This window comes from Pristis pectinata, chromosome 10, assembly GCF_009764475.1.
Source record: "Pristis pectinata isolate sPriPec2 chromosome 10, sPriPec2.1.pri, whole genome shotgun sequence".
Taxonomy (NCBI): Eukaryota; Metazoa; Chordata; class Chondrichthyes; order Rhinopristiformes; family Pristidae; genus Pristis; species Pristis pectinata.
Window position 1 is genome coordinate 55,685,393 of NC_067414.1, and position 64,171 is coordinate 55,749,563.

General features: G+C 41.2%; 1 protein-coding gene across 1 annotated transcript; it reads left to right on the top strand.

Moving 5' to 3' along the window:
* Window positions 1-12,977: 12,977 nt before the first annotated feature.
* gckr (glucokinase (hexokinase 4) regulator) lies at window positions 12,978-59,076 on the top strand. The gene is given in 20 exon segments (XM_052024933.1): window positions 12,978-13,014; window positions 14,063-14,136; window positions 19,636-19,791; window positions 21,802-21,870; window positions 24,329-24,397; window positions 27,094-27,155; window positions 27,240-27,306; window positions 29,809-29,862; window positions 31,781-31,875; window positions 34,184-34,289; window positions 37,033-37,151; window positions 39,192-39,290; window positions 40,914-41,011; window positions 44,550-44,626; window positions 46,342-46,438; window positions 46,541-46,638; window positions 54,679-54,762; window positions 54,853-55,002; window positions 57,088-57,222; window positions 58,906-59,076. Coding segments are annotated over 20 exon segments (1,917 nt in total).
* Window positions 59,077-64,171: the final 5,095 nt, after the last annotated feature.

Consider the following 64,171-nt stretch of genomic DNA (forward strand, 5'->3'; position numbering starts at 1 on the left):
TATCCCGAATTGTGAGGGTCCTTAATGATAGAAGCCACCTTCTTGAGGCACCACCTCTTGAAAATGTCCTCGGTGGTGGGAGGGTTGTGTCCGTGATGGAGTGGGCTGAGTCTATAACCCTCTGCAGCCTCTTGTGATCCTGCACATTGGAGCCTCCATACCAGGCGGTGATGCAACCAGTCAGAATGTTCTCCACCGTACATCTATAGAAATTTGTAACAGTCTTTGGTGACATGCCAAATCTCCTCAAACCCCTAGTGAAGTAGTGCCTTCTTCGTGATTGCATCAATGTGTTGGGCCCAGGATAGATCCTCTGAGATGTTGATGCCCAGAAACTTGAAGCTGCTGACCCCTCAATGAGTACTGGTGTGTGTTCTCCCAACTTCCGCTTCCTGAAGTCCACAATCAATTCTTTGGTCTTGCTGATGTTGAGTGTGAGGTTGTTGTTGCGACACCACTCAATCAACCAATCTATCTCACGCCTGTATGTCTCCTCATCGTCATCTGCGATTCTACCATCAACAGTGGTGTTATCGGCAAATTTATAAATGGCATTTGAGCTGTGCCTAGCCACATAGTCATGAGTGTAGAGTGAGTAGAGCAGTGGGTTACACACGCATCCTTGAGGTGCACCTGTGTTGATCGTCAGCGAGGAGGAGATGTTACTACCGATCCGCACTGACTGTGGTCTCACTGTAAGGAAGTCAAGGATCCAATTGCAGAAGAAGGTACAAAGGCCCAGTTTTTGAAGCTTGGTTATCAGTACTGAGAGAATGTTGGTGTTGAACACTGAGCTGTAATTGATAAACAGCAGCCTGATGTATGTTTTGCTGTTGTCTAGGTGCTCCAAAGCCAAGTGGAGAGCCAGTGAGATTGCGTCTGCTGTAGACCTGTTGTGGCAGTAGGCAAATTGCAGTAGGTCCAGGTCCTTGTTCAGGCGGGAGTTAATTCTAGCTATAACGAACCTCTCAAACCACTTCATCACAGTGGATATGAGCGTTACCGGGTGATAGTCATTGAGGCAGCTCACCCCGAATGTGAAGTAAGGTCTGGTGGGGGGGGGGGGGGGTGAGGAGAGGAGGGGGGTGAGTGTGGAGCAGATGGAACTAGGTGGGGGAGGGGAGGGTGCTGTCTACAAAAGCTTGTAGGTGATTGGTGGAACCAGGTAAGGGAGGGATGATGGGCAGAGGGAACCAAATGGAAGAGGGGATAGGAAAGGTTAACCAAGGGAGAAGAGACCCAGATAGATAGGTATATGGGTGATGGCAGATGAAGCCAGATTGGGGAGTGTGATGAGTCTAAGTAACGAGGTGGGAGTGTGGGGGGAGGGGGGAATGGAAGTGAACAAAGGGAGAGAGAACCTGAGTGGACTGGTGGGAGTGGAAAAGGAAGACAGAAATTGGAGAATTTAATGTGCATGCCATTGGGCTGTAGGCTACCCAAGCGGAATATAAAGTGTTGTTCCTCTAGGTTGCATTTGGCCTCACCGTGTCAGTGGAGAAGGCCGAGGTCAGACGGGTCAATGTGGGAGTGGGAAGGGGAGTTGAAATGACATGCAACTGGAAAGTCAGGGTAGCCATTGCAGATAGAGAGCAGGTTCTTTGCCAAATGGTCGACTAGTCTGCGCTTGATCTCACCGATGTACAGGAGGCCCCATCGTGAGCACCAAATGCAATGGAGTAGGTTGGAGGAGATGCACGTGAACGTCTGCCCCATCGGGAAGGACTATTTAGGTCCATGAATGGCGCACAGGGAGAAGGTGTAAAAACAAATGTAGCACCTCCAGGGGAAAGTACCAGAGGGCCAGGGAGTTATAGAGAGAAAGCAGAAAGGGAAAGACGTGGCTGGTGGTGGGATCTTGTTGGAGCTGGGATGATGTGCTGGATGCGGAGGCTACTGGAGTGATAGTTGAGTGACCCAAACAGTCCTTTCAGGTGAGACAGAGATTTACCTACACCTCCCATAATATCATCTACTGCATTCGGTGCTCCAAGTGTGGCCTCCTCTATATTGGTGAGATCAAACGCAGACTAGGTGACCGTTTCACAGAACACCTGCGCTCTGTCTGTAACCGCGATCTGCATCTCCCCGTTGCCAGTCACTTCAACTCCCCCTCCCACTCCATCACTGATATGTCAGTCCTCAGCCTCCTCCACTGCCAGGAGAATCCTCCAAGAGCAAACTGGAGGAACAGCACCTCATTTTCCATCTTGGAACCTTGCAGCCTAACAGCATGAACATTGAATTCTCCCACCTTAAGTAATCCCCACAACCCCCCACCCCAAACCCACCCCCAACCATGCCTCTTCTTCCCTTTCCTAGCGTATCTCCCTTTTTTTTCTAGCCCCTTTTTTTCCTCCTTACCTTTGACCCATCCCCTGGTGGATCTGCTCTCCCCTCCTTCCCTGCACCTGCCTATCAGTATGTCTTACCTGGATCTACCTATCACCACTTGTACCCACCCTGCCTCCCCTCTTTTGTCCACCTATCACTGCTCTGCTTTTCCCTCCTATATATTGGGCTTCCCCTTTTCCTATCTTCAGTCCTGAAAAAGGGTCTTGACCCGAAACATTGACCGCCTGTTTTTCTCCACAGATGCTGCCTGGCCTCCTGAGTTCCTCCAGCATCATTGTGTTTTTCATCTAGATTCCAGCATCCGTAGTCCTTTGTTTTCCTCAAGGACCAAGGGAACACTATTTCTGTTCCGTCTGGGGAGATGGGGGTTGAGTGCAGACATATGGGAAATGGAGGAAATGCATGTGAGGGCTCCACCAACTACGGTAAAGGGGAAGCCATGTTTCCGGATGAAGAAGGAAGACATTTCGGAAGTCCTTGTGTGGAAAGCCTCATCTTGAGAACAGATGCGGCAGAGAGGGAGAAAGTGAGAGAAGGGGATGACATCCTTAGAAGAGGCAGGGTGGGATGAGGTGTAGTCAAAGTAGCTGTGGGAGTCATAGTAGATATCGTTGGATAGTTTGTCTCCTGAGATAGAGACAAAAGAGATTCAGAAAAGGAATAGAAGTTTCAGAAATGGTTTTGAAAAGTGAATTTGATGACAGGAGGGAAGTTAGTGGCAAAGGTGATAAATTGATGTGTGGGAAGTGGCACAAATGCAGTCGTCGATGTAGTGGAGAAAGAGTTGGGGAGGGGTGCCAGATCAGGTTTAGAACAAGGACTGTTCCACGTAGCCAACAAAAAGACACACATAGCTGGGGCCCATGCGAGTGGTTGTACCTTTGATTGTAGAAGGCGGGAGGAATCGAAAGAGAAGTTGTTGAGGGTTAGAACAAGTTCTGCCAGGTAGGTGAGAATGTTGGTAGAGGGGAACTGGTTGGGTCTTTGTTCCAGAAAGAAGCGGAGGTCACTTTTCTGGCCTGGAGACAAGAACTGACCATTTGAAATCAGTTTCATGGCTCTTTTACCTCTTGGGATCAAGTTATATTTATACAGAGGCTTCCTTCAGGGCTTCAATTATATTGATGTTTGTTACGGAGAAAAGATAGGACTCATTAGGTAGTGGAGGAAATGAGCTAATTGACCATATTTTATCATATTTTAATTTTTTCATACTTTATGTTCTTGAGTGCAATATTTCTTTGTTCATCTAAATTCCGTGGAGGATTTTGACATTCCCACTGAGTGGGAAACACAGGAGAGCAGTTGAATTGAACTGTTATTCTGTTCTCACTGATCTCCAACAATAAAGCTGTTGGTTTTGCCACTGGATTTTAATGGGACCCTCATGCTACAGTAATGATCAGTGTCCTGTCAGCAGGATTCCAACAACATTTCACTGGCCCCAGAACAGGGAAGCGAGTGAGTGGGATGAAGAGGTTTGCCAGGTAGTTTCACTTCATGGGGACAGACAGAAGAGAAGTCCTCCTCTGGGCTCCATATAGAAAAGTGTAGCTGCCTCTGCCCTGGATTTTCTCCCCACCATGAGAATCATGGCCTTGCCATTTTTCTGCAACAGGGTGATGGCAATGGGTTACCTGATCTTTCTCAGCCGGCACATTCTGGCAAGAAAGGAACAAATGACATTTAAACACAACATTCGAGCCTGGAGACTTAGGCCAGCAAGAGTATTTCACACTCACCCACTACTCTCACCAGAAGCAAGAGGGCATCTGATGGATTATCAACTGACACATTTCCAAGTGCATTAATACCTATGAACTTCTATTGCAAACTCTTGGCAGTTTAGGTAACCAAGTGGAATCTTTCAATATCATTCTACTTAGTCCCCTGGGAGTAATGAGAATCACAGAGAAAAGAAACCAGTCTAATTTTATAAATAAAACTACCACAGGATCATTGAATTACACAACGCACAAGGAGGCCATCTGGCCCATCGTGCCTGTACTGTCTCTTTGATAAAGCTCTTCAATTACACACGCTCCCTGCAGTCCTACATAACTTATCTCTTTTAATTATTTATTGAATTCTCTTTTCCACTTAAGTTAGTGCATTGCAAATCATAACAACACTTCATAAGAAAATCTCCTCGTTTCACCAATGGTTATCTTAATTCTATATCCTCTGTTTACTAACTCATCTACTTTACATTCTCCTTCCTTTCTTCATCAGAGGCCTCCATGATCTTGAACTCCTCTATCAAATCACTCATTAGCCTTCCAGGCTCTAATGAAACCATGCTTCTCCAGGGTCTTCACCTAATATCCCGGTACCATTCCCATAAGCCTTTTCTTAAGCCTCCTTATGGCTTTGACCTCCTACTAAAAGTACTTTACACTGCACGGCCTAGATAGTGATTTATTTCACAGATTTTACTGTCCTTGCACCCGCTTTGAAATTGTATCATGTAGTTTATATTTTCTCTCTTCATCCTTCCCACTGAAATGCATCAATTCACACTTCTCGGCATTAAATTTATTAGCCTAAAACTACAAGCTGCATTATATACTTCTTACTCCTGCAATAAAAAAGTCATTGTAAGCCAGGAAGTAGAATGGTAATGAGTGCAATTTGCACAGCAAGCAGGGCAGAAGGACATTTTGAGTATGCCTGTTAATAAATCAGAAGACCTTTAAAGTGACCAATATCTTAATGCCATTATAATTAATTTATAGTTTGGGGAAGACAGCAAGAACAGAACTAATCTAATCCATCTCTCTTACCTTCTCATTAGCAGGCCACTAATTTTACATTTCCCTACTAATGACTTTTAAAATTGAGGTACACAAGTGATCATGTTCTGCATAAATTAAGATAGGTTACACCAAGGCTACCTTCCGTGAACATTTGTAATCAGTACATTGATATTGAATGTCAAAAGGCTTAAACATTTTCTTTCTCTTTCTTTCATTAGTTCATCTCTTCAGCTGAGTAGATTTAGAGCAAATTAATTAAAACTAACCTTTATTTATACAGAGATTCAGAGGAATCATACAGAACCATATTTCTGTCTTTTATAATTTTACCAGAAATGTAGACTTGAGTAAGAAGTTTTATAATGTCAGGAGAAATTGCTTACAGATTATTTGCCTAATCATTGCTGCCCTAAAGTCTTAGGCTGGGTTTTGGGTTTTAGTTAATGTCATGAATGATTAATTGATATAATATATTCAGCTGCAATGCAGTCAAGTGGAAAGTCAATATATTATTCTCAGGCAGAATTTGAAATTAGTATGTGCAAATGTTATTTGCCTGAAGTCATGCTTAAATTTCTGATGAACGTAAGTTTCTTTTGCCTTTTAAAATACTTCCTCATAAAATGGAGAAACAAGACTACACACAGGTCTAGGAAACCAATTACCCCACCCACCAACTCCACACTGAGCTAACTTCTTCTGCCAGGCTTTCCAGTTATCCCAGATGCTACATGGTGAAGTATCCATTAAGGGTATCAATCGTTAACATGCAAATGAAGTGACCAACTTCAGAATTGGGTACAATACTCCAATTGGGTCTGGTTTTACCAGTATCACAGGTTTTACTGTTCCTGCACCCTCTCTGAAGTTGTGCCATATTTCAATTGTTCAGTATAATAATTCATCTTAAATCCTCTCTAACCCTTCTGCCAATTAACTTAAATCTGGTTACTGACCTTTCTGCCTAAACAATATAGGCCCTTACTATCTACCCTGTGTAGGTGTTTTATAACTTGATAAGCCACTAATCCCTCTCTAACGTTGCAAAGAAAACAATTGGATCCTAGACTATTTACCTCATAGCTATAACTCTCCAGTTGTAGCAACGTTCTCCTAAACTCCTCTACACCCTATCTATTACTGTCAGATCCATCCTGTCATGTGCTGACCAGAACTTTATGCTGTCGTTTATATGTGGTCTAACTAATGTTTGCAAAGTTCCAAATGACCTTGCTGCACTTGTGTTCTGTGTCTCCTATATTCCTTCTTAACTACCTTATCTAAGTCCAAGTGGGAGTACAAATACAAGCATAAACTGGCACAGGGAAGCTAACGTGTACAGGCATATTTATGAGCTAGGCTTGGGAGAGCCAAATGGACTCAATGCACATAAAACGAATTAGACAATGTAAGTATTAAATGTTGCTGATTCCATCAATGAACAGAGGTTGAGGTGTTGAAGCAGTTGTCATTGGGAATCAGTGCTGTTAAATCTAAATATGGAAAAGAGCAAAGCATTACTTAATCAAAACATAAAGAAATCAAATCATCAAGTAGAGAGTCAGAAGACAATACAGGCAATGATTGTGCTAGATGATGTTCCTGTGCAATATAGTATGTTTCATTTACAAATTTGGTTTGGAATGTTTATTTTGGTATTGGTTTTTACTTTGTTGTTGCGACCAGTGACAGAGGGAACTGCAGGTGAATAGTGGTTTTGGAGATGTCCTTATTATCCACAATGAAAAGAGTTGGTCAAGGGCAATCTGCCTGGAAAAGCACTGCTTACCTAACTCCCAACTCTTTTTCCTCTTCCTCTTCCTGTCTAACCCCATCCTACTCCATAAAGGCTCACTGTATTGCTGCTGGCAAGGGTTCTGCCCTTATATCTAAGAGGTTATGCAGCATAGAACAGGCCACCATAGAGCTTGGACCTCCTTTTGCAAGTACCACAAGGATTGTCCAGAGTTGATTTGGAAAATAATGGACCAAACCAATAATCTTAGTCAGGATGAATATGACACACTCTATGGAACAGTTTATGTTTATTTATTTATTAGTCACATGTACATCAAAACACACAGTGAAATGTGTCTTTTTGCGTTACTGAAAATGTGCTGGGGGCAGCCCACAAGTGTCGCCATTCTTCCAGCGCCAACATAGCATGCCCACAGCTCCTAACCTGTGCGTCTTTGGAATGTGGGAGGAAACCAGAGCACCCAGGGAAAACCCACACAGACACGGGGAGAACATACAAACTCCTTACAGACAGTGGCGGGAATTGAACCTGGGTCGCTGGAGCTGTAATAGCGTCACGTTAACTGCTACACTACGATGCTGCCCTATAAGTAAGAATGTTGTTGTATACTTTAGATCTGTCTTTACCATGCTGAAAAGTAATCTATTCCTGGATTACTTTTCAGCAATAAAATTCTTGGACAATGTCACAGTCTCACCTATTGCCTTGTTGGTGCTCTGAGGAAGTTGGATAATTATTATTTTTCAGTGAATGCAATTCTGTACTATGCATCTTCTCCTGTTGAAACTGCTTGAATATATTTCACGTCAAGATTCATCCCACTGATCTATACTAAATTTGACCTTGGAACAGGAATGCATTTTGCCAACCATGATACCATCCAGCACCCATATTTCCTTTGATAAAATTGCTTTCACCTGTAATATTTATCTCTTCATTCCTTTGTCTCAGTTGATTCCAACCACCAGGAATTTTCACTCAGCTGCCTCACCTAACTGTACAAGGAATCATTTATTGCAAGGTGAAGCTTCACACAGAACAGATGTCTGGGCTACACTAGTGAAAGCACAACTTGATATCCATAAATCCATTAACTGATCCTTGTTCAATAATTCTCCCGTGTGGAGACTGACACTCTGGCACTATTTCATTTCATGAAAATTAACCTGCAAACTAAAAGTGACAGCGGTTTGTCAACCTTGCATGTTGTCCTTCTCAGGGTCCTGTTGTCAGGGGTCAAGGTCAGTCTCAAATGCTGCTAAGAACATCAATGTCCAGCTGACTTATGAGCTCCTGCCTCTGAAATGGGATCTAGATACAGCATTGGACTTGGGTTAATTAAACAGGCATTACACAGCGAAACCCGGCAATGAAAAACAAAACCAGAGGCACTTACGCATACATTGGGTCACACGGTTATTTAAGATTACGCAGTATATACAATGTAAATTCAGACTGCCCATGCTAACTGCTTCATGCCAGCACCAAACATGCTTACGTCTGTTCCTCCGTATTTAACCCTATTGACCTGGAACACACTTTCAGGCATGTCTATTGCGGATCATCGTTTGTGCATGGCAGACTTCTCCATCTGTGCACTGTAGTGCAGTCAGGAATGTGCTGGAAGTGAGATGCATGCACCTCTGACCTCTTAATCTGCTCCTGAACACTCTACTTGTTCTGTAAATTGCTGAGCCGAGCGTTTGGATACAGTTTGGATCTGCTCCCTCAGATATACATCAGCATCAAATGCAGCCTCATTCAATTGAATGGGAACAGTGACTTTATTTAAAATGAAGCTTAGGGAAGTGCTTTGTTTATCTTTCTTTATTTCAATATATATTTCTTTTTAATTACTTAGCAGGAGAGTCATTTGTTTTAAAATAAATTTATCATTTAAAAATATATCATTTTAATAATATTTCATTTTCATTGTTTATTTGTTTTCAGCTGCTTCCAAATGTGTCTGATGGTGAGAGGCATTTAGAAACAATGAAAAGTCTCTTGATATCACAAGCTGTCAGAAGGGAGTCTTCGGCAGAGACAGTTCCCACTGCCTGCACCCTAATCACTGCTCACGACCCACTCTGGAAAGGCTGCAATACATTGGAAGTGCATTGGAAGCCCAGACGCTACAAAAATTTGCTGCAGTTACAGAGCCAGTATGGGCACAAAGCGCAGACAGGGATCAGTGTAATCTGGCCCATTCTATCATCATTCAATCCCCCTCTCCTTCATGTACGTGCCAGATTCCATTTAACTAGAAGTTTGCCTCAATCCTCTCTGTGGAAGCAGATTCCTAATTATCTTCAGTCTTTGAGTGAAGTTCCTCCTGACTGCCCTATTGAATTTCTTCCTGACAATAGAATACTTATGGCGCCCTTTTGTGATCTCATTCACCAGTGGAAATATCCTATGATGCTGGAGGAACTCAGCAGGCCAGACAGCATCCGTGGAGAAAAACAGACAGTCAATATTTCAGGACCTTCTTCAGGGCTGAAGATAGGAAAAGGGGAAGCCCAATATATAGGGGGGAAAAGCAGAGCAGTGATAGGTGGACAAAAGAGGGGAGGTGGGGTGGGCACAGGGTGGTGATAGGTAGATGCAGGTAAGAGATAGTGATAGGCAGGTATGGGGGAGGTGGGGAGAGCAGATCTGCCAGGGGAGAAGCTTCATTTTAAATAAAGTCACTGTTCCCATTCAATTGAATGAGGCTGCATTTGATGCTGATGTATATCTGAGGGAGCAGATCCAAACTGTATCCAAACTCTTGGCTCAGCAATTTACAGAACAAGTAGAGTGTTCAGGAGCAGATCAAGAGGTCAGAGGTGCATGCATCTCACTTCCAGCACATTCCTGACTGCACTACAGTGCACAGATGGAGAAGTCTGCCATGCACAAACAATGATCTGCAATAGACATGCCTGAAAGTGTGTTCCAGGTCAATAGGGTTAAATAGGGTCAAAGGAGAGAAAGGAAAACAAAATGGGGTGGAAAAAAGAGAGATAGTCTAGGAAAGGGAAGAAAAGAAGAAGCATTGTCAGGGAGGGGGTTGTGGGGAAGGATTGTGGAGGTTACTTAACGTGGGAGAATTTAATGTTCTTGCCATTAGGCTGCAAGGCTCCAGGATGGAAAATGAGATGCTGTTCCTCCACTTTGCATTTGGAATTCTCCTGGCAGTGGAGGAGGCTGAGGACTGACATATCAGTGGTATTGTGGAAGGGGGAGTTGAAGTGACTGGCAACAGAGAGATGCAAATCGCAGTTACAGACAGAGTGCAGGTGTTCTGTGAAATGGTCACCTCGTCTGTGTTTGGTCTCACCAATGTAGAGGAGGCCACACTTGGAGCACCGAATGCAGTAGATGATATTAAGGGAGGTGCAGGTGAATCTCTGTCTCACCTGAAAGGACTGTTTGAGTCCCTGGATGGAGGTGATGGAGGTGGTGTAGGGGCAGGTGTTGCACCTGTGGCGGGGGCAGTGGAAAGTTCCCTGGGTGCAGGGGAAGATTGAATTGGGGAGTCGTGGAGAGAACAGTCCCTGCAAAAGGCAGGAAGGGGTGAGAAGGGGACAATATGCTTGATGGTGGGGTCCCGTTGGAGATGGCAGAAGTGGCAGTGAATGATGTGTTGGATATGTAGGCTGGTAGGATGAAATGAGAGGACAAGGGGGACCCTATCCCTGTTGGGTCTGGGAGGGGTGGGGGTGAGAGCAGAGGTGCAGGAAATGGCAAAGATACGGGTGCGAGCTCTCTCAACCACAGTTGGAGGAAGCCTGGGTTAGAAAAGAAGTTGGACGTCTCGGATGTCCTGGAGTGGGTAGCCTCATCATGGGAGCAGATGCGGTGGAGGCGGAGAAATTGAGAAAAAGAGACCGCGTCTTTGCAAGAGACAGGGTGGAAGGAGCAGTAATCAAGGTAGCTGTGGGCATCAGTGAGTTTGTAGAAGATTTTGGTGGATAAGGAATCTCCTGAGATGCAGATGGAAAGATCGAGGAAGGAGGGAGAGGTGTCAGAGATAGTCCAAATGAATTGGAGAGCAGGGTGAAAATTTGTGGCAAAATTTATGAAACTGTTGAGTTCCGCACAGGTACAAGAGGTGGCACCAATGCAGTCGTCGATATAGCGGAGAAAGAGTTGAGGAATGGGGCCGAGTAGGCTTGGAACAGAGACTGTTCAACGTAGCCAACAAAGAGGCAGGCATAGCTGGGGCCCATGTGAGTGCCCATAGCTACGCCCTTGGTCTGTAGAAAGTGAGAGGAATCGAAAGTGGTTTAAGGTGAGGACAAGTTCAGCCAGGTGGAGGAGAGTGTTAGGGGAAGGGCTCTGGTTCTGTGGTCAAGAAAGAAGCAGAGGGCAGTGAGGCCGTCATGATGGGGAATGGAGGTATATAGGGACTGGACATCCATGGTGAAGATGAGGTTGTGCATGCCAGACAACATGAAGCTATGGAAGAGTTGGAGAGCATGTGACGTGTCACGGATGTAGGTGGGAAGCGATTGGACCGGGGGGGTCAGGATAGTGTCCAGGTTGGAGGATATGAGCTCCGTGGGGCAAGAGCATGTGGAGACAATAAGAAACAACTGATTTAAGGCCCAGTATTCAAAAGAAAAGTGTGAAACTAAACATCATAAAAATACAAATGGAAGCCAGTTCTACGCCTTCAGCTGGGATTACTGAGAGGCAATTTGCAGATGATAAAGAGGAGGGTTAGATACTGAGGGACATCAGTGACGAATGAGTAAAAGAATGAGGGAAAGTCATTGGAGGGGATTTGCTTTTGTTACTTAGGCAGCTAAGCGAGACAACATACTATGGTGGTGTCAAGTATTTAGATACTGGAGATGTGATGTTGGTGTTAGGCACTGCAGAGGTAGCAAAAACAGCTGAGAAACAATAACATTATGATCATAGACACTGAAGGAGTAATCTGTGATTTTGAGTAAAAGGATATTGATCTTGTCTGTGAGTTGGAAGCAGAGTGAAGGGATTTAGTCACGGGCTTTTGGAAGACATTGGCTTTGAGCAGGGAGGCAAAACATGTTTGTGGAACTGAGCAAAAATTTTAAGAAGAACCTTCCTTTGGTGAAAGAGTCCACGTGGTGATCCAGTGGATATGCCTGTGGTAACTGAGGGCTGATTGCTGCCTCCAGCACTTTTTGTGTATTGTTCTAGATTCCAGCATCTGCAGAGTTTCTTGTCTCTCCGTGCTGTCAGATGTGATGCCTGTGACACTACTGACGTGTCCCCAGTGGTCACTGACATTATGGTTAGTCAACTGCTCGGCTGGAGCCCCTTCACTCAGAAGATCCTCTAATTTATGTGCGAACCCAGCGGAGTCTCCAAACCCCACCTTCATGCCTGTCTGTGTAAATTGGCCAAGTGCTTAAAGGTAGCTCTGACTATTGCTAGAATTTGTAACTCATGGTATCCACTGCAACAGTGTCACCATTCAAAAGAAATAATTCTTGCTGTGACTATGCCCTGAGCAGCTGCTGTTGGTCACTGTAGTTGCCACTGCTCAGCTGGAAGGCAGTGCAAGTAACAGAAAATTCAATACTCCCTGTCAGCTGAATTATTAGTGTTCTATGGATCTGCCCAACCCTGTTGATGTCATTTTCAGGAAGTAGGGACTCTGCTATTACATGTTTTCACCCCACCTTTATCAAAGCTATTCAAGTTTCTTTGGGTGGAAGCCAATGTCAGAAACACATCACCAGGGAAATGAACATATTAAAAGGCATTACCTTGAATGCTTTCACATTTGCAGCAACAGTGCAAGCATGCAATGTGCAGCTTATGCATCCCTGATCTATGCCCCTCTAATGCAATCTAGTTTCCAGCCAAGCACAGAAGGCAACGAGAGTACATGGCAAGAAGAGAGTAAACAATGCTGACAGATAATAGTCATGCTACTATATTAAATAGAGAACTATAAAGTTCATCATTGGTCACATAACCCAACTGCATAGCTATAATGAAATTTCAGTTACGTACTGTATTTTCAGTGTAAATACAGCAGCTAGGTTTTAATGTCTTCAAACTGAGCTTTAATGACTGACATCTCAAATCTCTTCCCAGCAAGATCACATTGGTTTTTCAGGGCAGGCATGGGCTGTGTTGGCGATCTTGCAGAATCCCCTGAAGGTAAATCAATTTTCATTCCAAGAAGCAATTCACTGGCTGTGAATAAGCACTACCGCTCACTTGCACACTGGACAACACAGCCATATTTGTCAATTCTAGGTTATCAGATGCAAATAACTCAGAGGGAAAGAGTGAGGGTGTTGTTTTCATGCTTTACCCTGTTAACAGGGTATGGCCTATTATTGCCTAGATTTTCTCCGGTGCACAAAAGTGTATTAAACAGGTGTTATTTGAAGATCTTCCGCTGCCACTCTATTCTATGTCATTCTAGGCCTAAGGTCAACATGCTGGATGGCTTTTTTCTACACGTTCCACTATTGTGGAGGACAACAGGGGATTGTGATTTCAGGTCATAGGTCAAAACGTATTGGTTGCAGGTGAGAGAGACTCACGTTGGAGTGAGGTATGGTACTGGAGTATCGGGTTGAGGAGAAGGGTAATCAGGACTTAACTTCTCATGGTCAAGCTGGGAGTTGAGGATCATAATTCAGAGAGGTTGAGGTTGAGAGCCTGGTAGAGAGTTGGCACAATGGTTTTAAAACCTTTCAGATCCCAGCTGAAAATCAGATATCGAAATAGCTTCACTACTATTTGCAATGTAATCCAAAAACACAATCAACATTTTCTGGAACTTTTCCAGTGGTTTTAAAACCTATCACTTGGCAAAGTCTACATAGTTCAACAAACGTTTTCACAACTTTTCACAGGTACACTTGCCATCTCTATCAAGAAATGCTGAGCAAAATGTACTTTTAGATAAATGCATAAATACATTTAGTTTACAATTGGACAGATGAACAATCCAAATTGCATAGCCACTGAAGCCTACTGCTCCGTGACTCGTCAAACTGACATGTAACTCTCTCGGTTAATCGTTAAGTAGGAGTTTGACCCCCATTTGGAAAATAAGTCTGATTGCGGTAGTTGGATAATTAAATTTGGAATCATCATATTCCAAACCAACTTGAAAGCAGCTGTATTTTGGCAGTATTTTTTGCAAACCTGTTTGAATTTGGAACTTTGGCTAAGATTCTTTGATCTCTGGAAGGTTACAGTAAGATGAAGAAAAGCACTAAAAGATTCAAGCATGACATTGAAACTCTGCACCCAAGGCAAAAGCAGGTAAGTCATTCTAACATTAATCCTCCCCACCTTGCCTCCTAGTTACATTTTCAAGTGTAGAATTTGCTGGAGTTAAGATAAGGGGGAAGCTCCTCATTTAGTTAAACAAATAAATAGTGCATGTCATTGGCTTTGCAGAAGCTAATTTTGCATCATTTATTTCAAGCAATTCCATTACTAAAGGAATCCCCAATCTCCAGGTCTTAGTTCTATTATGTGGTGTACCAAAGTGTGAATATATTCCACTGCCTTTATTGGTGCAGAGAGTAAATGTGTCACTGTTGTTACGGACTAGGTTACTATTGGTGAATGTCCCTTTAAGATAGAGCATAGTGTGTGTGGATTGTAGTGACAGACACAGTCACTGTTTTTCATCCATCGATAGAGACTAGCAGGCTGCTCCCTCTCTCTCTCTCTCTCCTCCTCTGACTGATTCCAACTGACTGCCTCAAAAACATCATTACGTCCTTTAGCTTCTGTTGTCGTAACCACGCCACACACACACACACACGCGCGCGCGCACACACACACACACACACACACACACACACACACACACACACACAATGCGCTATCTTAAAGGGACATTCACCAATAGTAACCTAGTCTGTAACACTGTGGTTCAATTTGTAGCAAACTCATCACTGAGTCAGAAGTTAATGAATTCTAGTTCTGAGATGGGCTATATTTTCAGAGTTGCCATCTCAGATGAAAGTATAATTGAGGCCCCGACTGCTCGCACAGATGGATGTAAACAATCTCATTGCAAAACTTTGAAAAAGAGCCATGGAATTTTCCCAGGATCTTTGGCCAATATTTATCCCTTAACCAACATCACTGAGAGACAGATTATCTCGTCATTATCCTCTCGTTGCCTGTAGGAGTTTGCTCTGCACAAATGACTACACGTTGCTTATATTACAACAATTACTACACGTCAGAAGTTTTACTCTAACAGGAAGCTGCTTTGGGGTGTTCCAAAGCCACAGAAAGTATTCCAATGATGCAATCCTTTCTTCTTCTTCAGAAAAAGGATATGGCAGCAGAATTCCCCATCTAGTTTGACAGAGGAGGACAGACTCTGTCCTGCTATGCTGTTTGTGCTGAAACAGCAGGTGGAGAATTTCCATGCTAACATGTCAGTGCTCACTCAGCGTAATTTCCACCTCAGGTATTCAAACACTGCGTTACGAGGGAATTTTATCAACCTGTCTCCAAAATAGCTTCTGCATTTACTGCCTAACAATAAAGTGTCTGAACTTTGAACTTAAATAACTCCAATTACATCTAATCACTCAAAATTTCAGACACCTAGATCTCGTTTGAGTTTAAGCTTTAGAAGGCCAGTTCACTTTTTATGTGCTGCTGAAACATGGCATTCAGTCGGTAATGTGCCACGTTAACAATGTATCAGCACAAATGAGCTGATCACACTGCATAATGTGAGATCAGTCCAGTTTATTGATACATGGCTGGATTGCTGCTCAGATGTTGCAGCTGTTTTATAGAGTAGATACCCAAGCTAAATTCCTGAGGGTAATGAGCTGACTGTTAGAACACAGAACATAAAACACAGAACAGTACAGCGCAGGAGAAGGCCCTTTGGCCCACAAGGTCTGTGCTGACCATGATGCCAAATTAAACTAATCTCGTCCACCTACGCATGATCTGTATCCCTCCATTCCTTGCATGTTCATGTGCCAATATAAATGCCTCTTCAACTCCATTATCGTGTCTGCTTCCACCACCACCCCGGCAGCTTGTTCCAGGTACCTACCACTCTGTGTAAAAAAACGTGCCCCGCACATCTACTCTAAACTTTACTCCTCTTAATATAAAGCTATGCCACCTAGTATTTGACATTCGCACCCTGGGAAAAAGACTCTGGCTATCTACTTATGCCTCTCATAATTTTATAAACTTCTATCAGGTCTCCCCTCAGCCTCTAACACTCCTCCAGAGGAAATAACCCAAGTTTGTCCAACCTCTCCTTATAGCTAATACTCTCTAATCCAGGCAGCATTCTGGTAAACCTCTTCTGCACCCTCTCCTATGCCTCCATATCATTCCTGTAATGAGCCAACCAGAAATGCACACAATACTCCAAATGTGGCTGAACCAAAATTTTATATAGCCACAACATGACTTCCCGACTCTTATACTCAATGCTCCAACCAATGAAGGCAAGCACGTCATACACCTTCTACACCCTATCTACTTGATTTGCCACTTTCAGGGAGCTATGGACTTGGACTCCAAGATCCCTCTGTTCATCAATGCTCTTAAGGGTCCTGTCATTTATTGTCTCTTTTCCTTTTACATTTAACCTCCCAAAGTGCAACACCTCACACTTGCCCAGATTAAATTCCATCTGCCATTTCTCTGCCCCTATCTATAACTGATCTATATCCTGCTGCATCCTTTTCCAACCTTCTTCACTATGCCCAACTCCACCAATTCTTAGTTCTTCTTACTCACGTTCCTTTGGCACTAATTATCTGCATTGGAGTGTGTTGAGTGCCTGGAGTGGGCCTCGAGCTTCCACATTAAATTTGCCAGGGAGCTGGTACCTAATGCAATCCTGCATTCTGGGAAGGCACCGGTGTATTTCTGACCTAAGTATGAATATCATGGAGCAACACACACAACATGCTGGAGGAAATCAGCACATCAGGCAGCAGCTATGGAGGGAAATGAACAGTCAACATTTCGGGCCAAGACCCTTCATCAGAAATGATGAATATCATGGCTTCAAATCTTCGTCATCACCAAAGGGGCATACATAAAGAATAAACAGTATAATGAGCTGCATTCAGGTAAGTTTTATGGGCCCAGAGTTTCTGGTAGCAAAGAGAGTGAAACTGCATTCACTGTCAATATACAGTAAAATGACAGCAATTTTGAGGTTTTCACTCTTTGTGTTTTGACGTGAAAATCCTGGTTGCTGTCAGCAATGACCACCATCACCATGCTATTTGCAGCTTTCCCCTCCACATGAAAATTGAAATGAAATTCAGATATTCATGAACCACTGTAAAACATCCTGTAAATCTCACCTATATTGACATGAGGTCCAACTGATTTTAAGTGGTGTGCTGAGCTAAAATTACTGCTAGCAAACTATTTGTCCTTTAAAAGATAATTTTATGTTGTGCATTATAATTTCTTTACATGAATAAATCACACAAGACAAAGGAGCAGAAATAGGCCATTCAGCCCATCGAGTTCTCCATGAGCTAAACTAAAAACTCTTCCTATCTAGCCCCAAATTCCGGCCTTATCCCCATATCCCTTGATACCATGACTAATTAGATACCTATCTATCTCCTCCTTAAACGCCCCCAATGATTGGGCTTCCACAGCTGTACGTGGCAAAGAATTCCATAATTTCACTACCCTCTGGCTAAAGAAATTTCTCCTCATTTCTGTTTTAAACCGGTATCCTCTAATTCTAAGATTGTGCCCTCTAGTCCTGGACTCACCCACTAAGGGAAACAGCTTAACCACATCTACTCTGTCCAGTCCTTTCAACATTCTAAATGTTTCTATGAGGTCCCCTCTCATTCTTCTGTACTCCAGTGAGTATAGTCCAAGAGCCGACAAACACTCATCATAAGCATTTTAAATATTTCATTATTTCTTAAAGCTTATTTGGGATTTTTCAGCTTTTATTATAATCATATGTGTTTGTCCCAATCTTAGCTTTGCATTCTATATGATCTAAAGTGTAAATTTAAAAATCACAAACTGGTAGCATATTTTGTCTACGATGACTCCACGTCCTGGGTTCCAGGGTCACTTTGAGCACACTTTGGAAAGGGGCACGTTCTCACCACACAGAGTGCAAGAGCTGTCTTTGAGATCAAGATTTTATCATTTTCTCACAACAAACATGGATTGCTGTTTAATTATTAAATTTTTAATACAGAGACATTTACCTGATAAAATGTCTGTTAAAGTGGTTTGGAGGTTTAAATTTACTTCAAAGTAATATTTTATTTTTGCCAACAATAATTCCAGTGGATCTTATGTAATTAGAAGAAACCCAGTCCTTACTGGTAGGTAGCTTCTCAGGTCACTGAAGTCCCTGACTACTTCTGTTGATGCCAGTTACTTGTATGAATGCAATTCAAAAATCTCACCCCGTTCCCAAACAGCACAAATTATCACCAAGATTTGTTTTTAACAATTTTGCTACAAGAAGTCAACAACATAAAGAAAAAAATAGAATGGCCATGCAGTGTTGCAGGTGCTTCCCAAAAAAGTGGCTATTTCTATTTTCTATTATTCTAGTATTTTTTACAAGTTTACTTTAGTTCAAACTGAAACCATTAGAAAGCCATACACATCTGACCTGGTCAGCTTCATCCTGGATGGATTAGGTTCAGGTGACTCGGAAAATATCAGGTTAGGATGAGAAGGGAAAAAATTCAAAAAGCTTAACAATGGCCACTTGATTGAGCTAGTCTGCCCCTTACTTATTTATTCAATCATCAGAATAATTAGGCAGGCACCCTACTTAATTCCATAGCCATTGGATGTTACCTTAAACAACAATGCCTGGAACTACAGTGATATATCAGTCAAGTCTATGGAAGTATGTCATCTAACTTTAAAGGTAAGAAGGTCAAAAAGAACTAGCAATGTCTACAATTTGCAGTGTGCTCTTTTCAATGCACTTCCCACATTCAACTTCATTGAAGTAAATCTACAGGATGTGCATTCTTCTGTACTTTACATCTCATAACGGGAATTGGAGAGCAGATCAGAGGTTATTCCACATTCAAATCCAATGCAAGCTGTGGCAGATTCAATTTCCCTGTGGTATTTCCTAAATGTTGCTGTGATAATGAGAGCAGGAAAATAGTAGATTCATTGAGAATTAAACAAAATGTAAACATACGATTGATGTATAGAATTGTCCAGGCATTCACATCTAGAAGTAGTGACTGGTATGTATTTGATCGCTGGCAAAAAAGGAATTGAAATTGGAATTGGTTTATTACGGTCACGTGTACCGAGATACAGTGAAAAGCTTTTGTTTGTGTGCATCCAGACAGATCATTCCATCCATAAGTGCATCAAGGTAGTAAAAAGGAAAACATAGTGCACAGTGTTACAGTTACAGAGAAAGTGCAATGCAGGTAGACAAATAAAGTGCAAGGGCTACGACAAGGTAGATTGAGAGATCAAGAGTTCAACGTTTAGCATATGAGGGGTCCATACAAGAGTCTGATAACAGCAGGATAGAAACTGTCCTTGAGCCTGGTGGTACGTTCTCTCAAGCTTTTGATTCTTCTGCTCGATGGGATGGGAGGAGAAGAGAGAATAATTGGGGTGAGAGGGGCCCTTGATTATGCTGTCTACTTTCCCTGAAGCAATGATTGGAAAGCTTACTGTTCCAAAACCAATTGCTGGCTTTATTCGAAATACATTTGTGCTATCTCATAAAGAAACTATGCAATATAAAGATGATTTGCTCTGTTCCTTTCACTGCAGCTTGCAGAATATGAAGCCACTCTCCCCGTCACAGAGAGGTCCAACCCCATAACACAGGGTATAGACCAATCAGATTCAGTTCAGCTTGTCCAACTGTTGAAAAAATGTGCTGAAGAAATATTTCAGAAGGAGGACGACACAACTACAAACTATCAGGTACAAGAAGCTTCCACGCTAACCACCAGTATAAATTGTGTTTAAAGAAACAAGGGAAGTCCACTGAAAATTCAAAGTTGTTATGTAATTAACTGACGTACAGACTGGGTAAAATTTACCAGTGTCCTTATTTCCAATGGATTTGTAATGAGCATCAGCGATCTGGGATCAGGAGGTCATTTATCTGAAGACTGGAAGTCATCAAACTGAAAACAACTCAGCAAGCCGTGGGGAAATTGGGAGTGATTTTGGACTCAAGATCGCCCCATATTTCAGTGGAATCAGGTAGTAATGAAGCATAAAATACAAGGTTACACTGATAGTGATTTTGGAATCAAGAAGGAAAGACTTGCATTTATGTAGCTTCTTTTACATCCATTTCAGATTCATCCCAAAGTGCTTTAAGACCACTCATGTATTCTTGAGAAGTAATTGTTGTGAGATGAAATATGGCAACCAACTGTGCAAAATTTTGGAGTAGTTTGCAGAATAGGCAGCCAGGGTGCCAACTAAGAACAAGCAGGACGGGAGCTCATTAATATATCAAAGTTGGGTTCTTGAGATATCCATAAACTCTCAATGTAACTTTAAACCTAAAATGCTTGTAGTTTGCACTGCACAAGCCTCCCCAACAGCAAAAGGCTAGGTGAAACTGAGCTTGTGTTCCTCAAAGGAACCGCAGCTGGTGATCACTGAGATTAAAAAAAAGTAGGTATTGTATGTAGATTGTAGGTGACAAGGTGACCATGCATCCTGAAGCTATGAAACAATGACATTCTCAACAGCCAAGCCAGAACTTCTGCTTCTCCTGTATTTCCCACTCCACCTTCCTAATTGGTCCAGACTTCTCCTATAATTTTGAATTTACAGCTCATCTTAACGGGGCATCGGATTTCTCCCCTCGATAACTATCTGTGACCATTACTGTCAACAACTTCCCCCTTACGTGAAAAGGCCTGACGATGAAAACAGTTCAGGCCTTCAAAACACTTCATTACTGCATCCGCTCAACTTACTCAACCTACTGCCCAACCAGCAGGAAAATCAACTCCATCGTATGTAATCAGTTGAATAGCACTGGCGCCCAGTCAGTTGTTCAGGACTTCCGTGCCTGCATCTGTCCTCTCACTTGCTCTGGGACTCATCATTAAGTTGAGGGATGATTCCATAGTTTGCCCAGATGAGGGCTGGATAGACTTTGGATCTCGCCTTGCAGCTTTATGGAAACAAAGCAGGCACATCTAATATTGCATTAAATGGTGTTGCAAACCTTCAGTAAAAGGTAAGTTTACCTAAATTTTTGTTTATTTTTCTTTATTTCAATTATTTATGTTTACAATTAGTAGTTTAGTATGTTTTTAAATACATTTATTGATTTTTTAAATAATTTTTGATTTCAATCAATTTAATTTGTTTTTAATTGTCTCTGAAACGGCCTTTGACTGCACAATCTGTCTATGGTTCAGGGTGTGACTGGGGGCAGAGCATCAGGATGAGACACCTAGAGGACTGGTCAGTACCTTTGGCTAGTTCTGCTCACAGGACAGCCACGTAACCATGGCTCCCAGGTCATTTGAGCTACGTGCTGCAAAACGTTAGTGTGCCTTGGGACAACCGTGGATGGTGAGTTGGATTGAACTTGGATAAACATCAAGGGATTTTTCTGCATTATGACACCAGGTTTTACAGTAGATTAAGCAGTTTGTATCTCCAAATCAATAGACCTGATGGTGATCTGGCAGCTCCACTCCTATAGAAGGGCTGCAGAAGATCCCAACATGCTTTGGCAGAGAGAGTGTAATGGCTCCCAGAGCTCGGAATAAACTCAAAGATCTCTGTGTAGACTGTTCCAAACTAAATAATGCAACCAAAACATTAACTGGTTTCTCTTTCCACTGATGCTGCTTGACTGGCAGAGTTCTTCCAGCATTTCTGTGGTCGCCCCTATCTGTTCCTCTTAAACTAATTTTTACTACAATGGTCCAATATGTCTTCTCTGTTTACTGACAGACGCTGTACAGTGAATCTATCTTAAGGGCAATGAGGGACACGGCCAAACAAGTTCAAGAGCTACTGAGGGTAAGTGATGAAATGGTGTTTATTGAGCCTATGACTGATTTTATTATAAATTCCGACAAGAAAAAGTTATTCAGTTTATTGAGGAAAATAACATGGAAGCTTTCTAAATAAGCAGTTTTTGGCTAAATATTACGATCTAACACTCCTGGTGCTGAACTTTGCACAAAAAAGAGTACATTGTAGCAATCCAGAAGGCAATTCGCACCATTCACAGCTCATTTGATTTGCTGTCAAATAACTTTGAACGGATTATGAATGACCTGTGCCGTGAACCAGCTGCAATAACCTATGTACTCAAATTTCCAATCTGTGCTCTTGTCACGCTCCATGCTAGAAACATTAAATCATAAAATACACCCCTCAGTAAATTACACATCTGACTTACGCCACAAGGGAAATGGAATTTATATGTTTCATAGCAAGGAAGGGAGAAATAAAAGTGGAACACCCTATTTAAACACTGTGTTATAGAGGTTTTTATTTAAACCTGATTACTACATGCATTCAATTTGTCTACATATTGGTAGTGTACATTTAGATTTCCATTGCAGATCCTTTATTCTAATGGTATCCATAGATATAGGCACTGTTGCCATGGACACTGACACCAAATGGCACACAACGGAAATGGCTCAAGCCTCACATACAGAACCACTCTTCATTGATTGAGACTTACTTCGTTCCACTTGGCCTGCTGCTGGGCTCTCTGCTTGTGATTAGCCTCATCACCAGCCACCTCCCTTTGATGATCTCAGCCCTGCTCTGATCATCTCCTTGACCGCCTTTCACCAAATAGTTCTCCAACATCCCCCAATCCACTCACTCTCTGGCTAATCTTGCCAAAAATCTCACCAGCCCCTTCCCCATGGACCAGCAGCCCAACAACCTAACCTGACTCCCACTCCCCTCCCCAGCTGTGCACTGCACCTAAATGTCTTCACAACCCCTTGCAATTAACTCCTGGGTGCACCAATCAGCTTCCTATCCTCCTCTTCCCAATCCTCCCTCAGGCTGTAGCCCACTCCCCATAATTAGCTCCCTGACCAACCTCACTCCATTCCCCTCACTAACACTACTACCCCCTCTGATTGTCTCCTCATACTTGCCCCTATCTCTGCCCCCAATCTACCCACACCATAAACCCACCCCTCACCCACCTTTGTCCATTATCACATCCCCCAACACCCAAAATTACTCCCATACACACTTCCTCTTCGATCTCCACTCTCCATAATGGCAGAAGTCCATAGAGAAGGTGTTAACACAAATTTTAGCTCCATTATATTTTCTTGGAAAATATATTTTGAATGCATAAGACCATTCATTGCACAGATTTGGCCAGTATAGGCTGTTAACTTGCAATAAATTTTGAACACAATTAGAATCAGAATCAGGTTTATTATAACTGACATATGTCATGAAATTTGTTGTTTTGTGGCAGCAGTACAGTGTATGACATAAAAATTACAATAGGTTACAAAAAATAAATAGATAGTGCAAAAGAGGAATAATGAGGTAGAGTTCATGGGTTCATTGACCGTTCAGAAATCTGATGGCGGAGGGGAAGAAGTTGTTCCTGGAACGTTGAATGTGGGTTTTCAGGTTCCTATACCTCCTCCCCGATGGTAGTAATGTGAAGAGGGCATGTTCCGGATGGTGAGGGTCCTTAAAGATGGATGCCGCCATCTTGAGTCACCGCCTCTTGAAGATGTCCTCAGTGGTGGGGAGGGTTGTGCCCATGATGGAGCTGGCTGAGTCTACAACCCTCTGCAGCCTCTTTCAACCCTGCACTTTGGAGCCTCTATACCAGGTGGTGATGCAACCAGTCAGAATGCTCTCCACCGTACATCTGTAGAAATTTGCAAGAGTCTTTGGTGACATACCAAATCTCCTCAAACTCCTAATGAAGTAGAGCTGCTGGCGTGCCTTCTCCATGATTGCGTCAATATGTTGGGCCCAAGGTAGAACCTCTGAGATGTTGATGCCCCTGAACTTGAAGCTGCTCACCCTTTCCTCCACTCACCCCCCAATGAATACGGGTGTGTGTACTCCTGACCTCCCCTTCCTGAAGTCCACAATCAATTCCTTGGTCTTGCTGACATTGAGTGTGAGATTGTTGTTGCGACACCACTCAACCAGCCAATCTATCTCACTCCTGTATGCCACCTCGTCACCATCTGTGATTCTGCCAACAACAGTGGTGTCATCGGCGAATTTATAGATGGCATTTGAGCTGTGCCTAGCCACACAGTCACAAGTGTAGAGAGAATAGAGCAGTGGGCTAAGCATGTATCCTGGCCTTCAATCTCATTGGAATTTATTACTGCTATACAATTATAGTTATAATCTGGTGAGATGTGAATTGAAGGTCTGAGCAGTTTTATGAATTCAGAAATTTACCAATGCTAAATGTATGATTGATTTATTTTTACACAAATGTTCTGATAAATATTTTCAGGATCCTGATGATAACCTGATTGTACTTAGTGGATGTGGAACATCAGGAAGATTAGCATTTCTGCTTGCTGTATGTATGCTTTACTTTTTCCAATCACATTATTAGTAATTTAACTAGTAATATTCATTATATTCTTCTTTTTCTTCTGCTTCATGTTAACTCCCTATTTTTTCAGTCTGGCAAAGACTGTTCTTTGTTTTTAGAGTCATGGGGTCATACAGCGTGGAGACAGACCTTTAGCCCAAACGGTCCATGCCAACCAAGATGCTCATCTAAATTACTCCAATTTGCCCATGTTTGGCCATTATTCCTCAAAACCTTCCCTATCCATGTACCCATCCAAAATGTTGTTAATATACCTCTCTTGGAGAAAGACTTGCCCCTCAAGTTCCTGTTAAACCTCTCTCCTCTCATCTCAAACCTATGCCCTCTAGTTTCTGATTCCCCAACCCTGGGAAAAAGACTATGTGCACTCACCCCAACCTATGCCCCTCATGATTTTATACACCTCTATAAGATCACCCCCCATTCTCCTACACTCCAATGAATAAAGGCATGGTCTGCTCAACCTCTCTCTATGACTCAGTCCCTTGAGTCCTGGCAACATCCTCGTAAGTCTTTTCTGCACTCTTTCCAGCTTAATGGCATCTTTCCTATAGCAAGGTGACCAAAATTGAACACAATATTCCAAATGTAGCCTCACCAGCATCCTGGACAACTATAATATAACATCCCAACCTCTGTACTCAATGCCCTCTCTGATGAAGGCCAGCATGCCAAAAACCTTCTCTACAACCCTGTCCATCTGTGATGCCACTTTCAGGGAACAATGTACTTATATTCCAAGGTCCCTCTATTCTACAACAAGCCTTATCATTCACTGTGAAGGTCCTATCCTGATCGCCTTTCCAAAATGTAACACCTCGCACTTATCTGAATTAAATTCCAATTGCTGTTCCTTAGCCCACCTACCCAGCTATTCAAGATCCCATTGTAATTCTTGATAACCATCTTCACTGTCCATTACACCACCTACTTTAGTGTCATCTGCAAACTTCCTAACCATGCCTTGTACATTCTCACCCAAATTCTTCATTCATCTGTCTCTGGCATTATCCATATATGGCTCATTTTTTAGTTCTTTTTTATTTCGCCTCCTTTTTGACAAATATATTTGCTTCTTTCTTCATACCTCAATAGGTTGTTTCTCATCTTCTCTGTTGCCTTATCTTCTCTTTTTTGTTTTTTGTAACTTCTCTTCCACATTTGTACTCGCTACTTGACTCAACCTGGTAGACCAGTCAATGCCATCCCAATATTCAAGGCAAGATGATTGCACAAGTATATCCATCAAACCTCAGACCTTAACACTAGGCATAGATTTTAACTTTTACTACTGTGTGCAGACTAGACATAACAGTTGAGCTATTAATCCTATTAAAATCAATGGGAAGTAAGCTTCAGCAAGGTATTTCAAGGATGGTTGAACCATCAGCGGCAAGTTTTTGACTGGCTGAAGAAAGTTTGTCCACCTAAAGCCCCATATTACTGCAATATTAATGGACTCAGAAACATAAATTTAGAAGGAAAAATCATCAAACTTCTATTTGAGATGTATATTCTGAGGAGAAATACATTTACCAAAACAAGTTAATATCCTAAGGAAAGGCTGCATGATTTTTCCATCCCAAAGGAAAATAAATCTTCAAGATCTTTATTAAACCTTAGAAATTGTGCTATATTGTTTGATATTGTTTTGTACAGTTTTGGAGAACCTAGCCTGAGTTTACAACCAACTAGATATCCAGCCTATTCCACACCAAGCATTGCTTCAGTTAAGAATTCCATTCCACATTCTATTATTCTATGAGAAGAAATTACAAATCCTGTCAAAGGCTTGTTGATTTTATACTCATTCGGATTGGACTGGTTTTGTGCACACAATCAAAACAAAGCCTCCACAATGTCACAGCGGTATTAATTCCTGTCAGTATTTTAAAGGCCTGGATCATACCTCTTTCTGAGTGAATAATTGAAACGAATGGGTAAACATTGGTGGGTCCATTGAACCAGGTCCTTTGTGATATGTTGTCAGTTCCACATATCCCCATTCTTCCTCCCTCACCCACAGAGGAACCATGTAATCTCCTGCCAGAGATAAAACCCAAAGAAATGCCATATAAGAACAAAATAATTTAAAACATTAGGAGGAGTAGACTGTTTGACGTCAGATCTGATTCTGCCATTGGTTCCTCAACATACTGATCTGGAGATATTTTTGCAAAGTATCAATTATTTCTTTAAATGTTGACCACTGCATGGCCTCTACAATAGCCAACTCACACCTCACACCTTTGTCATTTTCTTTTTTAGATTTGAGACCCTGCTTTCACATTGATCCATAGCCCTTTCTATCTTTACATATCATTCCCTAAAGATTCCTTAACAATAGCATTATTAATTGATCATTTCTCCTTTCAGTTGCTAGATTTGAAATAGTCCTATTCTTCCATATACTAGTACAGAAAACTATCTTGTATACACTCTATGAGTTTGACTCCACTCCATTATTACTAATTGGGGTTGCCTGCTCTGTGCATAGATTAAAGTCCCACATGGCTGTTTTCTTTTATCTTCGTTGCAAAAAATTCAAAGGGGTGAAACACAGAACTAATATTTTTGCTTTATTTTACTTCCAGTATTCGTTCAGAGTACAACTCTTACAGACCAATTTAAGTGACCTAATCTATTTCTATTGCTTTCAGTCTTCCTTCAACAGTTTATCCAAAACAAAAAGCTATGACTAGATCATTGCTGGAGGGGATAAGTAAGTGGCAACTATAAGACATGGTTTAAAGTAAAAAATAAATTACTTCCATTACCAAGTTTCACTCTTCTTTTCAATGTGCAGAGCTCTAATGACTTCTCAAGAGCTACCTGAAGATAATCCGGAGACAGGGATTAAAATGTTAAAAGCAGTAAGTTATATTATTGTTGCATTGTATTAACATACATTTTCATCCAGTTATGTTGTAGATGGATCATTGTGTTGTGACTATGAATGACTAACGTGGAAACTGGAGCTGTAGTTGTAAAAAGTCTTAATTCAGCACAAGCAGGTATTCTGAAGGATCTCTCTCTCTCTTGCTCTCTCTCCTTCTCTCTCTCTCTCTCACTCTCTCTCACCCCCTCTCTCTCTTCCTCCCTCTCCCTCTCGCTCTCTCTCTCTCTCTCTCTCTCTCTCCCTCCCTCTCCCTCTCTCTCTCTTTCTCTCTCTAGGAGAAACTCTGAGGAAACTCAGGAGAATCTCTCTGAAATCAATGTACATTGAGTTTTTACACCTGAAGAATAAAAGTAACAGCAGGGGTTTGAATGCAATTTCAATAGTTACAATGACGTAGTTTAATTCAATATTTTAGGTGCAGACAAATGATTTCATTGAATTACATATTTACAATGAGAGCACATCATAACTGACAAGATACCCCTGAATATTCAAAACACTTTTGCTGGGACAAGGTAATCTACATGGATGGTCTAAAAGCTTCTGAGAACAGAAACCCCTGACACCCAAAATTAGTGTTATAAGGGCTGACTCTCTGGGTACGAGCAAATGACCATATTTGATATGGCGAGTGACAAAATAATCAGTCTACTCTGGAATCTTCCTTGATCTCTGTCACAATGGTGCAAAATAGCTTAGCCAAGGATGTTTGATGCTTGGTTTGATGTAGACCAATTAACATAGGCCCATTATCCTGTGCTGCATATGAGAATGTCTCATGGTCATGTTGATTTACAAACCATATCTCTTGAGTGTCGGCTAGTACCCTGTGCTCTGTAGACAGTACTGTTTGCTTACATAGCTGTCCTTTTAATTTCAAAACTAATTACTGCTTGAGGTTTTAATTTAAACAGGTCTTCTTTTGAAGAATGGTTCTTATTTGTATTAAAGTCTGCTGTCCACATAATTCCTGAAGGATATTCCATGTCTAACAATCCCTAATAATTTAATGCTTGCTTAAGTTTTTTTTGCTGTGTAATTTTCTTGTCATCAAAGATGAAATTCCAAATTAATAGCTAAATCTTGCATTGCAAATAGGAAATCTATTTGTAGCAATGATCTTTTGTGCTTTAATATTTGAGGATTATCTTTGACCATTTACAAATAAAATGAAGATCACAAATAGAAAAAAACAACCGTAATTCTCAACCAGGCAAGTACTATAGTTTGTATTTTTTATATTTATACTCTCTTGACGCAGTGAGGTAGATTTTCACTTTGTGCAATAGTATATAATGAGTGTTGGAAAATCAGCAGCAAATTTACATTTCTCATGAATGTTATTTCTATGACAATTTCATTGTTCTGGAATACCTTTTTTTAATTCTTTCCTAAACTATTTATATTTTGAAGATAATTTCCTAATTTTTTAATTGTTATCAGAATGAAGACCAAGAAAGGTCCTCTTGTTTGTCATATATATTAATGATTTGGATGAGAATGTAGGTGGCATGATTAGTGGGTTTGCAGATCTCACCAGAAATGATGGTATAGTGGACCACGAAGAAAGTTGTCTGAGGCTACAACAGAATGTAGATCAACCAGGGAGGTAGACAGAGGAATGGCAAATGGAATTTAACTCAGACAAGTGCAAAGTTAAATCAAGCAGGACATACACAGTGAATGGCAGGGCCTTAGCGAATGTTGTTGAACAGAGAGAACAGTTGAACAGAACTGTGCAAGTGCATAGTTCCCTGAAAGTGGCAAAACAGGTAAACAGGGTGGTGAAGACGGCATATGACATGCTTGCCTTCATTGGCCAAGGCATTGAGTGCAGGAGATGTGACATCATGTTACAGTTGTACATAATGTTATTCAGGTGGTACTTGGAGTATTGTGTGCAGTTCTGGTCACCACACTACAGGAAGGATGTGATTAAGCTAGAGAGGGTACAGAAAAGATTCATGTTCCCTGGATTGGAGAACTTGAGCAATAAGGAGAGATTGCACAGGCTGGGTCTGTTTTCCCTGGAGCCAAGGAGGCTGAGGGGTGACATGACGGAGGTATATAAATTTATGAAAGGTATAGATAGGGTAGCTAGCCAGAGTCTGTTTCCCATGGAAGTGGTGTCTAAAACCAGAAAGCATGGTTTTAAGGTGAGAGGGAGGAGGTTTAAAGGGGATCAGAGGGGTAAATTTTTCACATGAAGAGTAGTTGGTATCTCGAATAAGCTGCCAGAGCAGGTGGTAGCAGCAGGAACAGTAACAAAATTCAAGAGACATCTGGACAGGCTTAGAGGGATATGGAATTAAATGCAGGCAAGTGGGGTTAATATAAATAGACATGATGGTTGGCATGAATGTGGTGGGCTGAAGGGCCTACTTCTATGCTGTACAACTCTATGACTATGACTCTAAAGTGCAATAGAGTGGGTAATTTATTAATCACATTCATTAACCGTAATATTTATTTGCAGATTTCAGAAAAGAAAAAGAAAGTATTGTTCATTGGGATTTCATGTGGATTGTCAGTAAGTAGGGTGCATTTCAAGCAGCTTTCCAAAATGAGTTTTTGCTGTCAGTGTTCCTTTGGTTCAGTATGTTCTCTGTACTTTGCTTAATGCAGCAGGATGGATTATTACTGTAACTGAAATCAATGAGATGAACATCAAATTCATTCTACAATGGCCAGGTGTTCCACCCCACCAGGACATTGCCCAGACTCTGAAGTAACAACATATTTTCCATTAACATTTCTTTCACAAAATGGAATTCCACCCACACACTTCTGGCTTGTGAAAATGCTTAACTATCTCCATAAATAGTTTAATATCAGATGCTCTAATCTATGTTTACATTTCTGAGAGACACAAATGATGTTGGATTTGAGGCAAAATGTGGCATGCTTTTTAAACTTGTCTCTCTTTTTTCAGTGATATCCTTTTAATGTGTAAGTACAGAGGATTACAGAATTTAAAGCATTGAAACAAACTTTTTCAGCCCAAGTAATCAGTGCACATTCCATCTTCTTCACCATCTTTTGGATAAAGATGTTCTTTCTGAATTTCCCATTTGAGCTTCTTATCTTGATGGTCTCACATTGATGGTTCTTCTGAAAAGTGGAAGCATTCATTCTGTGTCTAGCCTATCAAAAGTTTTCAGAGTATTAAAGATCTCTATTATCATTCTTTGGCCTTCTCTTTTCAAGATAAGAGAGACCCAGCCAATCCATTCTTTCCTAATAGATGGACTTCCACCACCATTTTTGTAAATCTTGTTTGTTCATCTCCAGTGCAGTAACTAGAATTGTAATAAAATTTCATGTGGTCTAACCAAAGTACTGTGTAAGCTGAACATAATGTCTCCTTTTACAATGAAGTCCTACTGCACATTTGCTTTAGTTAGTGGCTTTACTAATCTGCGTAACTACTCGGTGCCTTTGTAAACATACTTTGGGATCCCTTTGTTCTACTACTGTTCTCAAGCAGGTATTTTCCAAGTAGTATGTAACCTTCTTACTTTTCTTACTAAGACTTAAGAGCTCACACTTGCTTTTGTGAAATTAATTTTCCAATTATATACCTATTTTGCAAGATTCTTAATGTGTTGTAATTTGTTATAGTTCTTATCTGCAACTTTGGAATTATGTTTTTGATTTCAATGTGTACATCATTGATATAAATTGTGAATGATGATGGTTCCAGCTTATCCTTGTGTGATCTTCCATTCCATTTCCTCCCACTCCGTCTATCAGTTACCTGCACTCTCTGCTCTGCCTTACAGCCAACAAACTTTCAGTTTTTCTTTTTGTCCCCTAACTCCACATTCTCACATCTTAATCATTAATCCTTACTGTAGCACCTTATCGATTGTGTTTTTGAAATTTTGTTGCATTACATCAATTACCAGAACATTGTCTATTCTTTGATAACTCTTCACAGATTTCATTGATGTTTGTCTAGCAAGACTACCCCTTTGAAGTCCATTAGCGGATTTATATTACTATTCCATGCTATTATTTTGATTCTAGATGATTTTTTGGTTTCTCTTTTACTGGCATTCCTCTGGTACTTTGAGAGTGAATTCTAGTTCCCATTTGCCAAAATGGATCAATTTATTTTTAAACCAATTAGCAATTCCTGGAATGGATAATATGTACAATTATTTGATTGATTATGTATTGCCATGGATATTTTTTTCAAATTAAACAATTATGAAATGAAAACATCTTCATGTCAGGGTGATGCATCATAGAAGCATGGACAGATAATGTAGAAGATCATGTTTGCCAACCCATTATGTGGGCATTTTATTTTTATTAATCAGAGTGGAAAGGAGGTTATACAGTCCTATAGTGAATATAATACTGTAAAGTATTTGTATTTTGTAGTTTTGGATCTTACATATGGTGACGTAACCACTATTATAAATTCTCTTTCCTGCTTGCAGGCTCCATTTGTTGCTGGTCAGCTTGACTTCTGCATGAGCAACATGGACAAATTTATTCCTGTTCTAGTGGGGTTCAACCCAATTCATATGGCAAGGTACAAAATATTTGTAGGTTGCATTACATTTAGTCATCTATTGTAATATATTCAACATTGGGTTGTTCTAGATCTTCAATATAGAGGTTATGCTCTCTTTTCAAGATCAGAGATTTCTCTTGTATAATGTCAGATGATAGTTGTGCAGCTATGATTATTATACCTTTTGAATATGAATTTTGTTCTTTATAGTCTTCTACACTCTTAGAAATATACTTCTGCTGAGTGAGTTCAGGAAACTCTGCCAGGCAGTTCAGGGTGCTGTAGAGGAGAGTTGACAGCAGGCATGAGAGGGATGGGTGATTGGGGAACAAAGGTAGGAAAAAGAAGTTGAGCGATATGGTGAAGTCATGAATAAACAGGCTGGTTTTGAGGAAGCCGATGCAGTGTTTTGAGAAAGGAATTCAAGAGTCTCGGGATAGGATTGTTGAAGACTCCGCCATCAATATAGAAGAAGATGGACTACATTTGGAAGAGGTAACCCATTCTAATGCACATCATTAAGCAATGCATACAACAAAAGAATAATCTCCATACATTCTACTAGACATTGAATGAATGAATGGGGTTCATACTGAGCCAAATCTTGAAAGCTGATTTGTTGCTTTATCATTCTGTAAGCTCCAACCCCATACCACTTTAGTAATGTACCAATGATTACCACTGCTTTCTGCCAAACAGGAATTTAAAAATGATATGTTCAGTGATTTGAATAACTGATGACAAATTTAAAATGTTGGGTAAAGGGTTTCAATTTAATTTAGACTATCAAGTTAAACCCAGTTCTGGACAGCATATATCATAGATCCCTGAGAAACAATGAGGTCAATTTTGTAGCAAAATATCGAGATGGAGGGATCACCTTAAATAAAGGAAATTCAATGAGAGTGAAGAGTTCTCTCTGGGAGTTGGTTCAATAAGAATGCATATTATAATAATCTATCAAACTAGAGTTTCCAAGTTTCATTCAAACATGAGAATGGTGACTTTAAATCAAATCAAATCAAAGGAGAGAGCAACATTCCAAATGATCCTCCTCCACAGCCCTCTTCCACTGTTCTGCTAGGAAGAATTGTTCTTACCTCATTTGGCTGTTACCTATCCAGTTGAAGCCAAAGGATCTAAGACAATGGCTTCTCCTCCTTTTACTACAGTTACATCTGATGTCTCCCAAGTATCTATCCTTCAGCTCTCCTATTCCTCATGTTCATGTTCACCCAAAGGTATGTCAAGTTCCACGAGTAAATTGAGGATACCGAGCTCTATCTTAGCATCATATCTCCTGACCCCTTCACTGTCTCTGAATTATCAAATGCTGCTGTACGGGGCAAGCGGATATGTATTCCAACTAAAGACTGGGAAGATCAAAGCCATTTTCTATCTTCTGCCATCTTCTCTGTTCCTTTGCCATTGACTCCATTGCTGTCACTGACCACTGTCAAATGCTGAACAGGACTGTTTAACACTTGACAAGATGTTTGATGACTTTCCAACCAAATTTTCTTTCAATTACCAAACTGTCTGCTTCAACCTCCATTACATTCCTACCTGAATTTCAATCATGCCTATACTTGACTATTTCAATGCTTTCTTTTTCAACCTTCCATCTTGGTCCCACAATAAACCTCAGCTTATATAAAACCCTGCTACAGTGCCCTGCTCACCCACATTGTCCGTATATTTTAGACTTGTACCGACTTCCAGTCTGACAACACCTAATATTAAAATCTCGACCCATGCATGCAAATCCATCCATGGCCAAAACGAAACCTCTTCCAGTTTTGCAATCTTCAGGAATCTCATTCTTATCCACTATCTTGAATCTTTTCAATTTTAATTGTTGCACATTGGCCATCATGTCTTCTCTGCCCTGCCCTAAGCTCTGTAATGCCCTCTCAAAACCTCTCTCCAACTCTACCTTCCTCTTAGTAGTTTCTTAAAAGCTAGTACTTTGACTAAGCTTTGGGGCATCTCTCTCAATATATTGCAGTGTCAAATATTGTTTACCACTGTAAAGCAGTAGTTTTAACATGTTGTTTTACCATGTTAAGGTTGCTGCACAAATTCAATTCATTGTTGTTCACAGTATGCCTTGCACTTGGCTTTTCTACATCCTAGTCCACTCCAGCCAACATGTAGTTTCCCTGCTCACAATGCTTTAGCATTCAGATGTTGTTTAACACTTACGTTACACATTTTATAACTGGGTGATGTAAAAAGTACTGTGATGAATGAGATACTTGAAATATTTGCTCATGTTTGAATGAATGTCTCTGCTAAGAAAGTTGTTTAACATTTCCTTTTAAAGACCTGACAAAATAGAGGGATGGCACTCCACATTTCTTCGAGTAGCAGAACAAGTTCAGAAACTACACAATGTACATAAGGCATTTATCATCAACCCTGTTGTCGGGGTAAGTGTGGCCCTTCAATTATCTTCTGCCAGAAAACTGATAAAAATTATTGAACAAGAACAAAGCAACAATGGGATCTATCCTTAATTCCAAGGTCAATTTTGTAAAATGACAACTAGACAATGACAGTAACAAACAAAGGAAGATTCATTCAAAGTGAACAAGAGTACTTAACTTTAGAGGTGGTTTGATAACAATGAATTTTACAGTAATCTATCACACCAAAGTTTTCCAGTTTCATTCAAAAATGAGAATAGTGCCCTTTAAATCAAGTATGACAACAAAATTCAGAGTCAACATGACCTTCCTCCAACATCTGTCCTACACTGTCCAGCTGGGAAGGATTGCCCTCGTCTCAATTCATTGCTCCCTATCCAGTCAAAGCCAAAGGGTCTAGGACAATTTAAGGGGAGGGTTGGGGTGTTTAAAAGAGATTTGCAAGGCAAGACTTTTATACAGTGGCTCGAGCTCACTGCCTGAGGAGGTGGTGGCAGATATGATGGTAACACTTAGGAGGTATTTAGGCAGACACATGAATGGCTAGGGACTGAGGGATACAGACCATGTGCAGGCAGATGGGATGTTAGATTGGCATCATGATAAAGCACAGCAATGGTGGGCTGAAGGGCCTGTTCCTGTGCTGCACTGTTCTACGTTCCAATGTTTCTCCTCCTTTTATTGCACAATTATATCTGATGGCTCCCAGGTAGTTATCCTTTAGCCTTCCTATTTCTCATGTTTATGTAATAACGTCCCTTGGGGTCACCACACAAAAATATGTCAGGTTCGACAAATATACTGAAGATACCCAGCTCTACCTTAGCATCGTCTCTCCTGACCCCTTCACAGACTCTGAGACTGCAATAAGATGGCAACAACAAAATAAATTGTGACATTAAAGCTAAATGATGCTTTCTTCTAAAACGATAGTGGCAATTGGTGTTAAGTGTAATGAAGTATTTATTGTTAAATTCATTTTCGTACTGTTGCTTTATATATCCCATAATAAAGGAGGACATCTCTTCCAAAGGTAGGGGTCTCTCCAACATTCCCATTCTGACTAATGAAAGAGGGAGTCCAGGAATAAATGGAATGAGCACAGGAGAGTGCAGTGACAGGCAGACTCTTTAATAGGAAATGTGTTTGCAGGAGTCCTTGCCCTCCTCAGCCCAGGATAACGGGCCTGCACTTTCCTGAGTCAGGATGCCAGTGTCGCTTCCTACAGCAAGATCTGCAGCCTTCATTAGATTCCCTGTTACTTCTCTCAGTTGGTGATTGTTTATGAAGGCATCTTGACAACTGGTAGGAATGTGAGGATACAAGTGTGCACACACAAACTGGAAATTGTGGCAGTGCAACCCTTTCCAATCTATGCAGGTAAATGTAGCCATCAAGAAATCCTGTAGAGTTATGCAGGATATTGAGAAATCCTGGAGCTCTGTAAAGCTGTAGCCTCCTGTCATGCTGCTCTGTTGTCCATGCAGTAAGTGACAACTGGCTTTCAAGCATAGTGCTTCTGCAATTTGTACCAAATGTAAACTGATTGGCTAATGTTAACATGCCTTTGTGGCAACCTTGAATTACTTTGTAGAATTAAAGTGGAGGACAGTTGTGGCCATTGACAAAATGAGACGAGACGAGATGAGATAAGATAAGATGTCTTTATTTGTCACATGTTCATCGAAACACAGTGAAATGCATCTTTTGCGTGGCGTATTCTGCGGGCAGCCCACAAGTGTCGCCATGCTTCCAGTGCCAACATAGCATGCCCACAACTTTCTAACCTGTACGTCTTTGGAATGTGAGAGGAAACCGGAGCACCCAGAGGAAACCCACGCAGACACCGGGAGAACATACAAACTCCTTACAGAGATTGGCCAGAATTGAACCCAGGTCACGGACTCTGTAATAGCATTATGCTAACCACTACGCTACCATGCCTGCACTATGTGATGTCTTTGCTAGAAGTTGGCAGTGGATGAAGTGAAGCATTCACCAAAATTCATTGACAGCTCCCTATGCTGAAGGAAAGTTTGAATGAACATATCCTAGTGGGGACATCAGCAGCTGATACCCCAATCTCTGTTGCATCTTCCTTTGTAAAAGGTACAGAGGTAATCCCAATGGAAAATACTGTGGCGGTGAGTTGTGGGGCCCCTCAACACACATATAGAGAGGGGAACAGTTGTTAGTTGTGAATATGGACAGTTTGGGTCCCCTGAAAAGAAAGGTTTTCCTTTTACATCTGATCATTCCCCCTTAAATGGATTTTGGTAAGTCCTGGTTGGACAGGCTGCTTCCCAGTAGCAGGCAAGTGTCTGATTTTAGACTGTACCTGTCTACTCTATGCCGAGTAACTTTCCTTACACCAGCTGGGCAAACTGAACTCTGGAGGGAAGAGGTGGGCTTATCTCCAGAGTCACTTTCATAGAACTGCATGCTGAAACGTTTTGCAGCCTGAATCTTTGCCCCATGATCTGTTGGATTTTTGGCAAGGAAGAAAGGGGGTTATTTAACATTTGCTGATGAAAAATCACACTCTTCCCTCAAAAACAATTTGGAAACATCACTGAGGAAGGGTTCCCTGAGATTAGAATATGATTGTGTAACGGAAGCCTAAAGAACGGTGTTCCAAATAGAGAAAGACAAATAACATCCTGGAAAAGTAAATAAATTCAAAGTAGATTGCGATTTGCATAAGAACTGGTCATTATTATAAACCTATGTGAATTTACTCTTTCAGCCTGAAGGGATCACTGGATCATCCCGAATGAAAGGTGGAAGTGCCACCAAAATCCTGCTGGAGACCATGCTCCTGGCTACACACAGGGCTCTGGAAAACAACACTGACATCACAAACGGGTAAACCCAAGCCTATTTTCTCCAATAAATCAATGAATTGCTTCCTATTGGAGCCCTCATTCAGCCATCTCAAGTCATCCAAGACAGTGCTGCAAAATCTAAAAATGAAGAGAGAACACACAGCAGGTTGACTGAAAATGGAATAACATATTGCAATGATTCTCTAAATCTATCAATGAAGCATCTCTCTCCAATGCGTAAATGTGCAGAGTTCCTAAGTTCAGCCAGCAAGCAGAAAGATGCAAGAGGGCATGTCCCAGGTGGTGAGGGTCCTTAATGATGGATGCCGCCTTCTTGAGGCACTACCTCTTGAAAGAATGTCCCCAATGGTGGGCAGGGTTGTGCCCGTGATGGAGCTGCCTGAGTCTACAGCTCTCTGCAACCTCTTTCAATCCTGCTCATTGGAGCCTCCATACCAGGCAGTAATGCAACCAGTCAGAATGCTCTCCACTGAACATCTGTTTACATTTGCAAGAGTTTTTGATGACATACCAAATTTCCTCAAACTCCTAATGAAGTAGAGCCATTATAGAGAACTGTAAGGGTGGCACTGAGCAAAATGACACTGGAAGGTTTGGGAATTTGGGAGAATTAGCCTCCCAGTAATCCGTAAATCTTGTGATGCCATGGGTCAATAACAGGAAAGTAGTCAGACCTTGGAAAATAGTGACAGGCAGAAATCTGGCATTTCGGCTTTAAGCATGTCCTCACATTGCTCCTTTCCCACAGGGTACAAGAACAAGTGGGGAAATTTTCTCAGTTATAGAGGAGAGTAGAGTCGAGGAGAGGGTGGAGGGCTGAGGGTAGAGGGCTGAAGGTAGAGGGCTGAGGGTAGAGGGCCGAGGATAGAGAGTATAAATTACACTGCCCATTTGACATTTAGAATTAGGTGAGTTAAGTTTAAGTTGTAGCTTAACCCAGGCTAGGCTGTACCTGAAGGTCTGTGCAGAGCCTACATAAGATTGTCTTGATTATATGAAATAAGCTCAAACAGTGAATTTTATTTCAGGTGTTATGCAAAATAAATGTAATTAGACATTTTTGGTTTATTTTCATTTATGCATGAGGGCAGTTGTAAGCTAATTAACAGGAACATCCTCTTTGAAGTTTTGATACTTCACATGATGTTGAGTACAGTCATGCGTTTGATTTAATTTTCCTGTATTTTACATTAGTACTGTTTAGCCTTAAAATACAGAATGTAAAAGATTGTAATTTAAAAGGGTAAGGAGACGACATGTAGTTTGTCAACTTATTTAAAGCTCTATGCATAGAACACCAGTATGTGATGTACAGTAACTTTTTTTGAGCAATTCTCAAGCAACTGGATGGCTGAGAGTATACTGCACAATAACTGTGGATGAAAATTATAAAGGCTGCAGAAAATTATCAAGGCTGGAAATCTGAAATAAAAATAGACAATACTGGAAACACTCTGCAGGTCAGGCAGCAGCTGTGGAAAGAAAAACAATGTTTCAGGTCTGAGATCCTCTGTCAGAACTGGGAAAGAGAGAGAAAAAAGTTAATTTTTCAGTTGCAGAGAAGGCGGGTGAGGGATGTGTAGATCAAAGAGAATATATCTAATTTGATACCAAATGAGTTAAGGTGGCAGAAACAGATTATGCTTCTTTATCTGTGTTAGGTGTTGCTAATTCCCAGCAGGCCAGCCTCTATCAATGGAGAAAGAAAAATTGAACCACAATCACAGATGGATGTCTGACAGAAACAGCCCTTTCTGATGCAGACAGAGAGAAAGAATGAGTTACCTAAAGTTGGAGAATTTCATATTGAGTCTGGAAGGCTGCAACGTGCCCAGACAGAAGATAAGGCATTGTTCCTCAACCTTGCAATGGGCCTTGTTGTAACAATTGTAACAAATGCAATTAATTACTTCAATTTCCACAGTTTTCTCTCTGTGCAGGCATCTTAGTATTAACTTTGACTTGAAGCTGATAATATTTTTTTATATTGAATAAATAAAATCCAATATAATTCCATCAAATCCTTATAATATGAGTATTGCCATTTGTGATTTTTCAGGTGCTTGGTGGATTTGCTGAGAAGTTATGAAGAAATTCTGACAATCACATATTCTCACAGGGAAAAAATTGCTGCTTTGGTGAAACAGGCTGGTGCAAGGTGAGATCACCAGAAAAGGTACTTGACCATAAATAATTTCCTGCCACATGTTAATGCTTATAGAACATCAATAATCTCCCCCAATCAATTAGGCTGTGGAATAATCCGAGGAGAGATGTTATGACCAACTGCAGTTGTCATGCTTCTAAGGATGAAACATTCCAGTGCAGCCATAATTAAATGTTAAGCCTGTGACTGAACTAAACCTCCAGTTTAAGCCAAGCAATATTTTTGCTATTAAGCATTCAGTATTTCAAGGAATATGTGCAATTCAGTCCCGACTATGTGAAAATTTGGTAGAGCATGTTCAATCAGCAATAAAATACTGCTTTTCTGGTTAATAGTAACTATGTTGCAACACAAGAAAGGAAAGTTTTCACAGAAGAGCATCTCCTGCCATCCAGTGTCTGGTTTGAGGTTATATATTTTTGAAGTTAACCTCATGGAAAAGAAATGCATTGATATTAACCTAAGTGTAATTTTAAGAAGGACATCCAAACTCTTTCTGTGCCTTTTTTTTCTCATTTTTCAATATTTTTTTGAAAAAATTTGACAATTTTGTCTGACTGAAATACCTCCTTGTAATGGTGAACACACTCTAGAAATGACACACTTTCATCAAATTATTCACTACTTTGTTGAACAGCTATCACTAAAGTTGTGGCTGTTGATGACTTCTGTATATCCTACAAGTAATAAAAATGATCTTCAAGAAATTGGGTCATTGGTACAGTGAATATTGGAAAGACTCAGCAGGTCAGGCAACACTTGGATCCACTTTTATGTTAGCCACTAGTAATTTCTTATCCTTTCACTCTGCCCACATTATTTCCTTTTTTACTTCTCTTCCAAAGTTTCCATAATCAGCCTGGTTCTCAACCGATATTGATGTGACATCATACACAGTGGCTTCTCAGTGATTTCACTTTTGTTGGATGCGAGAGGTCCCAGGAATGAATGCCCATCAATCACTCATGTCAGTAAAGAGGAAACCAGTGCCAGAGTCTTGTGGGCTTGTGATTGTGATAGCGCCCGAATTTAAAGTCAGTGATGGGCCCCATTGCTTTTCTTCTGACTGCAAAAGATCACACAGCACTCTTCAAGAAGAACTTCCTGGTGTCCTGGTACATAATTCTCCATCAATTATTATCATCAAAAATAAGCTTTATGGCTATTCGTTTGATTGCTGACTATCAGACCTTGCAATGTGCAATATTAACCATTGCTACATACTGCATGACAACAGCAATTGTTCCATTGTAAACATTACAGAAAATTTTGTACTGAGTTAAATGCAAGATTTAACTGGTGTCCACATTTTTCCCTGAAGAACAGATCTCGAGTATAATTTTGAAACTTAACTGAATATGTCAACAAATCTTTGTCTATTTGCTGGATTTCTGACTTTTTTTCTGCATTTGTTGGCTCAGTTGAACCTTATTTTTTGCACTGATTCCACTTTTTTTTGGGTTGCCAGTCCTACCTTTTGAATGGAAAATCTTAAGGAGTGTGTCAATTTTCTATGAGTGCTCTTCACAAATATGTTTGAGAACCAACTGAGCTAATTACACTGCTTTTCTTTGACTTGCTGGAAACATGTTACAGCTTTGATCATATTTTTAGCTTACAACAGGATGGCCATATATATTATATTGGATGGAAGTCACTTGGTATCATGGGAATCATTGACACAAGTGAATGTGTACCAACATTTGGAGCAGGTAAATTGACCTCTGCTATGTTTTTATCTGAACATCATTTAGAAGAGAGATAGTGGTGTTGGAAGAAAAGGCAATACACTGAAAATTATTACCCTTTGATATGAGATTGCTTTAAGGAAGCATGGAAGAAAAGGTGTTATAATGGAAGGTGGATTTTATAGAGTTTCTCTCTCCAAGAAAGACATAACAGATGCAAGTAATAGCAGGAGCTGTTCTGGAAGGTTGCTACATTAAATCCAATACAAATTCTCTTTGTACATTAAGCAACAATACAGTAAACCAGCAGTTTGGCAATATGAGGAAGTAGTGCGGTAGGCTGTTCCTGACTTGATACTCAGTTACAATGCTGCCATTACATGTCAAATGTTTACAGTGCAAGTCTGCAATCCAAAGAAGTTCTTTGTTTTGTGGTACCTTACCGTGGCAATACGAATCTTTTATCAAAATGAGTATCAATGTCTGATGGCATGTTTTGTGCAAAACAACCAAACTCATTATTTACAAAATGACCAGTGATTTGCTCACAATTGTGGTTGAATGTGAGAAAAAATTCTAATGATTCAAGTGGGATGAATGAAAGTATAATGTTTACAATATCTCCAGATAGTGTCATTATCATTTACTTGGTTCTTTCTGTTCCATGGTTCCAGAAAATGTTTTGTACATCTCATTTATAAATCTAAAATCTATTTACTGGCATCTCCAAGCAATAAATTGTACAAGGAAAAATACTTGCAAAGAATAGATTCTTCTAGGTGAAGGTTAAAATAGGCAAAGGCTGAATTACACATAGGAAGCCTATTCTAATATATCTGGATGAGATGAGAGGCATCTTCCTCAGTTTTTCCCTTTTGTTCATTCACAGGATGTAGGTATCTCTGGCAAGGATAGTATTTAATTGTTCTCCCTATGCACCCTGGAGAGGGCGTTAGTGAGCCTCCTTGTACCACTGAAACCACTTTCGATGAAAGTACTCCCACAGCTGTCAGACAAGAACTTCCAGAATTTTGATCCATCAATGATGAATTCGTACCAATCTATCTACTGGTCAGAATTAACAGTGAAGATGGATGTCATGGTTCCAGAACAATGTCTTTGGCTATCAAGAAGGTCAAAGGTTAAGAAAGGCAGCAAATCCTGTTTTAAAATTTTGAGTGAAATGAAAATGACTTCCAAGTTATAAAATTTAAAATTTCTGTATTGAAAGGAATTTTCTGAAATTTGTAGGCAAGTCACAGGAGTGTCTTTGAGGGAAATACTGAATTTTCTTCTTGGGTTGTCTTTGTGCTTTGAGGAGAATGCTGATGACGTCATGCAGAAGTAGAAGGTGGAAGCCAGGGCTTTGCACAAAGGCAATAGTTGACATTCTAGTATTTACACAAATGGTCAACAGTTCAGTGTGGACCTCTCTGTACCTGGCTTCAAGGTAACATGTTGTGGATACAGTAACCAAGAGTGACACTTGTTAGATCCTGGGCTACAGCTTCTTTCCATCAGGAGCAAAGGTTTTCATCGGTTGTGAAAGCAACAATTCTACGGTTTTGCTTATTGAACCTTTCAAAGCAGTGAACAGCAAAAAACTGTAAATGCTAAGAATCTGAAATAATACAGGGTGCAATTGATGCCACCCATATTTGGAAGCTCCATCACATTTACCAACATTTCATTCACTTAATCTACAATGATTGAGACCACCCCTTTCATCCTTAATGGATGCAAGATCACCCATGAATCAATCTCAAACAATTCAGGATGCCTGCACTGCTCAGCAGGAGGATCCTGTCAGAATAAATGAAGGAAGATCACTAATGCATTTGTACAAGACCGATGACTCTTTTCAGTCCCACTGGGAAAGGGGATGCAGTAGCATTATGGTTATTATTAGGCTTATCCAGTGGCCTTTATCCATGATCCAGAGACATGAATTCACATCCTGTTGCAGCAAATGGAGAGCTTAAGATCAATTACTTAAAATAATGCTGGAATGAAAAGCAAGCATTTGTAATGTTTATCACATAACCATTAGACTATTGGAAAACTTTATCTGGTTCACTCTTGAGGAAAGGAGATCTATCACCCTTATCAGTGACTGAGAGAAAATCCAATTTTCACCCCCTGACATTCAATGGCATTACCTCACTGAATCCTCCACTATCAATATCCTGGATGTTACCTGCGGGAATAACTCACCTCCTAACTCCCCAAAGCCTGATCCACCATCTACGAGGCTCAAGTCAGGAGTGTGACTTGTCTGAATGAGTGCAGCTTCAACAATATTAAAGAAATTCAACACCATACAGGACACAGCAGCCCACTTGACTGGTATTCCATCCACAACCATTCACTCACTCCACCACTGATGTACAGTAGCAGCAGTCTGTACCATCTATAGGATGCACTGCAACAACTCAACAAGACTCCTTAGAAAGCACCTTCCAAACCCACAATTTCTACCAGTTAGAAGAACAAGAGCAGCAAAAGCATTGGAGCACCACCACCTGGAAGTTGCCCTCCAAGCCGTACAGCACCCTGACTTGGAAATATATCGCTGTTCCTTCACCGTCACTGGGTCAAAATCCTGAAAATCTCTCCATAATGGCATCGTGCGTGTACCCACAACTCAAGGACAGCCGCAGTTCAAGGAGGCAGCTCACCATCACCTTTTCAAGGGCAACTAGGGATAGGCAATTAAATGCTTGCTCAGCTTGCAAAGCCCACATCTCTCAAATGAATACTAAAAAAAACTCTAGACCCACACTAATATGGTTGACTCTTAACTGCTCTCTGAAGGGTCATTCTGTTCTAAAGCAATTAGAAAAGAGCAATAATTGCTGGCCTTTCCAGCAACATCCTCATCCTCTCAATAAATAAACACAAAGGACAAAGGTTCAGAAAAGGTTCAATGAAGCAAAATGTCACCCAGATAATAGATGATATTCTCAATTCACCATTTTGTAGTGTGGATGAATCAGGAGATGCCCTACTCTGAGGCTGATTGAGGTTCTGGAAAATGTAAAGGCTTCATACCATTACAAGAGGAATAGGTCTTACTTTTACTAAAAAAAGAAAAGAGAAATGGAGACCCCCCCTTATCCCTGATCTTGAATGTAGTGGCACGGGACAATCCATTACCAGAATTAATGCCATCTGGTAGGAAATCTCCATCAATGCATTCTGATATAAAGGACATATTATTGCATAACATAAAACTACTCTTGCCTTGTTCTCAAATAAATATTATACAATTCCATGATATAGTTAACATTTTCTTAAAACAAAATGACATGGTTCATGGATTCTCCAATTGATCTATTTCTGCTTCACTTTTGGAGACTGATTTCATTTCCTGCACATTTGTGCCCAAGAATCATGGATCCTTACAAAGGCCCTTGAGATCGAAATTCATGGCCTCTCAGTCACCTCCATCTCTGGTGTATGACGCTATGTTTTAGGAATTGGAGTAAAAACATTGATAGTTAAATGATGAAAACATTCTCCATTTTATAAATATTGCTGTCATTTGCTATTGTTAATACAGATGCCAGTCATGTGTGTGGATTTATATACAATGGCTTCAACGAAATGGCAAATAAAGAAGGAGATCTGTCAGCACGGGTAGGTAATTAAGGATGTCTACATCATAGTCCAGTTGAAGAGTCTGGGATCAATTTTAACTTGGTCCCTGCAGTGCTAACAAGCTGGAAGCGACATCACTGATTACTGTCAAGAGGCCCGCTGCCCTACTCCTGCTGCTCCGGCCATGAGCATTTTTAAAGGGACCTACTCCTGGGTGACAGTGTGACTGCCCACTTCAGGCAGTCGGCCCAGGCTCCTTCAATATTCAGGTTGTGATCCTGAGCTGTAATAAGATCCCCAACAGCTGTTTTATGGCACAATCGGAAAGAATATCTGCTGTGCATTCTCCAACCTGGTTTATCAAGGCTTCAGCTGATTAATGACCAAGAAAAATAAGTTTAAAATATTTTTGTGGGACGACAGTATGTGGAAACATTGCTCAAGACCCTATAGAAACAACCAGCCTTCTCTTCTTATCCTGCATTTGTGAAGCCCTCCTTCTCAGAGGGCCTTGTCAATCCTGAACCAGCTAAAAATAATAAGGGTAGCAGGTACCTCTTGAATGTTCCCCTCCTTTCTGACTTGGAAGCATGTTACTATCCCTTCATTGTTGATAGGTCCTAACATCAAGAGAAGGACGGTAGAGGTTCAAGACAGCTTCTCATTGCCTTTGAGAAGGTGAATTAGTGAGGGGTGAGAAATTTTGGCATTACCAGCAACATCTGTATGCAGTCAATGAGTAAAAGAGGTGCCGTGTGCCTCTGGTTCTCTCTGATATTTCACGTGCAAACCTGCCAGACCACCTTGGAACATGTTTGAGCCAGACTGCTCACGCTTCCATTGACAAGAGGTCCAAGTCTCTAACTGTTGCATCATCTCTCTCACAGCAAGGACTGGGGAGGCAGCAGGAAAGTTAAAATCCACCACACTGAATTGACTGAGGAATCTCAGTGTTAGATTTTGATTCACCTGTATTTGAAAACTGAAGAATAATGAATAGTTAGTCTGTTAGAAAAGTGTTTACAACATTGCTAACATTATTGTTGTTTTACAGTGTGATAAATATAAAAGTTTGGTGAATTGCATAGAGCACTGTGTGAGTCTAAAGGTGCAGTTGCTGAGAGATGCCATGTTGTTGGTCAGTGAGACCTTTTCTGACATTGCATCCATTCCTTCATCCTTTAGTACTAACGTTGACCTCAAATTCCTTATCCACTACTGTTCCTGCATTGATCTGGATGGGTTATAAACAACCACTTTCCCTCTTTCCATTGCAATTTCCAAAGCATCCATTACTGCAAATGGAAATTGAGGTTGCCACTCTCTTCCATACTGCAAAATAGCTTCAGCAGATTTCTGGGGCCTTGCAATGACTTGCACCAGAAGTGCAGGAAATGAGCAGCTCACCATTAGGACCCCTGTAGACATGGGTTCACTCATTGATAGCTGGCTTCAACTGGTGTAAGTTCTCATGCAATTCCACCCACTGGATGTGGTGTAAGGCATTAACCATTTGATTTAGATGCTGAAATATTGATGAATTGGAGCATAAATTAAACGTGTAGCCTGCAATGAATCAAATCGGCACATTGCAACGACAGTGCATGTTCCAGTTTCTCCCCACAGCTTCCTTATGGCCCCTCTCTACACAGCCAAAGATGTCAGACATAGATTGTACATGAAAAATGTTTGTTCTACATGAATTGGCTTTGGTTTACAAAATAACTGTTATATAATTTTCAAATCAAATCCAGGGGCCAGAATTTGCCATCTCTCATGAACATTTTCTGAAGAGAATACTGCCCTTAATCCTCAGGAATGACACTGTTGTCTTTGTCTTTACCTTGGATGGTATGTAATGAAAATCTTCACAATAAAACCAGTCATATTTCTTTATTTTGCTGCACTTTGACTCGAACACTGAGTTTCTGGCATTTCTTTGTTCTTTTGAAGACCATGTTGCAGAGATTGAGAAAATTGCATGCAAGGTGAAAGTGTCAACTTCCAATTTGTTTGCAATCTCACATGGAACAGAAGAACAATACATGCCTGTAAGTAGCCACTTGTTACAAATTCTCAGTAGCTTGTAACAAACATGTCTATGTGACAAACATCTAAGCAGTATCTCTCCATGCGCACAAAATGATGTGGTCATGGAACTATTGTTCAGACCCAAGTGAAAATCTAACAAAAATATATAATCTATTTTCTTACAATGATATTGTGGTCTTAACTGAAGTAAATGAAGATAAGCCTTAAATAATGTGTGATGATTTCACAGCTGTAAAAAGTACACCTCACCCACTTGGTCCTACAAATCAGCAATTTCCATCTGTATAGAGCCTTTCAATAGCAAAATGTCTCAAGATGTTTCACAAGAGCATTGAAAAGGAATGAAAATCTAATACTGCAGATGCTGGAAACCTGAAGTAAAAATAGAAAATGCTTAAGAGGCTCAGCAGATCAGACAACATCTGTGGAAAGAGAATTAAAAGTAACATTTCAGGTCGAAGACTCTGATCAAATGAAATTCAACGCTGAGCCATACAATGAGGCGTTAAGATAAATTACCAAATGCTTGTCAAAGTTTTCAGGAGAATTTTAAAGGAGAAAAGAGGGATGGAGAGGTTCTGGGGACAACTCCAGGGTTAGGACCTTGGCAATTGAATTCAGAGCTGCCAATTGAATTGGAGCAAGTAAGTTCACGGGAAATCAAGACTGCAATTGGATAAACACAGATAACTTGGCAGGTTGCATTGACAGTTGTAACTTTCCTCCAGTCCAAGTAACAACCTTTCACAATTACACCCTATTTCTGATCACTTAGCCATTTTGTTTATCTGTGCTGCTTTAGCTAATTTTAAGTCCTTGGGATTTTATTATAAATATTTAATTTTTTTCAGACAAAAAGTTTCATAATCTCCTTATGAAACTTGCTCTGGTGCTAAGTTTGTAATTTAGGTAACAGTGTGCTTATGTCCAGAACAGGTGCTTCCCAACATTTTAGAGAGCCATATTATGCTTTACTTTTCACAAATTTTTGTTTTCTTCTCCTTCCTTGTAACTGCTGGGACTCTGATGTTAATGTGGAAGTGTCTCTGTTGGGAATTGTAGCCACTGGTATTACAAATAGGCAACTTGTGAGAGCCTGTGATTACTACACCCATTAAAAGGAATTATCATACCAGGTGAAATTTCTGAGCTCACATATTAATCAAGAATGAAACAAAACCTCATCCGGTCAATGTTTTATCTACCTGAGCAATGAACTTTGTTGTTTACAATCAGTCACAAGTTGGGTACAAATGAAATTAAGTTTTCAAAAAAGGCACATTCCTATTGTCAAAGCAGCTGTCCAACCTTACATCTTTTCCAGCACCCTTTAGCTATCCAACTCTGGGCATTCCTGTATCCCTTTGCTCTGGCTTTTTCATACCACAGAGGCAGAGCACTTGACTTCACTGCCTGAAATACCTTCCCCAAAGCCATCTGCTTCTCTGACTCTTTGACTTGTTTTGTAAACTTTCTCAAAACCTACCTTTGTAATCCAGTTGGCATTTAGCCCAACTGATCACTGTCAAAACAAACTGTCGGCCTATTTCATATTTTTCATTCTCTCTAAATTGCCTTGGGAGTTTCCGATATTACAGTTGTGACAACAGAAAAAGATGAAGGAAGTGCATGCTTAACAACCAGATTCTCCTGTTTGTCAGATCATGCTGCATAATTGCATTCTCAAGTGAAGGCATTAAAGTGAAGTTTTGGTTTTGGTTTCAGATTATGATTTAAATATTTAGGGTTACACTGTGGAGAATCAACTATAGCTTTGTGGCAATACCAGTGAATGAAAAGAATGCAAACTAGATTCAGGTCAGAACATGCTGAATCTTAACCCTACTGCTGGGTTTCTGCCTGTCCCTTGCAAAGTTAGGGCTGTGGATGGCAGTTCCCTTCTCTAGGACTTCCTGTAACCATCGCCTCTTCTTGTCAGCTGTGGCTCAGATGGCCACGTTCTCACTTGTGAGTCAGAAAGTGAGTTCAAGTCCCACTCCAGTGAGTTGAGCTCAAAAATCCAGGCTATACATGGGGTTTTAGGAAAGCTGCATTGTTGGTAGGGTCTGTCTTACACATGAAGTAGACACCCTGTCTGCTCACGGAGGTGGATATAAAAGATACAATAGTGGTGTATGGAAAAAGAACAGGGGATGCTGAAAATCTGAAATAAAAACAGGAAATGCTGGAAATACTCAGTAGATTAGGATGCATGTGTGGAGAAAGAAACAGAATTAAGGTTTCAGGCCAATAATTGTATTCTCTCTCTACAAATGCCCTCTGACCTGATGAGGATTTCCAGCATTTTCTGTTTTGATTTTTGAGTTATCCCCAATTCCCAACTTAATACTTACGTCCCAACTATCATCACTAAAAAACACTGCTGTTTGTGGGAGCGTGCTATGCACAAACTGACTGCCACATTCCTTACATTACGCTGTGATTACACTTCAAAAACAACTTCATGAGATATAAGGTTATCTGGGAAGTGCAAGGTACTTGCAGAGGACAAGTAAAGCACAACGGTTGCTATGTCCAGTGATAATAGGAGGTAGTAGCCACAACTCTAGTGGAATTGAAACCACCTGACAGTTGAGCTTGTGCATTCCTCTGTAATCCTTCCAGGACAGATCAATTACTTAAAACATTACTTTGTTCTAACTTTATTATTTGCTGTCATTGTAAATAACATATTTCCTGGGTTTAAAACCACAAGATGCTGGAGGAACCAGGCAGTCAACATTTCGAGTCAGGACGCTCCTGAAACGTTGACCATCTACTTTTCTCCACAGATGCTGCCTGACCTGCTGAGTCCCTCCAGCATCTTGTTATTTTTTCATCTAGATTCCAGCATCTGCAGTCCTTTGTTTCTCTAGTTTTTCCTGGTGTTTTTACTTTTAAAAGTATTAACCATCATAAATTACCTTAAATTGAAGGAGTTGGATTGTTGCCTGTTATCTTTTTCCCTCATTTATTAAATTGGAGCAAACATCTGAGTATAACAGAACCTCAGAACTGTTTCAGCACAGGAGCAGGCCATTTGGCTGGTTCACCCTGAGCGGACTTTCTGCAAGAGCTATCAGTTTTCTCCTTCTCTGCAGCAATTCTAGTCAATGCAGTCCAGGACGAAACTCATTACTGTGCAAAAAATATCAACTTTAGTTCTTCTGCCGGTAATTCCGTGTCCTCTGGTTCTCAGCCCCTTCACCCACCGTGCACCATCTGTGACCCCCAACATCGATCCCCCCAACCTCTACTTCCCACCATCTGTGACCCCCGACCCTACCATCAGCCCCCACCTCTACCTTCCAACGTTGACTGCAAACCTCCACCTCCCACCATTAATACCCCCAACCTCCAGTAATAGATCGAAAATAAGATAAGATACTTTTATTAGTCACAAGTATATTGAAACACACAGTGAAATGCACCTTTTGTGTAGAGTGCTCTAGGGGCAGCCTGTAAGTGTCGCCACACTTCCGGCGCCAACATAGCACGCCCACAACTTTCTAACTTCCTTCCTCTGGCATTTCTTTCAACACTGACTCCCAGTGCTCCCAAGCCACTACCTTGGGAATGACATCCACCCATTTCACAAGGCAGAGTTGATGACTTAATGTTGTGAACCATGAAGAGGATAGTAACAGATTTCAAGGAAATATAACTATGGTGGTGGAATGGGCAGATTTGTGACTGAGAAATGCAGGAAGAATAAGAGAGGCAATGTAAACAAGTGGCATAGTTGTTGAAGGGTAACAAGTATAGTGAGATCGGGGACCATACGTGGATAAGAGTAAGTGCAGCAGCTAGAAGCTCAGGGAACGTCTCCATCATCTCAGAAAACATGGTTGCCGGGGAAGGCTGCAGGTAAAACTGAAGCGCAGGTCCCTCAGGCTTCCTACCCCACCATCCTCCTGGATAATGTACAGTCTCTGGAAAATAAAACTGAAGACCTCAGAGCAAGACTGCAATACCAGAGGGACATCAGGGACTGTTGTGTACTCTGCTTCACGGAGACATAGCTCACCCCCAGCGCTCCGGACACAGTGCTCCAGCCTGAGGGCTTCACCATCCACTCTATGGACCTGACGGCGGCGTTAGGTAAAGGCAGAGGTGGCTGCGTTTGCTTCATGATTAACTCATCGTGGTGCACAGACGTAGCAGTTCTGTATCAGTCCTGCTCCCCCAACCAGGAACATCTGGTGGTCAAGTGTCATTTGTTCTATCTGCCGAGGAAGTTCTCTGCCGTCATCCTGGTAGTGGTGTACGTTCCACCCCTGGCAAACGTCAAGCTGGCACTGGAGGAGCTGAGCACCGTGATCAACAGTCATGAGACAGCGCACCCTGATGCTTTCCTGATCATCTCGGGGGACTTCAACTAGGCCAGCTTGAAGAAGTCTCTGACAACCTACCACCAACATGTCACCTGCAGAACCAGAGGAGCCAACACACTCCATCACTGCTAGACCACTATCAAGAACACTTACTGTGCCATCTCGCGCCCGCACTTTGGCAAGTCCGATCACCTGGCTGTACTTCTACTCCTGACGTATAGGCAGAGACTGAGGATCACAGCACCAGTGGTGAGGACCGTGAAGGTACGGTCAAGGGAGGCGGAGGAGCGTTTACAGGACTGGTTTGAATCGGTGGACTGGACCATATTCAGGGATTCATCTTCAGATCTAAATGGCCACGGCCATCACCATGGATGAGTGTGTGCCTTCGAGAACATACCAAGTCTTCCCAAACCAGAAGCCCTGGATGAACCAGGAGATTCACAGTCTGCTGAGGGCTAGATCTGTGGCGTTCAAGACCGGCGACCCAGAACCCTACAAGAGGTCCAGGTACAACCTATAAAAGGCCATCGTGAGAGCGAAAAAGCAATTCTGTGGGAAGTTAGAGACACAGTTGGGTGCACGACGGCTGTGCCAGGGTTTGCATGCCACTACTTCCTATAAACTGAAACCTAACAGCATAAATGGCAATGATGCATCACTCCCCGATGAGCTCAACGCCTTTTATGCAGGCTTTGAAAGGGAGAATAACACTACACTTCTGCAAATCCCCACAGCATCTGGCAAGCCTGTGATCTCTGTCTCAGAGGCCAATGTCAGAACATCTTTCAAAAGGGTACAAGGCATCAGGCCCTGACAGTGTACCTGGCAGGGTACTGAAAACCTGTGCTGACCAACTGGCTGGACCATTCAAGGACATCTTCAGAATTCAGAATCAGATTTATTATCACTGATATATGACGTGGAATTTGTTGTTTTGCAGTAGCAGTACAGTGCAAAAACCTACAAACCTATAAATTACAAAAATATATAATTAGTGCAAACAAAAGGAATAATGAGGTAGTGTTCATGGGTTCATGGACCATTCAGAAATCTGATGGTGGAGGGGAAGAAGCTGTTCCTGAATCTTTGAGTGTGAGTCTTCAGGCTCCTGTACCTCCTCCTTGATGGTAGTAACGAGAAGAGGACATGTCCTGGATGGTGAAGGTACTTAATGATGGATGCCACCTTCTTGAGGCACCGCTGATGGTGGGGAGGGTCATGCCCGTGATGCAGCTGGCTGAGTTTACAACCATCTGCAGCCCCTCACTGCTGCAGTTGGAGGTTCCCACCGGCTTCAAAAGGGCATCAATCATACTGGTGCCCAAGAAGAGCAGGGTGAGCTGCCTCAATGACTATCACCCGGTAGCACTCACATTTACTGTGATGAAGTGCTTTGAGAGGTTGGTCATGGCTAGAATTATCTCCTGCCTGAGTAAAGACCTTGACCCGCTGCAATTTGCCTACCGCCATAACAGGTCTACAGCGGACGCAATCTTACTTGCTCTCCACTTGGATTTGGAGCACCTAGACAACAACAAAACATGCATCAGGCTGCTGTTTATTGATTACAGGCTCAGTGTTCAACACCATCATCCCCTCAGTACTAATCAACAAACTTCAAAACCTGGGCCTCTGTACCTCCCTCTGCAACTGGATACTCGACTTCCTTATTGGGAGACCACAATCGGTGCAGATCAGTAGTAACATCTCCTCCTCGCTGATAATCAACACAGGTGCACCTCAAGGATAAGTGCTGAGCCCACTGCTCTACTCTTTCTACACTCATGACAGTGTGGCTAGGCACAGCTCAAACGCCATCTATAAATTTGCCGATGACACCACTGTTGTTGGTAGAATCTCAGATGGCGATGAGGAGATGTACAGGAGTGAGACAGATCGGCTGGTTGAGTGGTGTTGCAACAACAACCTCGCACTCAACATTAGTAAGACCAAGGAATTGATTGTGGACTTCAGGAAGGGAAAGTCAGGAGGACACACACCAGTCCTCATTGAGGAGTCAGCAGTGGAAAGGGTGAGAAGCTTCAAGTTCAAGGGCATCAACATCTCAGAGGACCTAGCCTGGGCCCAACACATTGATGCAATCACGAAGAAGGCACACCAGCAGCTCTACTTTGTTATAGAGTTTGAGGAGATTTGATATGTCACCAAAGACTCTTGCAAATTTCTATAGAATCACAGTGGAGAGCATTCTGACTGGTTGCATCACAGCCTGGTATGGAGGCTCCAATGCACAGGATCAAAAGAGGCTGCAGAGGGTTGTAGATTCAGTGAGCTCCATCATGGGCACAACCCTCCCCACCATCAAGGACATCTTCAAGAGGCGGTGCCTCAAGAAGGCAGCATTCATCACTAAGGACCCTTACCATCCGGGACATGTACTTTTCTTGTTACTACCACTGGGGAGGAGGTACAGGAGCCTAAGACCCACACTGAATGACTTAGGAACAGCTTCTTCCCCTCCACCATCAGATTTTTGAATGGTCAATGAATGCTACTCAGTTATTCCTTTTTTTTGCACTATTTATTTTGCAATTTATAGTGATTTTATGTCTTGGACTGCACTGCTGCCGCAAAACAACAAATTTCATGACATATGTCAGTGATAATAAACCAGATTCTCATTCAGGTTCATTGAAAGTGGCAGGGCAAGTTGAGAAAATGATTAAAAAAACATGTGGGATCCTGGGATTCATGAACAAAGGCATAAAGTACAAGACTAAGGACGTCATGATGAACATTTATAATAAACTGGTTGGACTACAACTGGAGTATTGTATCCAGTTCTGCACTCCCCCGTTCAGGAAAAATAGGAAGGCTTTGGAATGGGAGCAGTAGAGATTTACTAAAATGATTCCGGGGATGAAGGACTTTCATTATGTGGATAGACTGAAGAAACTGCTATTGTTCTTCTTGGAAGAGAGGACGGTGCAAGAGGTCTGATACATAAAATCATGAAGGGTATATGGAGAGTAGATGGAGAGAAACTGTTCATATTGAAGTGGTCAAGAACTAAGGGACATAGAAAGTGATTTGCAAAAGAACCAAAAGTGACACAAAGAAAAGCTTTTTCACAGAACAATTGATCAGGGTCTGAAATGCATGGCCAGGGATTGTAGTGGAGGCAGATTCAATTGTCAAAAAGAAGTTGATAAGTACCTAACAAGCTATTAAGCTATTAAGTGAGGGCAGAGAAGTGACTCCAACTGGATTACTTTTACATTGAACCTGCATGGACTCAATGAGACAAATGGCCTCTTTCTATGCTGTAACCATTCAGTGATTCGGTGCAAACTCAACCATAAAGAGTTTTTTTCCTGTATAAAAAATGAGACAGATATCTATCTGGGTAGGAGTGAGATAAACCTAAATTATTTATTTTCTTTAATTGAGGTGGTAACATTAAGTATAAAATTAATGAGTCATAATTCCAGTGGCAAACTGCTCCTTCTGTAGCTGGGACTGAGGAGAAAGAAATAAAAAGTAAGACAAGTTACAACTGATAAATGCTTGAGATAGTTGCAACTTTACTCACCTTAGAGAATCGGGAGCAACTGTGCAGAATTTTGCCTCAAGAGTCAGATGGAATCACGTCCATTGTAGATCATCCACTTGAGGAACAGCTGATTGGCCATTTCTTGATTCATACTTATATTTCTTCTCCCCTTTTTTGTTCATTGTTAGCAACAGCTCAGAAAATTATTTTCCATCATAATCAGTGCCGTTTGGCCCATGACGTTGTCTAAGTACAAAGAGTGCTATGTCCAGGTAATACGTTTTGTCACTACCCAACCATCTAAACCATTGTGAATATTCCTAATATGTAATAAACATTAAAAATGCTGCTATTCGTCACAGATGTTTCACCGTGAACTGAGCACAAAATGGATGCTAAATGCAATTAGCACCGGTGCACATATCTTAAAAGGGAAAATCTACCATAATTACATGATTGATCTCAAAGTCAGTAACTCCAAATTGTTTGGACGAGCTTTGCACATCCTCCAGGTAAGCTGAAAAATCAATAAAACTGATTTCTTTAAGTTATTACAGATAGTTCATAAATATAAATAGTCATTGGTTTATTGCAATAAAAATAAATTCTCATTAAACTCCCTATCCAAAAATACTGTGGATAATAAAACAATATGGTCTCGTATCTATCGGAGCATTTTTATTTTGCTACATTTTGGCGGTAGTCTGAGCTTTCTCGTTTAAATTTTCTGATTTATGACAGGAGTACAAACGATAGATAAATATAATATAAAACTGGAAGACTATAATAAACTCTTACTCCCCAAATAGCATTTACGTATTGCTGCTTGTATGATGGAAGTAGTCAACTTTAGACAGAGGAGCTAGTGTTTATAGTTGCACAGTCCACAGTAACTTATTATTGTATAGATTTACTTCACAAGAACTATTGCAGTTGTGGATATTCTAATAAAATTCCAGAAATGGTTCCAAAATGGAAAGACAAAAGAAGCCATAGATTTGGCATTTCTTAAATGGAAAGAATAATCAAAAATCATCAGTGGCAGCCACATACATCCAGTAGCTGAGTCTTTGGTACAGCTCTGAAAGCCATTAAGTACTTTCTGAAGTGTTAGTGAATTGATCGCAATTATAGCACTGCACTAAAGTGATCAGCTAATCCTTGGGCTTTGGTAACAATGGAAAAAATTGTTATATCTTGGCACAAATGGATAACCTCCTTTGAGAAACTTGAACTACTGGTCAGCAAAATGAAAAATATTCTGAACTTTGGATTAAATAACATACTTGTTGCAGTGTAGTGGAACTTTGGGATGTTTCCAAACCTCTAGAAATGGTAGCATTATGAATAGGTGAGATAGAAAGATTCTAAAATTCGCAAACAAAACCATAACAATCCTCCAGGTTTATTCGAGGTAAGGAAGGGAGCTGGCAACCAAGTCTCAGCAAGTGTTTCAAAAGCAAAATACTGCAGGTACACGAAACCTGAAATAATAACAGAAAATGCTGGAGATACTCAGAAGATTTGGCATCATCTGTGGGGAGAAAAACAGTTATCATTTTAGAACTGGAAAAAGTTAAAAATATCATTAGTTTTAGGTTGCAAGTAAAAGGTGATGGTTGTGGAGAGAACAAAAGAGAAGGTCTGGAGCCCAGGAGGGACCAAAGGACACATGTGGCAGTGGTGCCCACTGAAAAAGGTTGGTTAAGGCTGGTGCATAACCTTGGGTATGTTGGAGGGGGTTGTTATGGGGAGAAGATTCAATGAGACGAATGAGATTTGAAATTACAAGAGAGAAATGCTGGAAATATGAGATACAAGTAAACACCAGGTAGTCTTTGGTCATTTGAAAATGGTAATGAGGATGGGAGCTCCTCACTTAATTTCCCTTACAGGTTTTAACTTTGGGATTCTGGTCAGTCAGGTTTCCCACACCTTGGTTTGACTCCCAACTGGAGACAGCTCAGAGATTCACAAGGAAAAGGTACACATCCTTGCAACACTTTCTTTGTGGGACAGAAATATTTACCACAGGTTCCCAAAGCTATCTGACTCATTGGGTTTGGACCCCTTCAATTAGAATCCCACTTTCCCCTCCATCATGGACATAATTCACATCAACACCCCCACCCCACCATTCCTTCAGGTTGGACCCTTTTCTCTCCCCATTAAGAGCTGCAGGCTCCCAATTTGCAGTTATGTCATCCTGTTGGGAGCCAAACCAAACATGCTGTCAAAATAAATATGTCTGCTGGGGAGTTGGATACCATAGCACGAAAGAAGTATTGTAACCGAAGCTCCACCAACCCCCACTTCCCTACCCTGTCAATGTCAAAGCATTTAACTTCTCCCCAGCTCAACCAGGTCTGGTAATAACGGATGAACAATAGACAAAAAAGAGAAAATGTCTTTCCACAATGCTGAGATTTATCGTTTTCATGAATTTAGAAAGTTAAACTAAAATTCTGAAGTTCAAGGAATGATGACAATCCTAATCAGCATTAGTTAACATATACATGCACAATTAGCATATAGCTGTACTTTGTGTGGGTGTGTCTGTGTGAGCACATATTTTTAATGCTGTTTTCTCTTTTTAGATATTTACAGGCCACACCCAATCCCAATGTTTTGAGGCTTTGTTAAAATCTATCTATGAAACAGATGAATTAAGTGAAAAAAATAAAAGTTTGGAAATTTCAGAACATATTCAGCAAGTGGCAACCATGAGCAAGGTCAGGATAATTAACTAAAATGGGGGAAATGAGCTCCCCAGAAGGTTGAAAATCAGAAAACTGCAGTTACTGGAAATCTGAAATAAAAACAGAAAATGCTGGAAGTTGTGGAAGGAGAAATGGATGTAATGTTCCAGGTCAAAAATCCTTTGTCAGAACACGTTTCTCTTTCTATAGATGCTGCCTGGCCTGCTGAGTGTTTCCAGCATTTTCTGTTTTTACTCCAAGAATGTTCCCTTTCTAAGACACTAATCCCTGAAAATGAAGATCTGGGTTAGGCTATGAACTAAATGCTCTTGCTTTGCTGGATTCTGAAACCTTACTGTTTCCCTGTTGCAGGCATGTCAGTAAAGTTGGCATACTGCAGAGAATTAACCCATTTAAAAAAAAACTAATACAATGTTTAAAGATAAATATAGATACCAAATAAATCAGATGCCAACATTAGTAATGGCACTCTGGAGGAAGGAGTTGATCAATTGCTCCTATCAATTTAATGCTATTATTCATTCCTTGTCTCGCTGTCACCACCTGTGAATCACAGCTTAAACAAGGACGAGCTTTGTTAGAAGTCATTTGCACTCGCTGTCATGGATCACAATCCAATATGAATACCCATCACCAATGGACCATGGCTACAAAACTAGAGTATACAGGTTGCACTGCAGTAATTTACCGAGGCTTATTCACCAGCAGTCCTAAACCATGACCTCAAAGTTTAAATCATACCATCCTGACCCAGTTATATATCACTATTCCTTCTTCAGTACTGGGTCAAAACCTTGGAACTCCCTTCTAAGCAACATTGAAGGAGGACCTTCATCACATCGTGTGCAGTGGTTTGAGAAGGTTCATGACCAATTTCTCAAAAGCAACTAGCTTTAGAATTTAATACAAAAACGCAGGTCAGGAATTGCATTTTCCCTCCAAGGACAGTTGGCCTAATTAAGACTATATTTTAACCTGTGTCTTCTATTGGGTCATTGTTGGGGGTTGCAGCATTATCTGCTATGCCTGACTAACAACAGACAAAATAGCTAAAGGCAACTTTAAAAAAGGATCATAACAGTAGGTAAGTGTGCACCCCTAAGGCTTAAGATATAGATCTAGTCTAGGCAAATATAATGGAAGTCACTTTTAGTTCACAGAGCAATAAGGAACCAATGCCAGACAAGTTTTCATAGTCTTAGCTCATTTTTTTTCTCTGAAAATGAGCCAGAGCTGAAAAACAGCCAAAATTTAACTGCTGCGGGTATTAAATTGACAGTCTAACTGAGAAGGCTATAAGATTGGCTAGAGTCAGAAATTAAACTCGATTTTAGTATTGAGGCAATCAGGTATGCAAGAAACTTTAGCTGGAAGCTCATTTATATGGAACTTGAACCTTGGAATGCATGATGCAGGTCTGGGTGGATGACAATGAATTTTTTTTTCATTCTTCGGCTGCATAAATCATGTATAACAATTATGATAATGTTAACCCTTAATAGTTTTACAATTTTTCATAAAACTTCATGTAGCAATTTAATTAAATCCAGAAATATGGGAAATAAATGAACAGTAAATCACCCTTGAAGCATTTTCTTCTATAATTCCCATAAATTTTACTGTGAAAATGTTTATATCAACAAGAGCTGGTATGTCACCATTATACTTGTCAGTGATGTTTTGTGGTAATTTCAGATTGTTCCTGCAGCAATGGTGGCATTAATGGAATGCTGCTCCACATCCAAAGCAAAAACTCGACTAGCATCCATTCCCTTTGTTCGAGAGGCCATTAGTACGTCCAGCACTCCAGGACACAAGTGGAGGGCAGAACACTCTGATTCAGCTGGAAAGGAAATGAATGAATGAGCTCCTCTTCAGCAGCTTTTTGTGTATTATGACAACAAAATGGCAGGAAAATATTCAAGAAAATTAGCAGGGCAAAGATTCCACCTGCAAAAACAGGATCTTACCCATCATTGAGCTCCACCACTGACTCTGTCCAAGAGGGCACCTCCGACTTATCCATGTGAAAAAGAATCAGATAGAAAAATTATCATTTAGAAAATGCTTTAAGTAGGTCTCTATTTTTGAAACTTTAGAAAGAGTGGGTGGACTGGGTGTCCTTAATGGTCACAGAACACTCTGGGATTCTTATGGAATAGGAGTTGGGGTCTAGCTAGGCTGGGCGTGGGGCTTGCCTACTTCACCATTCAATAATATCACAGCCAGTCTTTTAGCTGAACATAACATTCCTGCACCATCACCGTATCCTTCCGTTCCCTTAATACCCAAAAAAATCTATACATCTCTGTGTTGAATATACCACCAACTGAGCCTCCAGATCCCTCTTGGGCAGAGAATTCCAAAGATTCACCATCGTCTGGAAGATGAAGATTATTCTCATGAGTCGAATAGGCAAGCCCTTAATCTGAGACTGTTATCTCTGCTTCCAGACAGCCCAGCCTGGGCAAACATCAGCCCCGCATCCACCCTGCCAAGCTCTGTAAGAAATTTGCATGTTTCCATGCGATCTTCTAGCTATAGACTCAGTCTGCTTAATCTCTGCTTATATGACAAACACACCATCCCAGAAATCAGTTCAGTGAACCTTCACTGCAATCCCTCAATCATAAGTGTAGCCTTCCTTAGGTACTGAAACCAGACCTGTATGCAGTGTTCCAGAAGCAGTCTTACCCATGCTTTACATAAATGGAGCAAGACATCTCCAGTCTTACTCAAATCCTCTTGCAATAAAAGGCCATTCCTATTGCTTGCTGTTCCTGTACATTAAGTACCAGTGATTCATGTAAAAGGACAGCCAGGTCTCTGAGCACCAGAAGCTGGCAGTTCCTCACCATTTAATAAATTCTCTGCCTTTCTACCTTTTCTACCAAAGTAAATGACCTCACAGCTTTCCATATGACGTTCCATCAGCAATATCCTCACCCATTCACCTAACCTGCATATATCCCTCAAGCCTACCCACATCCTTTTTCACAACCCACACTACTGCCTACCTTTGCATCAAGAACAAACTTGAAATTATTATTACCCATGATCCCCAATAGATATTATTGATGCATACTATGAAAAACTGGGTCTCAGCACCTATCCTTGTAGCATCCCACTGGTTGCAGCCTTCCTATCCAAAAATAACTCATTTATACCCACTCTCGGATTCCTTCCGTTAGACAATCCTCAGTCCACAACAAAGTTTTACCCTCACTATGTTCTAATCTTATTTAATCATCTCTTATGTGGCACCTTATAGAAGGCCTTCTGAAAGTCCAAATGCACCAGATTTATTGGTCTTTAGTTAAAAGCTTAACAGTATTGTCAGGTATGATTTCCCTTTGATAAATCTATGTTGGTTCTGTCCAATCTGCTTTATATTTTCCAAAGGCCCTGTTACCACTTCCTTAATAATAAATTCCAGAATTTTCCCTACTACTAGGGTGGCAAAGTAGCCCAGCTAATAGAGCTGCTGCCTCACAGTTCCAACAACCCGGATTCAATCCTGACCTCGAGCGCTGTCTGTGTGGAGTTTGTGCGTTCTCCATGTAATGGTGTGGGTTTCCTATGGGAACTGCAGTTTTGTCTCACATTCCAAAGGTGTGTGGGTTGGCAGATTAATTGGCCACTGTAAATTGTCCCCCACTGTGTAGGTGAGTGGTGGAATCCCGGAGGAGATATGCAAATGTTTGTAGAACAAAATAGGGGTAGTGGGATGTGTAAATGGGTGCTTGATGATTGGTGTGGACTCAGTGGGCTGAAGGATCTGTTTCCATTCTGCATGACTCCATTGATATTAGGCTAATGATGCTGCCTGCAACACACAAAACACTGGAGGAACTCAGCGGGTCAGGCAGGAAATGGAGGAAAATGGACAGTCAACATTTCAGGTTGAGACCCTTCATCTAGTCCAGTTTTGGATAGGCTCCAGGGACAGGACACTCAGCAGGATGAGACAAAAGTTGACTCCTGCCTCTTTGCTGCAGCCATGGTCTCCACAGCACTGCTTCATGTGGCATCATGGTCCATTCCTTTTAAAGAGTTAGGGTTCTCCTGGGGATTCCAGAAGACCAATGGCAAGCCTATGCCTTGGGCAGCCAATACGGCGAGTGACAGAGGCAGACCTCCCAGCACTGTGAGAATGGCAAATGCAGGATCCTGAGCTCCATAAAGGTGCCTAAAGAGACACATGCAGCTCTGTAATTACAGTTTGCTGAACCCAGGTTGAGAATAGACAACGTAGTTAGAGAAAAGCTTAAAATGTTGGAAACATTCGGCAAGTCAGGCAGCATATGTGGAAAGGGAAACAGTTGCCTTTGTCAGAACTGGAAGAGAGTTAGTTTTCAGCAGCAGAAAAGTCAAGGAGGGATGGGTAAAACAAAGGTCACTAAGCTGGAAAGAGTGCAAAAAAGGTTTATATGAGAATGTTGCCAGGACTCAAGGGCCTGAGTTATAGAAAGAGGTTGGGTACGCTAGGACTTAATTCCTTGGAGTGTAGGAGACTGAGGGGTGACCTTATAGAGATGAATATAATCATGGGGGGCATAGATAGGGCGAATGCACGCAGTCTTTCTCTAGGGAAAGTGAATCAAAAACTAAAGGGTGTAGGTTTAAGGAGAGAGGGAAAAGATTTAAAAGGAACCTGAGGGGCAACTTCTTCCACAGAGGGTTGTGCGTATATGGAATGAGCCACCAGAGAAAGTGGTTGAGGCAGGTACAATTACAACGTTTAAAAGACATTTGGACAGGTGCATGGATAGGAAAGGTTTAGAGGGATATCGGTCAAAGACAGGCAAGTGGGTCTAATTTAGATGGGGATCTTGGTCAGCACAGATGAGTTGGGCCAAAGGGCCTGTTTCCGTGCTGTATTACTCTATGACTCTAATGCACAAAGAACATAGAACAGTACAGGCCCTTCAGCCCACGATGCTGTGCAGACCTATATAACCTTATCCCCATTCAATCTATTCCCCTCTCCACTTCACCTCTCAAAGCTGGCACAGTTTCACACTGATCATCTGGTCATTAGTACGTGACAGGCATGTTGTTTGCATACCCAACTCAAAACTCTTAAAACCATCTATCTTAGCTCTAAGAATTACCAGATGGCCAGAGGAAATGATTCAAGGACATGTATAAAACTTCCTTGAAGAAACACCACAAAGTTCTGGGAACCCCTGGCCCATGACCACTCAAAGTGATGAAGGAGTATTTGGGATAATATTCAGAGACTTAAGGTCATACATCAGGAGCACAGGGCATCTGCGTAAGTGCCTAAAGGAGCAGACAAACTTAACAACTAGCCACCTGTCAGCACCTCCTGCCCCAACTGTGGAAGAGTCTGCAGTTCCAAAATTGGCTTCATTAAGAACATAAAAAATAGGAGCAGGAGTAGGCCATCTGGCCTGTCGAGCCCGCTCCGCCATTCAATAAGATCATGGCTGATCTGGCCGAGGACTCATATCCGCCTACCGGCCTTTTCCCCATAATCCTTAATTCCCCTTCTATGCAAAAATCTATCTAACTGTGTCTTAAGCATATTTAATGAAGTAACCTCTACTGCTTCCCTAGGCAGAGAATTCCACAGATTCACTACTCTCTGGGAAAAGCAGTTTCTCCTCATCTCTGTCCTAAATCTACTCCCCTGAATCTTGAGGCTATATCCCCTTGTTCCAGTCTGACCTACCAGTGGAAACAACCTTCCTGCCTCTATCTTATCTATCCCTTTCATAATTTTATATGTTTCTATAAGATCCCCTCTCATTCTTCTGTATTCCAGCGAGTATAGTCACAGGCGACTCAATCAGAACCTCAAAACCCGTCAAAACCAGAATGGAAGCAAGTTATCCTCAAACCCAAGAACCGCCGAAGAGGAAGAAGAAGAAAAAGGAGTTTGTGTGATCTTGCTGTGTGCCAACTGATTGTCGTGTTTCATATATTAAAGAAGTGAATACACTCCAAAAGCAGTTTGCATTCTCACTCCTTCAGTCTCAATCTTCCGATCCTATTCAATATAGGGCTTATTTCTAAACACAGATTTATCTGTGAATTATCAAAAAATTATCAAAAAATGATCAAAAAATTATCAAAAAATTATCAAAAAATTTATCAAAAAATGAAAAACTGGTATCAAATCCAATCACAAACATTTAACTACCACCAGCCGATAATTTTTGTATTTATGGTTATGAGATGGGGTGACAGTGGTGCAGCCAGCAGAGTTGTATGACACTCTGACTCTCTTGACATCAGGTAACTATTTCTAGCAGTCTCTTTTATTTCAGAGGGAATGATAGGAGAATAGTTCACAGGGAAATTTAGTGGAGGAATAGGATTGCTTAAAAGCCAGCATAGACTTAATGGGCCAAAATGGTCTCCTTTTAACCATAGAACCATAGAACAATACAGCACAATACAGGCCCTTCGGCCCACGATGTTGTGCCGACCTTCAAACCATGTTGTCAGTATGTTGTAAGGAAATAGGGATCGTTTTATCCAACATTCAGCTCAGCCTAACATTTAACATCTATCTGTGGTGCAATCTTAACTGCTATTACTCACGACTGTAAAATGAAAAAAGGTTCTAGTTCTGTCCTGAACACACTTACAAAAAAAGCTCCAATTCGTATTATCATGGTCCAAGGGTAAACTGAAACAATTCATTTGGCTGTCATAGAGTGGGATGATGCCTTCAGTGTGTATGTATCTGGGAACAGCGGAGCATGCCAGGGGATGATGATATCATTGACAGCATCAGTGATGCCTTGATTGTGACCATCTTCAAGAAAGGAGACAAATCCAATCATGGTATCTACAGGGGGTGAGGAGGGGTCCCTCCTGGCTGCCGCAAGGAAAGTCATGACCAGGTCCCTCCTCAGCCACCTGCTCCCAGTGACCCAAAACTGCTGTCTGATCCAGTATGTCCATCTAGAGGCACAAGACACTCAAC